This window comes from Schistocerca cancellata, chromosome 10 (assembly GCF_023864275.1).
Source record: "Schistocerca cancellata isolate TAMUIC-IGC-003103 chromosome 10, iqSchCanc2.1, whole genome shotgun sequence".
Lineage (NCBI taxonomy): Eukaryota > Metazoa > Arthropoda > Insecta > Orthoptera > Acrididae > Schistocerca > Schistocerca cancellata.
In genome coordinates, this window is record NC_064635.1 from 130,065,179 (window position 1) to 130,137,267 (window position 72,089).

At 44.9% G+C, this 72,089-nt stretch overlaps 1 protein-coding gene and 1 non-coding gene across 2 annotated transcripts; both read left to right on the plus strand.

Annotated features, from left to right (window-relative positions):
* Positions 1–4,421: 4,421 nt before the first annotated feature.
* On the plus strand, positions 4,422–40,866 carry LOC126106188 (DNA-dependent metalloprotease SPRTN-like; the record flags this gene model as incomplete). The annotated part of the gene is made up of 4 exons (XM_049912424.1): positions 4,422–4,496; positions 27,987–28,198; positions 33,822–33,924; positions 40,618–40,866. Coding segments are annotated over exons 2-4 (555 nt in total), but the record flags the coding sequence as incomplete, so codon positions are not given.
* A 21,005-nt stretch (positions 40,867–61,871) lies between these two features.
* Positions 61,872–61,946, plus strand: Trnat-ugu (transfer RNA threonine (anticodon UGU)). The gene has a single exon. It is a non-coding gene; the product is annotated as a tRNA-Thr (tRNA).
* The last annotated feature ends 10,143 nt before the right edge of the window (positions 61,947–72,089 follow it).

Consider the following 72,089-nt stretch of genomic DNA (forward strand, 5'->3'; position numbering starts at 1 on the left):
TTCCTCACACACAAAGAAAGAAAATATGTTATGTGGACATGTGTCCGGAAACGCTTACTTTCCATTTTAGAGCTCATTTTTTTACTTCTCTTCAAATCACATTAATCATGGAATGGAAACATACAGCAACAGAACGTACCAGCGTGACTTCAAACACTTTGTTATAGGAAATGTTCAAAATGTCCTCCGTTATCGAGGATACATGCATCCACCCTCCGTCGCATGGAATCCCTGATGCGCTGATGCAACCCTGGACAATGGCGTATTGTATCACAGCCGCCCACAATACGAGCACGAAGAGTCTCTACATTTGGTACCGGGGTTGCGTAGACAAGAGCTTTCAAATGCCCCCATAAATGAAAGTCAAGAGGTTTGAGGCCAGGAGAGCGTGGAGGCCACGGAATTGGTCCGCCTCTACCAATCCATCGGTCACCGAATCTGTTCTTGAGAAGCGTACGAACACTTCGACTGAAAAGTGCAGGAGCTCCATCGTGCATGAACCACATGTTGTGTCGTACTTGTAAAGGCACATGTTCTAGCAGCACAGGTAGAGTATCACGTATGAAATCATGATAACGTGCTCCATTGAGCGTAGGTGGAAGAAAATACTGACGAAACTAAAATGAGCTCTAACATGGAAATTAAGCGTTTCCGGACACATGTCCACATAACATCTTTATTTGTGTGTGAGGATTGTTTCCTGAGAGTTTGGCCGTACCTTTTTGTAACACCCTGTATAAAATAAGTGAAAAAACAGTCCATATCGCGATGGTTATATTATTTAAAATGGCTGGTTTCTGCGTAGTCTCGGGTCATCTACAGAAGAGCACCCTCAGCTGAAGTTGACGATACCCAGAATAGACAGTACATCTCAGTCCCTGAAACTGGTTTTTTTTTTGGTCATGCTTAGCGTGTGTAGCGTTTTTGGCGCTTAGAAATGTATCTCTGTACCTGCATAAATAGTTCTATCATGAGCGTAATAATTTCACGAAACATATTTTAATAAATTACAAATTGAGGTACACAACATATCTGCGAAAAGTGACAATTTACGTAGAGTAACGAAAAGTTTGAGACACTCGTAATGGCCGGCCGGAATGGCAGTGCAGTTCTAGGCGCTACACTCTAGAACCGGGCCACCGCTACGGTCGCAGGTTCGAATCCTGCCTCGGGCATGAATGTGTGTGATGTCCTTAGGTTAGTTAGGTTTAATTAGTTCTAAGTACTAGGTGACTGATGACCTCAGAAGTTACGTCGCATAGTGCTCAGAGCCATTTTGATACTCGTAATGTATACTTTCAAAATAATTCATTTAATTTCTCGAGCACGATTAATCACTGGAATTTATTGGTTGTTGATTCAATTAAATATTTAGCGATTACAGTTATCAAGAACGTAAGTTGGAACCATGATGAGAGAGAGGAGGAGGTGTAGGGTTTAATATCCCTTCGATATCCACGTCGTTAGAGACTAAAACTGGAACGACCACTCAAAAAATATTGTGTGGAAGGCGATCCAAAGACTGTGGTTTATTGGCAGAGCGTTAGAAGATACAAAAATTCGTTAGAGAGACTTCCTACATACGTTTGGCGGTCATCTGCTACAGTACTGCTGTGCGATGTTGGATCTTTACCAGATAAGATTGACGAAGAACATTGAAAAAGTTCAAAGAAGGGCAGCTTGTTGTGCTTTATCGTGGAAAGAGGGAAAAAAGGATATCACGCCAGTTGGGGCGGCAACCATTGAAACAAAGTCGTTTTTCGTTGCGACGAGATCTTTTCACGATGTTCCGATGACCAACACTATCCGCTGAATACGAAAATATTTTGTTCGCTACCACCAACGTTGAAATAAATGAGTATCGCAATAAAGTAAGAGTCAGAGCTCGCTGAATATGAAAATATTTTGTTCGCTTCCACCAACGTTGAAATAAATGAGTATCGCAATAAAGTAAGAGTCAGAGCTCCCATGGATAGACGTAGATTTTCGTTTTTTCCACGTGATATTCAAGAGCTAATAGAGACTATCATGACTGATACAGGGATTAATGAACACAAGGTCATTGTAGCTAGGCTCAATTACGTTTCTTCCAAATCAACCAGAAACAAACGCAAAATAATTTTATTTAAAAAAGCGGATAAAGTGTCAGTAGAAGCCCTCTTATGAGACAATCTCCATTCCTTCCAAACTGACTATGCAAATGTAGACGAGATGTGGCTCAAATTTAATGATATAGTAGCAACAGAAATCGAGAGATTCATACCTCATAAATTGGTAAGAGATGGAACTGATCCCCCATGGTACACAAAACAGGTCCGAACGCTGTTGCAGAGGCAACGGAAAAAGCATGCGAAGTTCAGAAGAACGTGGAATCCCGAAGATTGGCTAAAATTTACAGACGCGCGAAATTTGGCGCTGACTTCAATGCGAGATGCCTCTAATAGGTTCCACAACGAAACATTGTCTCGAAATTTGGTAGAAAATCCGCAGAAATTCTGGTCGTATGTAAAGTACACAAGCGGCAAGACGCAGTCAATACCTTCGCTGCGCAGTGCCGATGGCACTGTTACAGACGACTGTGCCGCTAAAGCGGAGTTATTGAACGCAGTTTTCCGAAATTCCTTCACCAGGGAAAACGAATGGAATATTCCAGAATTTGAAACACGAACAGCTGCTAGCATGAGTTTCTTAGAAGTAGATACCTTAGGGGTTGCGAAGCAACTCAAATCGCTTGATACGGGCAAGTCTTCAGGTCCAGATTGTATACCGATTAGGTTCCTTTCAGATTACGCTGATACAATAGCTCGCTACTTAGCAATCATATACAACCGCTCGCTCACCGATAGATCTGTACCTACAGATTGGAAAATTGCGCACGTCGCACCAGTGTTTAAGAAAGGTAGTTGGAGTAATCCATCGAACTACAGACCTATATCATTGATGTCGGTTTTCAGTAGGGTTTTGGAGCATATACTGTATTCAAACATTATGAATCACCTCGAAGGGAACGATCTATTGATACGTAATCAGCATGGTTTCAGAAAACATCGTTCTTGTGCAGCGCAGCTAGCTCTTTATTCACACGAAGTAATGGCCACTGTCGACAGTGGATCTCAAGTTGATTCCGTATTTCTAGATATCCGGAAAGCTTTTGACACCGTTCCTCACAAGCGACTTCTAATCAAGCTGCGGGCCTATGGGGTGTCGTCTCAGTTGTGCGACTGGATTCGTGATTTCCTGTCAGCAAATCATCGAGTAAAACTGAAGTGATATCAAGTGTTCCCCAGAGAAGCGTCCTGGGAACTCTGCTGTTCCTGATCTATATAAATGACCTGGGTGACAATCTGAGCAGTTCTCTTGGGTTGTTCGCAGATGATGCTGTAATTTACCGTCTAGTAACGTCATCCGAAGACCAGTATCAGTTGCAAAGCGATTTACAAAAGATTGCTGTATGGTGTGGCAGGTGGCAGTTGACGCTAAATAACGAAAAGTGTGAGGTGATCCACATGAGTTCCAAAGGAAATCCGTTGGAATTCGATTACTCGATAAATAGTACAATTCTCAAGGCTGTCAATTCAACTAAGTACGTGGGTGTAAAAGTTACGAACAACTTTAGTCGGAAAGACCACATAGATAATATTGTGGGGAAGGCGAGCCAAAGGTTGCGTTTCATTGGCAGGACACTTAGAAGATGCAATAAGTCCACTAAAGGGACAGCTTACACTACACTCGTTCGTCCTCTGTTAGAACACTGCTACGCGGTGTGGGATCCGTACCAGGTGGGATTGACCGAGGACATCGAAAGGGCGCAAAAAAGGGCAGCTCGTTTTGTATTATCGCGTAATAGGGGAGAGAGTGTGGCAGATATGATACGCGAGTTGGGATGGAAGTCATAAAAGCAAAGACGTTTTTCGTCGCGGCGAGATCTATTTACGAAATTTCAGTCACCAACTTTCTCTTCCGAATGCGAAAATATTTTGTTGAGCCCAACCTACATAAGTAGGAATGATCATCAAAATAAAATAAGAGAAATCAGAGCTCGAACAGAAAGGTTTAGGTGTTCGTTTTTCCCGCGCTCTGTTCGGGAGTGGAATGGTAGAGAGATAGTATGATTGTGGTTCGATGAACCCTCTGCCAAACACTTAAATGTGAATTGCAGAGTAATCATGTAGATGTAGTGGAACGGTAGGGGTTTAGTCAGAAGGTGGCATTCTGCCAAGCACTGAACTGAAGGGCAATCAAATACGAAGCAGATGTATTAAGTACAAACGTCATCCGTGTAAGTCATTACAACAATACTACCAAAAGTAAAATTTTTAATTTAACTAAGTCGGCCGTAGAAACATGTGTTATGTTGGTAACACGCATTGAAGCTGTTGCGGCACCGCTGACAGTGTTTGCGTGTTTGTCCAGAGGGCAGTTTTCGTGTTGTCTGCTCGACTGATAACAGTAATACACTTTCCTCCCAGCACGTCAGCGTATCTCAGTTTTCAGAGGTATGGAAAATGTATTGCGTAAATTTCAGAGTAGAGTTTTGAAAATATTGATTTCGTGTTGTTCCAAACACATTTAATTGCAATAGTTCATTTTTTAGTCTAGAAAATGCTAATATTTCAAGTTTGTTCACTTTTCAATGATAGCAGTAGCTATCTGTGTGAGCTTACGTGTTAGTACTGCGATTATAAAGGCCTCATACAGTTAAATGGCTATTTTCAGTAGCATTAAGTTTGCCATATAGTTGCTCAAGGTGTGTGTGGTTGTGTGTGTGTGTGTGGTTGTGTGTGTGTGTGGTTGTGTGTGTGTGTGGTTGTGTGTGTGTGTGGTTGTGTGTGTGTGTGTGGTTGTGGTTGTGGTTGTGGTTGTGGTTGTGTGTGTGTGTGGTTGTGGGTGTGTGTGTGTGTGTGTGGTTGTGGGTGTGTGTGTGTGTGTGGTTGTGGTTTTGTGTGTGTGTGGTTGTGGTTTTGTGTGTGTGTGTGTGTGTGTGTGTGGTTGTGGTTTTGTGTGTGTGTGTGTGTGTGTGGTTGTGGTTTTGTGTGTGTGTGTGTGTGTGTGTGTGTGTGTGGTTGTGGTTTTGTGTGTGTGTGTGTGTGTGTGTGTGTGGTTGTGGTTTTGTGTGTGTGTGTGTGTGTGTGTGTGTGTGTGTGTGTGTGTGGTTGTGGTTTTGTGTGTGTGTGTTTGTGTGTGTGTGTGTGTGTGTGTCGTTGTGGTTTTGTGTGTGTGTGTGTGTGTGTGTGTGTGTGTGTGTGTGTTTTTGTGTGTGTGTGTGTGTGTGTGTGTGTGGTTTTGTGTGTGTGGTTGTGATTGTTCCGTTCACTAGTGACATTATCGGTATTTAAGTAATGGTCTTGCTGCCGTTGTGATCTGCAGCATAACCCAAGGCCTACGTCTTACGTTGTGTTGGGGTGTGCGCGCACAGAGTGGACCAAAATTCCATCGGAAAACTTTCAGAGTTTGTTTCAAGACAAATTTTGAGTATTTTCGTATAAAGGTCCCATAGTCTGCATCGCATCGTTAGTTCGTGTATTTTGTTTAGTTTCTTGCCCCAGTTAGCTTCGTATCTTTGTCTTTTTTGTCTTCAGTCTTCTGACTGGTTTGATGTGGCGCGCCACGAATTTCTCTCCTGCGCCAATCTATTCATTTCAAAGTAGCACTTGCAACCTACATCCTCAATTATTTGCTGGATGAACTGTCCCTCCTTTTCTTCAATTTTTTCCACATATTCACTTTCGCGCCTATTCTGCGGAGAACCTTACCTTATCAATCTACCTAATTTTCAGGATTCTTCTGTAGCACAACGTCTCAAATGCCCTAAGCATCTTCTGTTTGGTTTTGCCACTGTCCGTGTTTTGCTACCATAAAACTCTGTGCTCCAAACGTAAATTCTCAGGAATTTGTTCCTAAAATTGATACTAATGTTTGATACTAATAGACTTCTCTTAGACAGGAATTTCCTTTTTTCTAGTGCTGGTCTGCTTTTTGTGTCCTTGCCCCGTCCGTCAAAGTATTTGCTGTCTAGGTAGCAGAAGTCCTTAACTTCATCTACCTGGTTGTCAAATTGGTTCAAATGGCTCTGAGCACTACGGGACTCAACATCTGAGGTCATCAGTCGCCTAGAACTTAGAACTACTTAAACCTAACTAACCTAAGGACATCATACACATCCATGACTGAGGCAGGATTCGAACCTGCGACCATAGCGGTCGTGCGGTTCCGGACTGAAGCGCCTAGAACCGCTCGGCCGCAACGGCCGGCTCCTGGTTATCACCAGTCCTGATATGTTTCTCACTGTTTTCATTTCTGCTAATTTTTATTACTTCCAACTTTCTTCAATTTACTGTCAATCCGTATTCTGCACTCATTAGACTGTGCATTCCATTCAGTAGCTCAAGAAATTCTTCTTAACTTTCACTCTGGATGACAATGCCATCAGCGAATCGTATCATTGATACCTGTCACCTTGAATTTTAATTCCAATCTTGAACCATTCTTTTATTTTCGTAATTGCTTCTACGATGTGTAGATTGAACAGTAGGAGCGAAAAACCACAGCCCAGTCTAACACGCTTTTTAATCCGAGCACTTCGTTCTTGGTTTTCCACTGTTAATTTCCCTCTTGGATCCTGTACATAGTGCATATTACCTGTTTCTCCCTATAGATTACTCCTATTTTTCTCAAAATTTCGAACCTCTTGCACTATTTCTATTATCAACCGCAACGTCGGACCTGCTCCTCTTGTATCTTTACCTTTCCTAAAGCCAAACTGATCAGCTAACACATCGTCAACGTTTTTCCATTCGCCTGTATATTCTTGTCAGCAACTTGGATGCATGGGTTGTTAAGCTCATAGTGCCATAATTCTCGCACTTGCCTGTTTGTGCAACTTAATAGTCGTTTTGTTGCCACTTCCCCTAATGATTTTAAATATTCTGATGGAATGTTGTCTATCCCTGCTGTCTTATTTGTTCTTAAGCCTTCCAAAGGTGACTCCCTTCTTCTATCACGTCACCAGACGACTTCTCCCCCTCATAAACACCTTCAACGTGCTCTTTCCACCTATCCGCTCTCTCTCCTTTGCATTCAACAGTGGAATTCCCACTGCGCTCTTGATGTTGCCACGTCGATTTTAATCTCACCGATGGCTGTTTTGAATTTTCTATATACTGAGTCATTCCTTCAGATGTTCATTTTTTTAATTTCTTCATATTTCCCATGCAGCCATTTTGCCTCAGCTTCCCTGTACGTTGTGGCCGAGCGGTTCTAGGCGCTTCAGTCCGAAACCATGCTGCTGCTCCGGTCGCAGGTTCGAATCCTGCCTCGGACATGGATGTGAGTGATGTCCTTAGGTTAGTTAGGTTTAAGTAGTTCAAAGTCTAGGGGACTGATGACCTCAGATGTTATTCCCCATAGTGCTTAGAGCCATTCCCTGAACGTCCTATTTATTTCATTCCTAAGTGACTTGTATTTCCGTATTCCTGAGTTTCCTGGAACATTTTTGAATTCTCTCTTTCACTGATAATCTGAAGTACTTTTGTTGTTATTCATTCTTGCACCTGTCTTTATCGTTACAGCTTCTGTGAGTGCCCATTTTAGAGATGGTCATTCCTCTTCAGCTGAACTGCCTACTGAGCTATTCATTATCACAGTATCTATAGCCTTTGAGAAATTCAAACGTCTCTCTTCCCTGTCTGTTCATTCCTTAGTATTTCTCTACCCCACTTCTTTGTGCATTGATTCTTCCTGACTAGTCTTTTAAACTTCAGCCTACTCTTCATCACTACTACATTGTGATCTGAGCCTATGTCTGCTCCTGGGTACACCTTACAAACCAGTATATCATTTTGGAATCTGCCTGATCATGATGTAATCTAACTGAAATCTTCCCGTACCTCCCGGCCTTTCCGAAGTATATCTCCTCCTGCTGTTATTCTTGAACAAAGTATTTGGTATTCCTAGCTGAAAATTATTATAGAACTCGATTAGTCTTTCTCCTCTCCCAATCTTAGTGCCATACACATACTGTCCCGTAAACTTTTCTGCTACTTATTCCCCTATAACCACATTAGAGTCCCCCCATGACTATTAGATTTTCATCTCCGTTTACGTACTTATTTACCCTTTCAACATCCTCATATACCTCCCCTGGCTCTTCATCTTCTGCGTGTGACGTCGGCATGTATGCCTGAACTATCGTTGTCGGTGTTAGTTTTCTGACGATTCTGATGAGAGTAATCCTATCACTGAACTGAACTGTTGACAGTAATTCGTTCTGAGCCCTACATCCCTTTTCTTAACAACTCCTACCCCCGTTATACCATTTACTGCTGCTGTTATTACCCTATACTCATATGAGCAGAAACCTTGTCTACTCTCCATTTCACTTTACTGACCCCTACTATATCTAGATTGACTCTTTGCATTTTTCATGTTTTCTAATTTCAAGGTTCTGACATTCCACACCCCGACTCGTAGAACATAATCTTTCCTTTATTCTTTTTATTCAGTCTATTTCTCATTGTCACCAACTTACCAACCCCTCAGCTCCCTGGAGATCTTAAATGGAATTATTCCGGAATCATTTGCCAGTGGAAAGATCGACATTTTTTCGATTACAGGCCACATGTCCCGCGGATACGCGTTATGTGCCTCTGATGCAGTGGTGCCCTGAACCTTCTTAGACAAGGCCGTCGGCTAAATGATGGTGACTTCTTATGTCGGAAGTCTTCGGCCGCCTATTCTGACTATTAATCAAAATTAAGCATTGGCGGGTTTCGAACCTTGACCGAGGAAGTTCTGGTTACTAATCAAAGACGCTGCCTCTAGAGGATTGTTACGTTATCATAAAGATAAACAAATTCCAAATCCCTGACCAAACTGATTAGTAGCTTGAATGTCTCGCTAAATGCACTATTACAGTACCGCTTGAGGTCTTCTGAATGAGTATACAAAAATATTTCTCCATAAATGAAAAATTGCCGAGACACAGCATCGCCTAAACATCTTTTACTTCACCAGAAGATAAAACTTGACTCTCTCTCTCTCTCTCTCTCTCTCTCTCTGTGTGTGTGTGTGTGTGTGTGTGTGTGTGTGTGTGTGTGTGTGTGTGTGTGTGTGTGTCTGTCTGTCTTTCTGTCCGTCTTTCTGTCCCCTAGAACTACTTAAACTTAACTAGCCTAAGGACATCACACACATCCATGTGCGAGGCAGGATTCGAACCTGCGACCGTAGCAGTAGAGCGGTTCCAGACTGAAGCACCTAGAACCGCTCGGCACACCGGCCGCCATTCAGTAAGTGATGCAACATATTTTTTCTTGGTCAGTTTAAATTTTTAAAAAAAAGAGGAAATTGTTGTGGGTCATCATGGAATACTCCCGCTTCAGCTTCTATACTTGACTGACGTTCCGATAAGTGGCGGCACTATATATAGCGTTCAAAATGGCGTCTATAATGGAGGTAGGTTGCAACCAGAGCACTGTCGTTGGGTTTATTTCGTCGGAAAACCAGAGCATTGTAGATATTCATGGGAGCTGCCAGAACGTTTATGGGGACCTGGCCATGAACAAAAGGACGGTGAGTCGTTGGAGGCCGTTGTCTGTCATCATCGCAACTAGGTCGCGCAAGACTGTCCTATCTCCGGCGGATCTCATACAGCTGTGACTCTTGCGATGTTGAGACGTGTGGACACTCTCATAGAGATGATCGGCGGGTCACACACACACACACACACACACACACACACACACACACACACACAAAAACAAAAAAAAAAACTCGTTGCTCAATTGGACATGTTAATTCTGGTACCGCGCACAGCGGAATTCGAATCCGCACCAGACGTCATGGACGTCCAAGACCCATAGAGGTCGCTGCACCGTAAGCTGTGGCGTCGCGGGCCTCCTAGCCCGCATTTAGTGTGGGAGCGCCACAATGGAACACGTGGTCCCAGCGGCCAATAGCGGCGCCCCCGAGAGCCTACTTAAGCGCCGGCCGCTCGCTCAGCCAGGCCCCGCCCCCTGCCCCGTCTTCACTGTTGTCCCCCCCCCCTACCCTCCATCTCTACACCCTTATCTCCTTTCCCAAGGAGGCTTCCATCAACTGCCCCTCCTGGATGATGCCCTCTCCCCCTCCATTTATCCCTCTTATCAACTCTGATCCTCACCCCCCCCTCCTTCCCTCAGTCCATTTTCCTGGGCTCCCTCTCACCCCCTTCCATCCTCTTTTTTCCCCACCTACCCTCTCTCTGCCCCCCTTCTCTCCGCCAAGTCCTTTTGCATTTCCCTCCTCTGCCTTTTCCCATTCCATCTCGCGTCTGCAGTGCCCTCCCCGCCCTTATGAGTCTTTTCCCTCCTTTGGTTCCCCCCCTTTCGTTTTTCCTCTCCCTTCGTTTTCCCCCTCATCTGTCCAGGTCCACCCCCACCCCCCATTTGCCCTTGGCTATGGTGTGTCCTCTTTGTGCCGACATTTTAGAGCAGTGTTTACAGTGAGTGTTCATTGTTGTGTGTCTTTTCCAAAGTGTTGCGAACGTACATCACGCTGTCGCTGGGTGTGATTTTTTTTTTATATCTCTTGCGAACAGAAACCAGACTGTCGCCATGTTTTTAATTGTCTGTCTACTATGTTACCTGTCTGCTTCCTGTGTATTTTATTAGCTTTGCCAAACCTTTGCTTTATGTTTTAACATTCCACAATTTTCCGCCGTTTTACAATTTACGTCACCGTTTTATCGCCTGCTTTTATTGTTTCTTATCCTCTTCTTACGTTTTAAAAAGTCTGCAGGCTGCAGAGCAGCGTAATCCCCCCTGCAGGTCCGGGGATTAGAATAGGCCCGAGGTATTCCTGCCTGTCGTAAGAGGCGACTAAAAGAAGTCCATCCCCCTCAAGGGGGTAGTTTGCGCCTGCGTCCGGAGACGGACGGTTCCACGACCTATAATCGTGGTCTTTTTGGTTTTTCACTTCTCGTTTCTTCCTTCCTTTTGTTGGTTCCTTTCTTTGCTCTTCTCCACCTCACTGTCTTCCTTACTCTTTCCCTTGACTTCTCCTTGCCTTCTCATTGCCTTTTTCTCCTTGCCTTCTTATTGCCTTTTTCTCATTGCCTTCTTCTCCTTGCCTTCTCATTGCCTTCTTCTCCTTGCCTTCTCTGGTCTCCGCCTTGGCGTTTGAGACAGTCTGTCCTCTTTCTCCCTCTCTTCTTTTTCCTCTTCTTCCTTCCTCCCTGTGCGTGCCTGAAGGCCGACCCACGCGTAGCCGGTGACGGGGTAACGCGTAAGTCCCCGCCCTGGGTAGACATGTAAGGCACGCGCGTACCCCCTGGTAAAGGCCAGGCCCGGGGAGGGGCGATTGCCTGAGCTGATACCTTCTGACCATGCCGATTGGTCCCTCCGTCTGTTTCTCGGGAGGTGTGACCTGAGGTGTAAACATTCACCTAAGGCGGGAGTGCCCTCTGAGAGGGTCCCCACAAGGAAGGAGCGCGCCATCGGAGACGCTGGCAATCATAGGGATTCCTCCGCAATGGATTCTACTCCATCTCTCTCGACTTCGACCCAAAAACGGAAACGTGACCAGCCAACAGTGACAAAAGTACTACCGCCTGCCCCACAGTTCCTCGTAGTTTCTCGATCTGAGGACGGAAAGGATTTTTCCTCTGTCAACCCTTTCGTTATTCAGAAGGGCGTAGATGCCATAGCCGGATCTGTCAAATCTTGTACCAGGTTGCGTAACGGCACCTTATTACTAGAAACTGAGAGTGCCTTTCAGGCACAAAAACTGCTTTGGGCCACCCTCCTGTACACGTTCCCTGTCCGGGTGGAGCCCCACCGAACTTTGAATTCGTCTCATGGTGTAGTCTATACTAGCTCCCTCGACGGATTGACTGACGAGGAGCTTCAATCTTTCCTCGCTGAGCAGGGCGTGACGGCTGTCCATCGGGTCATGAAAAAGGTCAACAATGACCTTGTACCGACCCGGACACTTTTCTTGACCTTCGATAGTGTTAAGCTGCCATCGCGCATCAAGGCGGGCTACGAGGTTATTTCTGTTCGCCCCTATGTCCCGACACCTACGCGCTGCTACCAGTGTCAGCGTTTCAATCACACTCGACAGTCTTGTTCCAATGCGGCTAAATGTGTCACTTGTGGCAGGGATGCCCATGAGGGTGACTGTCCACCTCCGTCTCCTCGTTGTGTGAACTGTCAGGGTGACCATGCCGCATCCTCCCGCGACTGTCCTGTCTATAAGGAAGAACGCTGTATCCAAGAAATTCGGGTCAAAGAGAAAGTGTCCACCTCGGCTGCTCGCAAGCTATTGGCTAGTAGGAAGCCCACGCTGCTCCCAGCGGGGAAATACAGTACTGTCCTCGCCTCTCCTCGGACTACCCGGGAGGTAGCAACCCAGACATGCGATCTGACCTTCAGCACCACGGTCGTCCGTTCGGCCAGTGCTAAGATCGCGCGGTCGACGTCTCCTCTTCCTCCCATCACCCCACAGACACCAGCCCCTTCCTCAGCTTCTGCTAAGTCGAAGACCCCGAAGTCAGATGCACGGGCCTTCAAGAAGGAACCATCCCGTGCAGACTTCCTCTGTCCCTCGACCTCCCAGCCTTCGACCGGTACTTCCACCAAACGTCCTTACAAAAAGGCGCATAGGAAGCACAGTTCTCCTTCTCCGCCACGGCGCATTTCTTCTCCTGCGCCACCCAGCGGTTGCCGCCCCAGGCCGTCATCCGTTTCGCCTGGCCGCACCGCTGGTAGCCGTACATCTGGCCGTTCACCGGCGGAGGAAGCTCCCCCTCCCGGCCATCCTCCCGAGATGGCCGATGACCCTCTAGACCCCATGGACGATGACTATCCGCCTACCGATAGCGGCGGCAGTGCTCGCTCGAAGCCAGGCCCTAAGCGGCCTTCGAGGTGACCCCTTCTCTCATCTTCCTTTTCTTCCGATGGCACTTATTCACTGGAATATTCGCAGCATTCGCTCCAACCGAGAGGACTTGAAGTTGCTGCTCCGCTTGCATCGTCCGCTCGTCGTAGCCCTCCAGGAAACGAAGCTACGCCCATGCGATCAAATTGCCTTGGCACACTACACCTCTGTGCGTTTTGACCTACCCCCTGTGGTAGGTATCCCAGCTCATGGAGGGGTTATGTTGCTGGTCCGGGATGATATTTACTACGATCCCATCACGTTGCACACCGGCCTGCAGGCAGTTGCCATCCGCATTACTCTCCCCACTTTTACGTTTTCCTTTTGTACCGTTTACACTCCATCGTCATCTGCCGTTACCAGGGCAGACATGATGCAACTTATTGCTCAGCTACCTGCACCATTTTTGTTAACTGGAGACTTCAATGCCCACCATCCCCTTTGGGGCTCTCCAGCATCCTGCCCGAGGGGCTCCTTGTTAGCAGACCTTTTCAACCAGCTCAATCTTGTCTGCCTCAACACTGGCGCCCCTACTTTTCTTTCGGACACATCTCACACGTATTCCCATTTAGACCTCTCTATATGTACTCCCCAACTTGCACGCCGGTTTGAGTGGTATGCACTTGCTGATACATATTCGAGCGACCACTTCCCGTGTGTTATCCATCTCCTGCAGCATACTCCCTCTCCGTGCTCCTCTAGTTAGACCATCTCCAAGGCAGACTGGGAGCTCTTCTCTTCCAGGGCGACCTTTCAGGATCAAACCTTCACAAGCTGCGATCGTCAGGTCGCACACCTCACGGAAGTCATTCTCGCTGCTGCTGAATATTCCATCCCTCACCCTCCTTCTTCTCCACGTCGCGTACCGGTCCCCTGGTGGACCGCAGCATGTAGAGATACTTTACGTGCTCGTCGACGTGCTTTACGCATCTTTAAACGCCACCCTACAGTGGCGAATTGTAGTAATTATAAACGATTACGTGCTCAGTGTCGTCGTATTATTAACGAAAGCAAGAAAGCCAGCTGGGCTGCTTTCACAAGCACCTTCAACAGTTGTACTCCTTCTTCTGTTGTCTGGAGTAGCCTGCGCCGGCTATCTGGCACTAAGGTCCACTCCCCAGTTTCTGGCTTGAAGGTCGCGAATGAAGTCCTTGTGGCCCCTGAGGCTGTCTCCAATGCCTTCGGCCGCTTTTTTGCAGAGGTTTCGAGCTCCGCTCATTACCACCCTGCCTTCCTCCCCCGCAAACAGGCAGAGGAGGCTAGGCCACCTGACTTCCGCTCCTCGAATTCTGAAAGTTATAATGCCCCATTCACCATGCGGGAACTCGAAAACGCACTTGGCCGATCACGGTCCTCCGCTCCAGGGCCTGATTCTATTCATATTCAGATGCTGAAGAACCTTTCTCCTGCGGGTAAAGGTTTTCTTCTACGTACATACAATCGCATCTGGATTGAGGGACATGTTCCCGCATGCTGGCGCGAGTCTATTGTTGTCCCGATTCCTAATCCGGGGAAGGACAAGCACTTGCCTTCCAGTTATCGACCTATCTCGCTTACCAGCTGTGTTTGTAAAGTGATGGAGCGAATGGTTAACTCTCGATTGGTTTGGCTGCTCGAGTCTCGACGCCTACTTACCAATGTACAATGTGGATTTCGTAGGCGCCGCTCTGCTGTTGACCATCTGGTTACCTTGTCGACCTTCATTATGAATAACTTCTTGCGGAAGCGCCCGACCGCGGCTGTGTTCTTTGATTTGGGGAAGGCTTACGACACCTGTTGGAGGGCGGGCATTCTCCGCACCATGCATACATGGGGCCTTCGCGGTCGCCTCCCTCTTTTTATTCGTTCCTTTTTAATGGATCGACAGTTCAGGGTACGTGTGGGTTCTGTCCTGTCAGACACCTTTCGCCAGGAGAATGGGGTGCCACAGGGCTCAGTTTTGAGCGTCGCTCTCTTCGCCATCGCGATCAATCCAATAATGGATTGCCTCCCAGCTGATGTATCAGGCTCCCTTTTTGTGGACGATTTTACCATCTATTGCAGCGCGCAGTGTACGCGTGTCCTGGAGCGCTGTCTTCAGCGTTCTCTTGACCGTCTTTACTCCTGGAGTGTCGCCAATGGCTTCCGTTTTTCTGCCGAGAAGACGGTCTGTATTAACTTCTGGCGCTACAAAGAGTTTCTCCCACCGTCCTTACGACTCGGTCCCGTTGCTCTCCCAATCGTGGAGACAACCAAATTTTTAGGCCTTACCTTTGACAGGAAACTTAGCTGGTCTCCACATGTCATATTTGGCCGCCCGTTGTACCCGTTCTTTAAATGTCCTCCGTGTTCTCAGTGGTATGTCGTGGGGAGCGGATCGAACCGTCCTACTTCGTCTATATCGGTCGATCGTCCGCTCCAAGCTGGATTATGGGAGCTTCGTATACTCCTCTGCACGGCCATCCATCTTACGCCGCCTCAACTCCATACAACATCGGGGTTTACGACTTGCGATCGGAGCATTTTATACCAGTCCCGTAGAGAGTCTTCATGCTGACGCTGGCGAATTTCCACTCACCTACCGGCGCGATATACTGCTTTGTCGGTATGCCTGTCGGCTACTGTCAATGCCCGACCATCCGTCTTATCGTTCCTTTTTTGACGACTCTCTTGACCGTCAATACGGGTTGTATGTCTCTGCCCTGCTACCCCCTGGAGTTCGCTTTCGTCGCCTTCTTCAACACCTTAATTTTTCACTCCCTGCAACCTTTCGAGTGGGCGAGAGCCGCACGCCACCTTGGCTCCAGGCTCAGGTCCGCGTTCACCTTGACCTCAGCTCGCTCCCAAAAGAGGTCACCCCCGGTTCGGTCTACCACTCCCGTTTTTTGGAACTTCGTTCGAAGTTCAACAACATGACTTTCATTTATACAGATGGCTCTAAGACCAATGACGGGGTCGGGTGTTCCTTTATTGTCGGGGCACAAAGTTTCAAATACCGGATCCATGGCCATTGTTCGGTCTCCACAGCTGAGCTCTTTGCCCTCTACCAGGCTGTTCTTTACATCTGCCGCCACCAACATTCTGCTTATGGCATCTGCTCAGATTCCCTGAGCGCCATCCAGAGCCTCAGTGATCCGTACCCGGTTCACCCTTTCGTACACCTGATCCAACGCTCTCTTCAGCAGCTGGTGGACGTCGGTTCTCCGGTTAGCTTTATGTGGGTTCCTGGCCATGTCGGTATCCCTGGGAACGAAGCTGCAGATGCCGCGGCCAAGGCTGCGGTCCTCCAGCCTCGGACAGCTTCTTGTTGTGTCCCTTCGTCCGATTTTAGCAGGGTCATTTGTCGGCGCATTGTGTCGCTGTGGCATGCCGATTGGGCTGCACTTACCGACAACAAGCTTCGGGCCTTAAAACCTCTCCCCGTGGCTTGGACGTCCTCCTCACGCCCTTCTCGGCGGGAGGAGGTCGTTTTAGCCCGGTTAAGAATTGGACACTGCCGGTTCAGCCATCGCCATCTGCTGACGGCTGCGCCGGCGCCGTTCTGCCCGTGTGGGCACTTGCTGACGGTTAGACACATTTTAATGTCCTGTCTAGATCTTAACACACTGTGCCTCGATCTTAAACTGCCTAATACTTTCGATGCAATTTTAGCTGATGACCCACGAGCAGCTGCTCGTGCTCTTTGTTTTATCAATTTGACAAACCTCGCTAAGGACATTTGATTATGTTGTTTTTTAATCCTATGCCTGTCAGTCTGTCTTTTATCGTGTTTTCCCTTTTAGTTGTTGTTGTCAACTTGTGCCTCGCGGTGCATTCTTAGAGTAGTCAGGGCGCTAATGACCATTGAAGTTGTGCGCCCTAAAACCACAAAAAAAAAGAGCAGCGTAATAGTCTGCTGCCAGCCCGCCCCCTTCGGGGGGAATCGAAATACAATAAAAAAAGCTCATCCAGTCAGTCTGATCTCGCTTCCGTCGGTTTACACCTCGCTTGCGCTAGACCGCTTTGTTCCTGGTTCGTGTACGACTTTGTTTCCTTCTGACTGTGTTGTTCGGTCTTGTCGTATTCGTTCCGTCCTACGTTGGTCGTGTCCGTCCTCTTCCATTGTGTTGTCGTTCGCGGGCCTCTCCGCGGGTCCCGCCGCGCCTTCTGTCAGTGCTACCCCGCGACCGTCCTGGTCGCAGTTACAACATTAATATTCACAACCTGGTCCACCAGTTAGGGTATTCAGTGGTGTGTGGCGGCTGGATTCCTCGCCGCCCAACATAAGAGCATAAAGAGCAACAAAGGACAATCTGAGTATGCGTTATGAGGCTGATGTCGAACATCGTCATAGGCCATGAAATATGGACACATCACTAAGCACCTCTCCTCCGAAGAAAATGTTCAAAGCCGCACCTTCAGCCAGTAAAGACACTGGAACTTTGGAGGGCTTATTTTGTTTGTCCTCACCCTTGGTGCAGCGATCTACTCCGAAATATATTGTACTCCCCTCAGGAATCCTGCTTCGTTTATATCGGTCCATAGTCCCTATGGGAGCCTCGCCTACTCGCCTATCCCTCTTATGCCGTCTGAACTCCATCCATCATTGGGGGTTACGTCTTGCGACCGGAGCATTCTATACTAGTCCCGTCGAGAGTCTTTATGCTGAAGCTGCCGAATTACCATTGACCTACCGGCGCGATGTACTGCTTTGTTGGTATGCCTGCCGGCTTTTGTCAATGCCCGACCACTCCTCTTATCAGTCCTCCTTCGACGATTCTCTCGACCGTCAGTATGGGTTGTATGTGTCTGCCCTGCTGCCCCCTGCAGTCCGCTTTCGTCGCCTGCTTCGACAATTGGATTTTGCCCCCCCCCCCCCTACCACTTTCAGAGAGGGTGAGAGCCTGACACCACCTTGGCTCCAGGCTCGGGTTCACATTCATCGTGGCCTCAGCTCGAAGGAGGGTACTCCGGATGCAGTGTATTGCTCGCAGTTTGTCGAATTTCGAGTGCAACTCGCCAGTAACACTTTATTTACACTGATGGCTCCAAAACTGACGATGGTGTCGGCTGTGCCTTTGTCGTTGGGGACGTCACCTTTAAATACCGGCTCCTCGACCAGTGTTCAAGCTTTACGTCCGAGCTTTGTGCTCTCTCTCTCTCTCTCTCTCTCTCTCTCTCTCTCTCTCTCTCTGGCCGTTCAGTATGTCCGCCGCCACCGCCATTCTCTGTATGTACTCTGCTCTGATTCACTCAGTGCTCTTCAGAGCCTTGGAGCTCCATATCCGGTCCATCCCTTGGTGCAACGGATCCAGTAATCCGTCCATTCATTTGCTGAGGATGGCTTTCCTGTTAGCTTTATGTGGGTTCCAGGCCAAGTAAGAGTGCCTGGGAATGAGGCTACTGATGCTGCGGCCAAGGCTGCAGTCTTCCTGGCTCGGCCAGCCTCCCTTTGTGTCCCATCGTCTGACATTAGTGGGGTTGTTTGTAAGAGGTTTGTGTCATTGTGGTGGGATACTTGGTCGTCACTTCAAGAAAATAAGCTCCTGGCCATAAAACCGTTCACAACAGCTTGGACAACCTCTTCCCGACCCTCTCGGTGAGAGGTCATTTTGGCCAGGTTGGGGATTGGGTATTGCCAGTTTAGCCACCGCTACCTGCTATCCGGTGACCCCGCCCCGCAGTGCCCTTGTGGTCATGCATTGACGGTGCGCCATATTTTATTGTCGTGTCCCCGTTTTAATCAATCTCGTGTTGTCCTGTCTCTGCCATCTACCTTATAGGAAATTTTAGCTGATGACGCTCGAGCACCAGCTCGTGTTCTTCGTTTTATTACTTTGACAGACTTGTCCAAAGACATCTAACTCTTTTAATTATTTTATTTGCGTCCTTGTAAGAACTTTCTGGTGCCCCCCCTTGAGTTTTACCCGATTATATGTGCACTTACATTTGTGACTGGGCGCTAATGACCTTAGTGGTTGAGCACCCTAAAACCCCACAAAAAAAAAAAAAAAAAATCCCCTCAGGAAACTGAAGAAACGACTTCAGCATGTTAGTCGCCACAAAACTACAAATAAACTTTTTCTGTGTGACAAAGAAAAGGCTCACACAAGTCGGCGCACCCGAGGGGGGCTCACAGGACTTCATTGGACTGCTCTTCCTCATCCACCGTGCAGCCCAGATCTAGCACGTTCAGAGTTCCATCTTTTTTTGGCCCAATGAAGGATGCAGCAGTGGATGATGGGGAAGTTATTGATGCAGCAAAAGTTTTGCTCCTATGTCAAGTAGACTCGTTCCATGCAGGCATACAGGCCCACGCAGTAGGGTGGCCGTTACATTGAAAGGAGATAACGTTGGAAAATAAGGGTTTGTAGTCAAGAGCGGGGAATAATATAGTGTACTGCAGTCCTCAATAAAACCAAGCTTTAAGAATAAGTGTTGCATTACCCAGTGAACGCCCCTCTCACGTTTAAAACAGTTTAGATGACTGAGATTGGCTGAAAGGAGTGTCGTTGAGGCCCCCGTGTGTTTGCGGCCCCGAAGGGCAGGCCTAGCGTCAGTTCGATAGTGGTGGATCGGCCGTGGCTCCCATCAGTTGTTAAGAAATATGGTTAAAAACAAGATTTTAAACATGGCTGAAACAGCAACTGTTGAAATTCTTCACGATAAATGACAGCCAAAACAGTTACAGGATAAAGATTTATTAAATTTCTGGACCAAGGCATCAGTATATATAAATATACCTTCATCAGAAGTAAAATATCCGGAACAAGAAGACACTTTCATTAGCAAAATCTTAGCATCGGAAATGAGAAACAAAAAACACTATAGCTTAAGTAACCGTAAAATTACCGGAGTATTACAGACACACAACTTTTAGTCACTTACTAAAATTACATCCTGCAATGGAGATTAATAAAACAATTATGCCAAACAAAAATTTTTTAGACTGTTTCATACCCCTCCTTGCTTTAGTGTAATATAGTCTGGATGAGAAGTTAGCCTTTTTCCTGTTGAAGCCGGTGAAACGCGCTTTTCCTGTCTTGTTGGGATTTTACGAATCTTTGATGCTTGCTGTTTGTGATTTTCGATGTGTATGTGTGGTTGATTGTTATGTTTTTGTTCACAACGACAGATGGTTTCGTTTTACTTTAACATTTTGGCTGTTTTCGCTAGTATGTATTTTACCGTTTAAGTTACGCGAGTTTCTCGCGCATAACACTAGTGCCCTCTCTTCTTAGATGTGTTCCGTGGCACAAGCCTCATCTACTTAACACTAGGACACAGGTAAATTGGTTGCATATTTTCTATTTTACATATATGTTTTTAATATGATTTTGATATGTTTTATTTATTAATGACAGAAGGTTTGAATTAGCTCAACTTTTAATAATTTCGTTGCGCATGTATATGTATCCATGGATTTTAATATGCGTGAGTGTCTGGCACACTCCACAAGTGCCCTCTCTCGGCGAAACTATCTGCCCTAGGGCTTCCACACTCTCGTCAAGATAGTTCATAGGCGAAGTACTGGTGCTAAGATGTGTTCGCATCGACCCTGTGTCCACAATCATGTTGTATAAATGGAGATGATGTCTTATATACTGACGACGCCTTTGGCATAATTGTTTTATTAATCTCCATTGCTGGATGTAATTTTAGTAAGTGACTAAAAGTTTTGTGCCTGTAATACGGTTACTTAAGCTATAGTGCTTTTTCTTTCACATTTCCGAAGCTAAGTTTTTGCTAATGAAAGTGACTACTTGTTCAGGATATTTTACTTCTGATGAAGGTATATTTATATATACCGAAACCTTGGCCAAGAATTTTAATAAATCTTTATCCTGCAACTGTTTTGGCTGTCATTTATCGTGAATCGTTAAAAACGTTGTTTATGCTTACGTAGTCGCGAGCCCATCTCTCGTGCAGCAGCGTATATACGTTGGAACTAATTTGTCACCTGTACATAATGCAAATAGCATTCAAAATTATTGCCCAACAAATTAAGTGTGCAGTGAATGTGATGAGGAAAAACCACAGGTATCATTAAATACCATCCCTCTAAAAAGTAAAGTTGTTTGCTTTTTACGGCAGCTCAAGTAATTTTCTCCGCGTATTTTAACGTCACCACCCGTTAATTGGTACTAATTATTTCACTTGCAATTAATATGAAAGGCACTTTCGGATTGTGAAATATTGTCACATGAAAACGAATAGTAATGGCGGTGACGTTAAAAGAAACTGGGGTATTTTTCATTGAATGTCTGACTTAATTCAGAACTTTCACGGAAGTTAACGCAATTTCTTCTGAAAGTAGCAACGGCCCACAGTTTCGGCTTGGAGAGCATATCTTTCTGTAAAATTTGTTAGTGACCGTGAATTATTAATTCTGTGGTTTAGATGAAATGGTCTAACTAGATCTTTGTTGGACTTAATTATTTGCAACTGGAACCATTATTAGAAATCAGATTACCAAGTGCGTGCATTTGAATATCACGCGTTTCATTTAGATGATCTTTTGTTTTAAATATTAAATGATTGCAGGTTATATCGCATTTCACAAACAAGACAACGGCGTATGAAATGGCGCACGCAAACTATAATAACCAAAAGAAATGCTTCCGTATTCAAGAAAACACAGAAAACCGTGAATCTGTAAAGGAAGGACGATTTTGTAAATGAAATATGGTCAAACTTTAACAGTATATATTAAAGAAATAAATCACACCTATCCCACGCAGCCTAATATTTAAAACAAAAGATCTAAATGAAGCGTGTGATATTCAAATACACGCACTTGGTATTCTGATTTCTAATAACAGTTCCAGTTGCAAATAATTAAGTCCAACAAAGATCTCCTGTGACCACTTCATATAATCCGCAGAATTAATTGCGTAACATGAATAAAGCTAACAGAGAGAGAGACAAGGTCTATGACAAAAGAAGCAGAGCAAAAAAGGAGAGTGCTTCCCATGTTTCACGACTATTTATACTAATTACACATTATGATCTTTGTGTGCTAACCGATGTAATATCCAAAGGTGTATGCCATAGTTACATTTCTTCGGGTAAATTTCGTGTAAAAGTTGGTGGCGTTATAGACTGAAGAGGCAAAGAAACTGGAACACCTATTTAATATCGTGTAGGGCCCTCGCGAGCATGCTGAAGTGCCGTAACACGACGTGGCATGACTTAAGCTGTCTGAAGTAGTGCTGGAGGCAACTGACACCTTGAATCCTGCAGCGTTGTCCATAAATTCGTAATAGTTCGAGGGGCTGGAGATCTCTTCTGAACAGCACAGTGCAAGGCATCCCAGATATGCTCAATAATGTTAATGTCTGGGGAGTTTGGCGGCCAGCGGAAGTGTTTAAACTCAGAATAGTGTTCCTGGAGCCACTCTGTAGCAATTCTGGACGTGTGAGTTGCCGCAAGTCCGTTGGAATGCACAATGGACATCAATGGATGCAGGTGATCAGATAGGATGCTTACGTGCGTGTTACCCGTCAGTCGTATCTAGACGTATGAGGTGTCCAGTATCACTCCAACTGCACACGCGCCACACCATTACAGAGCCTCCACCAGCATGAACAGTCCACTGCTGAAATGCAGGCTCCATGGATTCATACCCGTATACGAGGTGCGGCTAGGAAAAAACCGGACTGATGCTGGAAAAAACATTTATTTACAACTATTTACAATTTCATGTTACCTCCTTCAATGTACTCTCCTCCTCGGTCTCTACACCGCTCCATACGAATTTTCCAGTGTTCATAGCAATGCTGCAGATCATTTTCGGTAAGTCCATACATTACTTCCGCCACTTTTTCTTTTACTGCTTCAACAGTCTCAAATCTAGTTCCTTTCAAAGCTGACTTGACTTTAGGGAAAAGAAAAAAGTCACAGGGGGTCAAATCAGGTGAGTATAGTGGATGATCTAAGATGGGAATGTTGTGTTTTGCCAAAAACGTCTTCACTGACAACGCACTGTGAGCTGGGGCATTGTCTTGGTGAAGGATCCATGACTTTTTTCTCCACAAATCGTTCCGTTTTCTCTGTGCTCGCTCACGTAGGGTAGCCAGGACGCTAATGTAGTAATGCTGATTCACTGTTCGTCCCTCTGGTACCCAATCAATGTGCACAATCCCTTTGATGTCAAAAAAAACAATCATCATTGCCTTGAATTTCGATTTTGACATTCGTGCTTTTTTTGTCATGGAGAACCACTCAAACACTTGTGTTCGCGATAAACAATCATCGCCGTACACTTGTTGTAACATTACATACGTTTCACTTGCAGATTTTCCTAGTTTGAAACAAAATTTGCTGTTAACACGCTGTTCTTTCTGTACACTCAACATTTTCCGACGCACAGACAAAACGTCAACTACTTAAAACAGACGCCACGGGCAGACTGAGTGCAGGAGGCAGATGAAACTCGAGCAGTTGGCGGAGCGAGAGTCACGTGACAGGCCACGCGACTTTCAGCCTTATTGCATTCGTTTTATTGTTTCACCAGTTTTTTTTCTACCCACACCTCGTACGTCCATCCGTTCGATACAATTTGAAACGAGACTCATCCGACCCGGCAATGTGTTTCCAGTCATCAACACTCCAATGTTGGTGTTCACGAGCCCACGCGAGGCGTAAAGCTTTGTGTCATGCAGTCATCAAAGGTACACGAGTGGGTCTTCGGCTCCGAAAGCCCATATCGATGATATTTCGTTGAATGGTTCGCACGCTTATTGATGGCCCAGTATTGAAATCTGCAGCAATTTGCGGAAGGGTTGCATTTGTCACATTGAACGATTCTCTTCGGTCGTCGTTGATCCCCTTCTTGCAGGATCTTTTTCCGGATGCAGCGATGTCGGAGATTCGATGTTTTAGTGGATTTCTGATATTCACGATACACTCGTAAAATGGTCCTACGGGAAAATCCCCAATTCACCGTTGTCTCGGAGATGCTGCGTCCCATCGCTCATGCGCCGACTATAACACCAGGTTCAAACTCACTTATATCTTGATAACCTCCCATTGTAGCAGCAGTAACCGATCTAACAACTGCGCCAGACACTTGTCTTACACAGGCGTTGCCGACCGCAGCGCCGTATTCTGCCTTTAAAGTTAACCCTAGTGGGGACTGTTTAAATGCTTGTCAATGTTGCCATATTTTTAGTGTTCTAACATTTTTCAAAAGAAAGACATAAATTATGCTAAACAAGTAATCGATTGGATATCGTAAGCAACTAGCAGATGGTTTTAAGAGTACAATCGGCAAGGATACTGGGCGGCAGGAGTCATGTACTCTGGCCCTAAAAGTGTGGATCACGCAATCTGAATTGATCTGACGCTGAGCAGACTTTGTCAAATCTACGGAAGTTTCTGTATGTAGGTGCAGCTGAGAGCAAGTGGCGATTGAGATCTGCACGCCCTGACAATGCCGGAGCGCCAGTATGTTACCCTGTCTGCTTAGTGCGGCAGTGTAAATTTCAGCTGGCAAGATGTGTGTCGCGGAGGTGAGACGCCGAAGCGGCACCTGCGACTCGATCACGGCCACGAAAGAAATGCAAAAATCTCACGGTCTAGCGACCAGGCAGATGGACCGCAATTTACTCTCCACCACAGCCCTGAAATCACGGTAGATTTCAGTGTGTGACACACCCTTTCGCACAAATGAAGGAAGCCACATTTATTTACACCGATGGCTCGAAAACATCGTTAGGTGTAGGGAGTGCCTATATTGTTGGCGACACCCCAAACCACTTTCGGCTTCCCGACCAGTGTTCGGTCTATACTGCGGAGCTTTACGCTGTTCTCCAGGCTGTCCACTACATCGGCCGCCATCAGCGGATACAGTACGTTATCTGCTCAGATTCTCTCAGCTCTCTCCTCAGTCTCCAAGCTCTTTACCCTGTGCACCCTCTGGTCCACCGGATTCAGGACTGTCTGCGCTTGCTCCACCTGGGGGGCGTCTCGGTGGCGTTCCTCTGGCTCCCGGGACACGTTGGTATCTGCGGAAATGAGGCGGCCGATATGGCGGCCAAGGCTGCAGTCTCTCTTCTTCGGCCAGCTATTCAATCGATTCCCTTCGCCGATCTACGGAGCGTTTTATGTCGTCGTGTTGTTCTTTTATGGCACGCACATTGGTCGACACTTCCCCATAATAAATTGCGGGACGTGAAAGCTCTTCCTTGTGCTTGGACCTCTTCCTCCCGAACGCGTCGTCGGGAGGAGGTAATTTTAACTATACTCCGGATAGGGCACTGTCTTTTTAGCCATTGACATCTTTTAAGCGGCGATCCTCCCCCACTCTGTCCGCACTGCTCTCAGCTGTGGACGGTAAGTCACCTTTTAATTGAGTGCCCCTATTTTAATCCGTTACGCTCCCGTCTACAGCTGTCGCCTGATATGTCGCCGATTTTAGCAGATGACACGCGCTCAGCCGATCGCGTTCTCGAGTTTATTAGTGCCAGTGAAATGACGTCAGTCATTTGAAGCTTTTTTTGGGGACAACCAACCCGTTTCTGTAGAGGATTTTTAAGCCTTCCTTCTGTTTTTAGTTTCTCCAATTTTATGACTTTCGCTCCCATTGCTGCTGGTTTCCATTTTCGGTTTTTACTGTTTCTTAAGTCCCGGACCGGGCGCTAATGACCATAGCATTTTTGCGCCCTAAAACCAAAACAAAACACCCGTTTTCTGGTCGTACCACGGACCAATTTGGTTCACTTATACGACAGAGCGCACAAGGATACCAAACGTCAAGACTGGTGAATTGAAAATGAATAAGTGTGCCCTCGGAAAACGAGTAGTCCAAGACGTTTGAAGCCACTGTCGGTACAGTAAGAACTTCACCACAGGCTCCCCTGTCTAAACTACTCGCCAGTGAGGACAGGTCCCAAGAGCCAACCGCACACGCCAGAGCAGCGACCAGAACACTTCTTACCAAGCCAAAATCCCGCACACGAGTGCTTCGCACCTCTACAGAAAGTAGTTCAGTTTTCGCTCAAAGTTATCGAACGACACCACCTTCACGCCATCTTGAGCCACTCCCAGGGCTCCAGAGGTGCTAAATCTCCCTTCCCACACGACAGCACAAACTCACGTCGAACCAGGGCAAGAGTTAAGAAACGTGTGTCAAAAAAAATGGTTCAAATTGCTCTGAGCACTATGGGACTTAACTGCTGAGGTCATCAGTCGCCTAGAACTTGGAACTACTTAAACCTAACATCACACTCATCCACGCCCGAGGCAGGATTTGAACCTGCAACCGTAGCGGTCGCGCGGTTCCAGACTGTAGCGCCTAGAACCGCTCGACCAATCCAGCCGGCCATACCTGTGTCTCTGCAAAAAAGAAACAGACAAATAACTGGCTTTTTTTAATTTTCAGAGGGGGAAGATGATTTTCTCTGAAGTCGTGTCACTTCCCATGGAAACAAGCAAACGAATACAGTCTTATGGGTAAATACCTAAATCGCCTGTGCCTTGAAGGTTGTTAGCCCTAGCTTTTTTTTTTCCCCCATCAGTCTACTGACTGGTTTGATGCGGCCCGCCACGAATTCCTTTCCTGTGCTAACCTCTTCATCTCAGAGTAGCACTTGCAACCTACGTCCTCAATTATTTGCTTGACGTATTCCAATCTCTGTCTTCCTCTACAGTTTTTGCCCTCTACAGCTCCCTCTAGCACCATGGAAGTCATTCCCTCATGTCTTAGCAGATGTCCTATCATCCTGTCCATTCTCCTTATCAGTGTTTTCCACATATTCCTTTCCTCTCCGATTCTGCGTAGAACCACCTCATTCCTTACCTTATCAGTCCACCTAATTTGTAACATTCGTCTATAGCACCACATCTCAAATGCTTCGATTCTCTTCTGTTCCGGTTTTTCCCCACAGTCCATGTTTCACTACCATACAATGCTGTACTCCAGACGTACATCCTCAGAAATTTCTTCCTCAAATTAAGGCCGGTATTTGATATTAGTAGACTTCTCTTGGCCAGAAATGCCTTTTTTGCCATAGCGAGTCTGCTTTTGATGTCCTCCTTGCTCCGTCCGTCATTGGTTATTTTGCTGCCTAGGTAGCAGAATTCCTTAACTTCATTGACTTCGTGACCATCAATCCTGATGTTAAGTTTCTCGCTGTTCTCGTTTCTACTACTTCTCATTACCTTCGTCTTTCTCCGATTTACTCTCAAACCTTACTGTGTGCTCATTAGACTGTTCATTCCGTTCAGCAGATCATTTAATTCTTCTTCACTTTGACTCAGGATAGCAATGTCATCAGCGAATCGTATCATTGATATCCTTTCACCTTGTATTTTAATTCCACTCCTGAACCTTTCTTTTATTTCCATCATTGCTTCCTCGATGTACAGATTGAAGAGTAGGGGCGAAAGGCTACAGCCTTGTCTTACACCCTTATTAATATGAGCACTTCGTTCGTGATCGTCCACTCTTATTATTCCCTCTTGGTTGTTGTCCTAGCTATGAGGTGTAATAAAGATTCTATCTCTAAACGTTTCTCAGACGTCGGATTTTTCTTAGACAACAGAGGCAGCTGGGGGAAATGGTTCACTGGCCTATTTGCACTTTCAGCAAATACAAAAACTTGTGAAGTTTTTTATTACACACAATGCCCAGTTTACGACTCCACTGCGTAGACACGTTCCTTGAGACAGTCGCCCCCAGCCCAGGCTTCCGCCGGCGCCAAGGTAGGTATTGTGGCATTGTTCTGCTGGAGACCTGTTTTGATGAGGGGCTGCCTTGTGCGGATGTGGGTTTAGGCAGTTGGACCTGTTCCGTCTGCACGTCCCACTACCACCTCGTTCTGAATCTTTATCTGTTGTGTAGCCACAATGCTTTATTTTAATATTTTCATTAGTATTATGAATATTTAGTTGATTGCTAACATCCACATAACTATAAGAAATGGTCTTCCTCTCCAACATGCAACTTTTCTGAGAAATCTCATTTCTGCTACACATCTCTCAGCGTCCACAACTCGCTTCCATATACTGTAGCAGTACAGGCGCAACCATGGTTTTTTAAAAGTAACTGTTACCTTAATTAAAATAGTATTACCGTTTGCATACCAATGGAGCTGTCGCTTTTTGTATTTCAGCTTGTGGTGATGAGCCTGTCCGAAGAATCGCACGAACACGAAAGCAGTAAGGACGAGTATGAACCCACGAACTCGACACCACTCGGCGAATCGCATGAAGAAGACAATGAGCGAATGCCTGACGTTAAGGCAATGTTCTCGCAATTCAACTCGCGATTTTTTGACAGTCGGCTGAATGGTGTTGAAGTAGGGTGGAGTTCGCGGCTGACTTCGTAAGTTTCCATTTCATTACCTGACTTGGTGTGCACGAAGGAGAGAAACGGATAGAACATAAGGGAATCTTACCATGTATTGTTCGCTAGATATTTTCTCGAGCGTCGAATGATGACTTCGTCAAAATATATTCTCTACACTGCCTTACACTAACGTCTTCAAAATTTCTTCAAATTAAAAATACATATGTAAGGATTCGAATAGAAAACCTTTCCTTTGGGTGTATATATTATTTACTGACGAGTCCCCACAGATCGTGGCTAGACTGTTTCACTGATACCCTCTTCCAGGAATGCTATTCCTGGAAGGTACGTAGGAGAAATTAAATCACTAAAGACCGAGAACTCTCATGGATATGACGGGGTATCTAGCAGAATACTGAAGTATTGTTCCATGTATGTTAGCCCAGTACTTAGCCATATCTGTAACTTTTCCTTTAGGAGTGGTCGGTTTCCTGACCGATTAAAGTACTCGGTAGTGAAGCCACTTTATAAAAATGGAGACATTGATAATGTTGACAATTTTAGACCCATTTCTATGCCATCGGTGTTTGCTAAAGTTATCGAGAGGGTTGTATATACAAGGTTACTGCAGCGTTTAAATTCACATAATTTGCTGTCAAATGTACAGTTTGGTTTTAGAAATGGCTTAACAACTGAAAATGCTATAGTCTCTTTTCTCTGTGAGGTTTTGGATGGATTAAATAAAAGGTTGCGAACGTTAGGTGTTTTCTTTGATTTAACGAAGGCTTTTGACTGTGTTGACCACAAAATATTACTGCAGAAGTTGGACCATTATGGAGTAAGGGGAGTAGCTTACAATTGGTTCGCCTCTTACTTTAAGAACAGAAAGCAGAAGGTAATTCTCCGCAATATTGAGAGTGGTAATGATGTTCAGTCCCAATGGGGCACTGTTAAATGGGGCGTTCCCCAAGGATCGGTGCTGGGGCCACTGCTGTTTCTTATTTATATAAACGATATGCCTTCTAGTATTACAGGTGATTCAAAAATATTTCTGTTTGCTGATGACATCAGCTTGGTAGTGAAGGATCTTGTGTGTAATATTGAAACAGTATCAAATAATGTAGTTCATGAAATAAGTTTGTGGCTTGTGGAAAATAATTTGATGCTACATCACAGTAAGACTCAGTTTTTACAGTTTCTAACTCACAATTCAACAAGAACCGATATTTTGATCAGACAGAATGAGCATATTACAAGCGAGACGGAACAGTTCAAGTTCCTAGGCGTACGGATAGATAGTAAGCTGTTGTGGAAAGCCCATGTTCAGGATCTTGTTCAGAAACTAAATGCCGCTTTATTTACCATTAGAACAGTATCTGAAAGAAGTGACATTTCAACACGAAAAGTAGTATACTTCGCATACTTTCATACGCTTATGTCATATGGTATTATTTTTTGTGGTAATTCTTCTGATTCAAAGAGGGTATTTTTGGCTCAAAAACGGGCTGTTCGAGCTATGTGTGGTGTAAGTTCGAGAACCTCTTGTCGACCCCTATTCAATAGTCTGGGAATTCTGACATTGCCCTCACAGTATATATTTTCTTTAATGTCGTTTGCTGTTAGCAATATTAGCTTATTCCGAAGAGTTAGCAGCTTTCACTCAGTTAATACTAGGCAGAAATCAAATCTACATGTGGAATGCACTTCCTCGACTCTTGTGCAGAAAGGAGTGCAGTATTCTGCTGCATCCATTTTCAATAAGCTACCACAAGAACTCAAAAATCTTAGCAGTAGCCCAAACGCTTTTAAGTCTAAACTGAAGAGTTTCCTCATGGCTCACTCCTTCTATTCTGTCGAGGAGCTCCTGGAAGAGTTAAAAAATTAAGCAAATTCCAGTGTTACCTTCTTGATTTTCTTTATTTAAACTAATGACGTGTCGCCTGAATGTTTCTTATATTTCATTTTATCTGTTTCTACAATCGTGTTATAATTTCATGTATTGACTCGTTCCATGACCATGGAGACTTCTCCTTAATGTGGTCCCACGGAACAATAAATAAATAAATAAATAAATAAAAAGAACGTCAGTGAATTCGGGAAGATACGAGAAGAGGCACTGCTCAGAGTAAAACTGTAATGGTGGGTCATGAGAAGTGCGTGGATAGCTTAGTGTATAGCGCGCTTGCTTGCTGAAGGTAAAGATAGGTAAAGATCCCAGATTGTTACCTCTGTCCAGCATGCAGTTTTAATCTCTCAGAAAATGTCAGGTCAGTACTCTGCTGCAGAGTCAAAGATCTATTCTGCATTTAATTCATTATTTTCAAATACTTTGCGCCTTTTCGAATAGAAACTGGCGACAGTGGTACTGTGTTCTGGTTTTTCCAGTTCTGAGAAAATTTCAGCCACTGTATGTGTTGCAATTCATTTAAGTTTTCTTATTCCTGACGCAAACAGCTGGTGTCGTAGTTGCCTATAGAAACATTTTATCTGGGTTCCTCCAACCCAGGGCCAAATTGCATGCGGGCCGAGCCTAGCTCTGTCTCGGCTTTGTTCGGTCCTTCTCGGAAGTACTCGGTAAAGCACGACATTTCATTTAGCAAAGCGGTGCGACGTTTTTCGGTCTTCACTGCTTTCTGCAGTTACGCGGAAAATCACGGTGTCAGGTCTGTTTACCTTTTGTTATTTGTTCATGGTATGAAGTAAGTTCACAGCTCCAGTGGCTGCTTCCGCAAACAAGTCAGCTATCGTCGCAGTTCTTTACAAATGAGTGGGACTGATACAACAGAGGGATAAGAATTCTCAATAGCGCATAAGTTACATATTGGAGTAGCACTGCAGATATGCTACGCAATGACATTACAACACATGCAATTACAAGATTTAGTTGATAATGAAACTGACAAAAATTACAAAGATCGACAGAGGTATTCATTGATCAGTCCTTAAAAAAGGTCTTTCGGCTAAATTCACAGGCACGGATCACCTGACGAAATTGGCGGTACGAATAGTAAGTTTTCTGAAGTCACATGCATCAATACATCGTCAGTTCTCGCAGTTCTCGATTGAGTTGGGACATAAGTAATTCCCACCAATGAAAAAAGTTATTTCAAAGTTTTTCATGAAATTATCTTTCCTTATCATAGTAAGTAGCGAATAAATGACGAAACTGACAAAAAATAAACAGTCAATTGTTTTAAGATGGTTATTTCACTTTGGAACCACTAGGATATAGTTTTCAATCACTAATGTAGTGTGATACATTTGTATGCAAATTCGCATTTTTCCTAGACACACCCTTACATCTTGAAACTTCCATTGACTCATAATAGTAAAACAATTTACAGTCCCAAATGAGAAACAGAAATGGGCGTAAAATTTAATAAACTTTGTATCAAAGCTGCCTCAGTGGTTTCATTTCGAACCCCCTTCATAAAAGCAGTAGCACTAACTACTTATAAAAGTTGTAATACGAACTCTAGCTTACGTTACAATAACTTCAGATATACTTACTTCAACAATGGACTGCTCAATACGGCCACTGTAAAAAGAAACAGCATCTCGCAATCTCCTACAATCACGTAGCACAATCTCCGCGCTGACTGTTATTTCGAATGCTATGTGACTGCGACAATGCACTACATTCGTAGAATTACCTCAATGTACCACTAGATGTCTCTGTCTTCCCACAGCACCGGTGGTTTTCAGCTTTACCTTGCTACTTCCCAAAAAAATATGACTCGAAACATTTGAGATGTAGTGCTACAGGCGAATGTTGAAAATTATGGGGAATCGTAAAGTAAGCAACGAAGAGGTTCTGCGCAGAATCGGAGAGGAAAGTAATATGTGGAAAACACTGACAAGAAGAAGGGACGGAATAATAGGTAATCTGTTACGGCATCAGAGGATGACTTCCGTTGCACTAGAGCGCGCTGTAGAGAAAGACAGATATGAAGAGGTTGGCACAGGAGAGGAATTTGTGCTGGGCCGCGTCAAATCAGTCAGAAGACTGGGCACGCTGAGTGTTGTCAAGGGGCGTGCCTGCAACGAGCTTTGGTTAAGGCAAATGGGGTGCAGAAACGAAAATTTGAACATTCGGAATGGATTAAGACATTGTTAGGTGAGAAACAATTTTTCTGATTTTGTGGGAATGCAAGTAAAAGAACACCGTTTTGTGGAAGGTACAAATGACGAAAAACACTGTGCATTTCCACAAGCTCATTCGCGGTAAAGGAAATGCGAGTTTTGAAGATGCATCGTGGCCTTGGTAGAATTAAAAGGATAACGTTTTGAGGACACTGCCAGTCTTACATCTGCTCTAAAAACCGTTTGTCATATCAGTTGAAAGCGCCCCTGTGTAGATGCAGTTGGAACACTGATCTATATTGTAATCTCCGTTTAAAAGACAAATTCTTTTACGTTACGCTGTCCAGGCCATGTACACTGTTTTCCTCAGGAAAAATTTCCAAATGTGCAAAATGAAGTTGCAAATGCGACAAAGTATTTATATCAACATACGTGCGTCAAGGGATCTTCTCGATTGTGGAATTAAACGTCACGATTACGTGAAAACCTTAGTGCAAAAACCTGTGAAATTGTCCGCGTCTGTCCACGTGCCGACAGTTCGCACCAGATAAAAATTGTCTTCAGCGCGCGAAAAATGACAAATGCCGAAAATTTATTTTGTGGCCATGTTATTGAGAAACAAGGAATATGAAATACTCGTATGCAGTGCCACTGCCTTTATATCTAAATGTGGCATTTTGGCAGTTTCACCCTGTTCGTCTCTCTCTACCTCAGAGTGCTGGGCTCTTAAATGTGTTTTTTACTTCACGATCTTTTATAACTCCTACCCTTTGACCAATAGGATAAAGATCCACCACTAATGTTTGACATGGTTTTTCTCAATTTGCTTCCACATTTCATAGCTCTCGTAAAGTCCACTTCAGTAATCCATAATAGGAAGCCCTTCATTTCTTAATGAAATTACTGATCCTAGACCTTTGTCGCATACAATCTGTGAGGCATTTGAAAAAATCAACGGAGACCAATAATTCATTGTTCTAAAACTCAGTTTAAGAATCCATACATCCATCCTAATTATAAAAATGGTTCTATGTTCCATGTCTCCTCCTAAAATACTGGATCTATTTCAGCCACACTTGGCACTCATGTTATTGTTTGGTTTGAAATACTGTGGAGGTAAGAACAGCAAACATCCCACTGGGGTGGGATGAAAGTGTAGCATGGGAAGGACGAGATGGACATGTGGGGGCGGGGATGGCGGCGGAATAGGAGGGTAGATAGAGAGGAGAGGGAGGTAAGATGGACATAGAGAATGGAGGAGGAGGAGGAGGAGGAGGAGGAGGAGGAGGAGGAGGAGGAGGAGGAGGAGGAGGAGGAGGAGGAGGAGGGGGGGGGAGGATATGGACAGATATACAGGGAAGAGGTGTATTAGTAGATGGTCAGAATATACATACCTGGTCAGTGCCAGGTACACAGATAGAAAAAATATGTTCTTGTCCTGGTAGATCCTAAAAGAAACTACTCATCATAAAACTTAATGTAATGAATCTTAAGTACTTAAATGAATCTTAAAGATATTGATGTTACAGTTCGTCAAAATGAGCACCTTCCATTCATTCTTAACTATCTTCTTCAGGAGTGGTGGTACTTGCACTTTTGAAGGAGGTTCGTGCAGCATTAGATTAAACGAACATTTGCTGGTATGGCGACCAAGGAAGGATCTTGTCGAAACATTGCTCGTAAGTACCTACTTATTGAATCATAACTATGACTGTAGTATTAATTCAGTGTCTACAGGCTGGTCCAATGATCGTGACCGGGCCAAATATCTCACAGAATAAGCGTGAAACGAAAAATCTACAAAGAACAAAACTTGTCTAGCTTTAAGGGGAAACCAGATGGCGCTATGGTTGGCCAGCTAGATGGCGCTGCCATAGGTCAAACGGATATAAACTGTATTTTTTTAAAATAGGAACCCCCATTTTTATTACATGTTCGTGTAGTTGGTAAAGAAATATGAATTTTTTAGTTGGACCACTTTTCGCTTTGTGATAGATGGCGCTGTAATAGTCACAAACATATGGCTCAGAATTTTAGACGAACAGTTGCTAACAGGTGCGTTTTTAAATTAAAATACAGAAAGTAGGTACGTTTGAACATTTTATTTCGGTTGTTCCAAAGTGATACATGTACCTCTGTGAACTTATCATTTCTGAGAACGCATGCTGTTACAGCGTGATTACCTGTTAATACCACATTAATGCAAAAAATGCTCAAAATGATGTCCGTCAACCTCAATGCATTTGGCAATACGTGTAACGACATTCCTCTCAACAGCGAGTAGTTCGCCATCCGTAATGTTCGCATATGCATTGACAATGCGCTGACGCATGTTGTCAGCCGTTGTCGGTGGATAACGATAGCAAATATCCTTCAACTTTCCCCACAGAAAGAAATCCGGGGACGTCAGATCAGGTGAACGTGCCGGCCATGGCTTGGTGCTTCGACGACCAATCCAACTGTCACGAAATTTGCTATTCAATACCGCTTTAACCCCATGCAAACTATGTGCCGGACATCCATTATGTTGGCAGTACATCGCCATTCTGTCATGCAGTGAAACATCTTGTAGTAACATCGGTAGAACTTTACTTAGGAAATCAGCATACATTGCACCATTTACATTGCCATCGATATAAATGGGGTCCAATTATCCTTCCTCCCATAACGCCGCACCATACATTAAACCGCCGATGTTGCTGATGTTCCATTTGTCGCAGCCATCGTGGATTTTCCGTTGCCCAGTAGTGCATATAATGCCGGTTTGCGTTATCGCTGTTGGTGAATGACGCTTCGTCGCTAAATAGAACGCGTGCAAAATAATCTGTCCGTAATTTCTCTTGCGCCCAGTGGCAGAATTGTACACGACGTTCAAAGTCGTCGCCATGCAATTCCTGGTGCATAGAAATAGGGTACGGGTGCAATCGTTGTTGTAGCATTCTCGACACCGACGTTTTTGAGATTCCCGATTCTCGCGCAATTTGTCTGATAGTGATGTGCGGATTAGCCGCGACAGCAGCTAAAACATCTACTTGGGCATCATCATTTGTTTCACATGTGCCTGAACACTTCCTGTTTCTTTGAATAACGTAACTATCAGGCGAACGGTCCGGACACTTGGATGACGTCGTTCAGGAGACCGAGCAGCATACATAGCATACGCCCGCTGGGCATTTGAATCACAATAGCCATACTTCAACACGATATTGACCTTTTCCGCAACTGGTAAACGGTCCATTTTAACACGGGTAATGTATCACGAAGCAAATACCGCCCGCACTGGCGGAATGTTACCTGATACCACGTACTTATACGTTTGTGACTACTACAGCACCATCTATTACAAAGCGAAAAAAGTGGTCCAACTAAAACATTCATTTCTATACGTACTACACGAATATGTAATAAAAGTGGGGGTGCCCATTTTAAAAAATGCAGTTGATATCCGTTTGACCTATGGCAGCGCTTTCTAGTGGACCAACCATAGCGCCATCTGGTTCCCCCCTTCAAGCTAGACGAGTTTCGTTCTTTGTAGTTTTTCCGTTTGATTCTTATTTCGTGAGATACTTGGCCCGGTCACGATCAATGGATCACCCTGTATACTGATATTCAGAGGTATGATGCAAAGATGTTTCGGACATGTGTACATGCACTTCTCAACAACACAGCCACTGCAATATGGTATTTATCTGCCGAAACAGGGAAAGCGACTTTAAAGTACAATATCTCCCCTGTATGGGAAGGAGTTGACGACATATGGAGATTTGGGTTTGGCTGTGAGTCGTGTTCGGATACCCTAATGGTCAGGCGACTGCTACAGATGAGCGGGAAATTCGGGTTCGAGTCCCGTCTGGCACAAATTTCCATTCCAGTATACAGCTGATAGTTGTCCATATTCGCAAATACGAATACACTTCGTGTGATTCAGTGTCATTATGAAGAAAATTCAGATATGTGACGGATATATTGGCTAGTAGCAAGTGTACACAATGAGATTTGTAGCGGAAGTAGATTAGATTAGAGATTAGTTTTTCGTTCCATTGATCCGTGCTGAGGAGATCCTCGTGGATGTGGAACATGTTAGTTTTTTTTTAAAAAAAAGAGCTGAAATAACTGTACTAATATATGAATATATACCATACATCATTTATTTCTATTAAAAAATTCGTCAATGGAGTAGGAGTTGGCCACTAGTCTTTCAGGCTTCTTTTAAACTGATCTTTACTTGTAAATAATTTTTTTTTGTTTGCTGGCAAATTATTGAAGATGAGTGTTCCTGAGTAGTGGACCCCTTTTTGAACTAAAGTGCTTTCAAGTCCTTGTGCAGATCATTTTTGTTCCTGGTATTGTGTGTATGAACTGAGCTGTTTGTTGGAAGAGATATATTATTTAGGACAAACTTCATTAAGGAGTAAATATACTGAGAGGCAGTAGTTATTATACCCAGTTCTTTGTAGAGGTTTCTACATGACGCCCGTGAATTTACTCCACAAATAATACGTATTACAAGATTTTGGACTCTGAAAACTTTTGTTTGACTTGAAGAGTTACCCCAATATTTTATACCATATGACATGAAAGTAGGCAAAGTATGCAAGCTTTTTCATTTTTATGTCGCCTATGGGGTGATACGCCAGTATGGCGATGACGAATACACGCTTCCAATGTGCATTCACCGTGATGTTGCCAAACACTGATATGAGCATCATGATGCTGTAAACAGAACCTGGATTCATCCGAAAAAACTACGTTTTGCCATTCATGCACCCAGGTTCGTCGTTGACTACACCAACGCAGGCGCTACTGTCTGTGATGCAGCGTCAAGGGTAACCGCAGCTATAGTCTCTGAGCTGATAGTCCGTACTGCTGGAAACGTCGTCGAACTGTTCGTGCAGATAGTTGTCGTCTTGCAAACGTCCCCATCTGTTGACTCAGGGATCGAGACGTGGCTGCACGATTCGTTACAGCTATGCGGATAAGATGCCTGTCATCTCGACTAATAATGATAAGAGGCCGTTGGGATCCATTACGGCGTTCCGTATTACTCTCCTGAACCCACCGATTCCATATTCTGCTAACAGTCATTGGATCTCGACCAACGCGAGCAGCAATGTCGCGATACGATAAACCGCAATCGCGATAGTCTACAATCCGACCCTTATCAAAGTCATGTCAAAAAATTGAATCCTATATTGGTGGTAAAAGAAACACAGAAGCATGGAAAACTATAAAAAATTTAAGAAGGAATTCCAAAGAAACAACACATACTAAATATATTACTCATGACTCTTGGGAAAAATATTTTAAAAGTTTATTAACAGAAAACAGGGAAGAATACTTGGGAAACTCTGAATATAATGAAATGATAGATCTACAAGCAGAGAATTACATCCGTTTGGAAATAGAGACAGTAAAAACTGCAATAAAATCTTTAAAGAATGGAAGGGCTACAGGCATTGGAGGTATTCCTGCAGAATTATTAAAATTAGGAACAAAGAAATTAATGGAATTGTTAAGAAACCTTTTCGAAAGATGTTTAAATGGGGAAGATGTCCCAAATGATTTGAAAGTAGGATATATTTCAGTGATACATAAAAAAGGAGCGAAAGATGAGTGTAAAAATTATAGGGGAATAACAGTGACTAATACCTTCAGTAGATTATATGGAAGAATTATTAAATATTTGTTAGAACAAGAATACAAAGAAAAGGAGGCTGAAGAACAAGCAGGTTTTAGAGCTGGAAGATCAACAATTGATCATATCTTTTGCCTACAACAAATTATTGGAAAAAAAATGGTTCGGGCACAACCTATACATTTAGTATTCATAGATATAGAAAAAGCCTATGATAGTGTGCCTTTATCCAGTTTATGGAAAGCTTTAATATCAATAGGAATAAATCCAAGAATAATTAAAGCAATTCAAAATTTATATAAAAATTCTATTTCAAAAATAAAAATTGGTAAATATCTATCACATGGATTACAAGTCACAAAAGGATCACGTCAAGGATGTAGTATCTCACCTACATTGTATAAAATATATACAGAAGTAACTTTACAGAATTGGAAGAAAAAATGTCACGCTATGGGAATACCAATAAATGATAGAACAATATACTCGTTACAATTTGCAGATGACCAACTGATTATAGCCCAAGACTATGAGGACATAGAGTATATGACCAGAAAATTGATCCAAGAATATAAAAAATCAGGTCTAAATGTAAACATGAATAAAACAAAGTACATGGTAATTGGTGGAGTGAATGGAGACTTAATATTAGAAGAAGGGATGGGAACAATAACAGCTACTGAGGAATATAAATATTTAGGTGTGAAAATTACAAATGATGGGAAACAGGACAAAGAAATTAGATCAAGAATAAATTCTGGAAAGATGATAATCTCTTTATTGAATGGAATTCTCTGGGACAAACACATAACAACTGATAACAAAATAAGGATTTTTAAAACAATAGTTAGGAGCATTATTACATATGGTTCAGAAGTGTGGACAACAAAATGGCAACTGAAATCAAAATTATTAGCCACAGAAATGGATTTCTGGAGACGTTCAGCAAGAATATCAAGACGAGAAAGAATAAGAAATGAAGTAATCAGAGACAAGATGAAATGTAAAAATTCAATTATTGATTTCATAGAGCACAAACAACTTAAATGGTATGGACACATCAGACGAATGGAACAGGAAAGGCTACCAAAATGCATAATCGACTGGGTACCAATTGTAAGAAGAAAAAGGGGACGACCACCTGATACATGGAAACAGGGAGTTCAGTCAGCAATGAGGAAGAACAACATTCCTGAAGATTTATGGACAAATAGAGTGGAGAACAATAATTAGTGACTTACTGTAATCTAGAATAGGTGCTGGAAAAATGTACTCACATTGTAAATCCAGAATAATAATAATAATAATAAATAACGTGATGGCACGCATTTCTCCTCCTTACACGAAGCATCACAACGTTTCACGAGGCAACTCCGGTCAACTGCTGTTTGTGTATGAAAAACCTGTTGGAAACTTCCCTCATCTCAGGACGTTGTAGGTTTCTCCACCAGCGCCAACTTTGTGTAAATGCTCAGAAAAGCTAATCATTTGCATATCACAGCATCTTCTTCCTGTTGGTTAAATTTCGCGTCTGTAGCACGTCATCTTCGTGGTGTAGCAATTTTAATGGCCAGTAGCGCACATGCACGTTTGCATGCTTGCATTCAACATCCTGGCTATTACACCGCTTGTTAATGTAGCACCACTTTACACTTGCTATAGCTTATCTCGCACTTAGGTTGGTCTGTGATCTTGAAATGTTAATCACTTCAGTCTGTTACCTAGACCAGAAATTTCATTACTCTACATCTACATACATACTCCGCAATCCACCATAAGTTGCGTGGCGGATGTTGCCTCGTACCACAACTAGCATCTTCTCTCCCTGTTCCACTCCCAAAGAGAACAAGGGAAAAATGACTGTCTATATGCCTCTGTACGAGCCCTAATCTCTCTTATCTTTGTGGTCTTTCCGCGAAATGTAAGTTGGCGGCAGTAAAATTGTACTGCAGTCAGCCTCAAATGCTGGTTCTGTAAATTTCCTCAGTAGCGATTCACGAACAGAACGCCTCCTTTCCTCTAGAGACTCCCACCTGAGTTCCTGAAGCATTTCAGTAACACTCGCGTGATGATCAAATCTAGCAGCCCGTCTCTGAATTGCGTCCTTGTTCTCCCTCAATCCGACCTGATAGGGATCCCAAACGCTCGAGCAGTACTCAAGAATAGGTCGTATTAGTGTTTTATAAGCGGTGTCCTTTACAGATGAACCACAACTTCCCAAAACTCTACCAATGAACCGAAGACGACTATCCGCCTTCCCGACAACTGCCATTACATGCTTGTCCCACTTCATATCGCTCTGCAGTGTTATGCCCAAATGTTTAATCGACGTGACTGTGTCAAGCGCTACACTACTAATGGAGTATTCAAACATTACGGGATTCTTTTTCCTATTCATATGCATTAATTTACATTTATCTATATTTAGAGTTAGCTGCCATTCTTTACACCAATCATAAATCCTGTCCAAGTCATCTTGTATCCTCCTACAGTCACTCAACGACGACACCTTCCTGTACACCACAGCATCATCAGCAAATAGCCGCACATTGCTATCCACCCTATCCACTCTACATTATGTTGCAATTTTTTCCATCAATGCACATGCTTATCTAGCCTTACATTGGCGTGTCACTACTATTGATGTCAGACTGGAGATACCAACTCCTATTTAAGATCTTCTAGACTAGAGCATGCTGAGTTTCCTTTTTCAGCCGAGGTGTCGTTTCGGTTGCAGCACGAGATGATCCACGCCTACCTCTTCGTGGTCGACAACGACCAAAACAGGCAGGAGCACACCTCCGCATTCTGCCGGCACATGGCACGCATCAACAAGGCGGCTGGGACCAACATCAGGCCGCACCACGACCTGTACGAGGGGTTGGACCCCTTCAGGAGGCGCTGGTGGCGCTGCAGTGGGCCCTGCCAGAAGTGGCCACCACGGTTTGGGATAGTGACTCGCTGCAGGGGGTGTCCCCCGGGCCCAGGGGACGCGTGGTGGGTGCGCCACCAGCTGCTCTGTGGGGGCACCTTCAGCAAGGTGCACGGTCCAGACGGGTACTCCAGAGGAACACGTAGCTGTGTCTCGTCAGATGGTGAGTGAACTGATAACTTTGATTCGTATGTGTCCGTGGTAGCAGCTGTTGAAGTAGATATAAGCTTGTGACACAAAATACACTGCTAGAAAAACGCAACATCCTCATGGATTGTGGAAATCTTCCATGCAGGCCTATCGCAGGGAATCAGTTGTCCTCTGTCGGCTCCGCAATGACCATACATGACTAATGCATGGTTACCTACTCCATTGCGAGGACCCACCTCATTGTCGTTGTGGCTCCCAAATGACAGTCGTCCACCTCTTGCTGGACTGCCCACTTTTAGCCGCTCTGTGGCAGACTTTGTGTGTGGGGGGGGGGGGGGGGGGGGCGGAAGACAAGGCACGCCTACCAGTTGCAGTGCTGGCACTACAAATTGCGCGTCATGCTTACACGAAAGCAGACGAAAGGCTTGGAAGTGAAACTCGCTTTAAAAGTTGTTCGTAAATGAAACTGAAATCGTCATGTACAATAAAATCTATATATATAAAAATGAATGAATGTATGTATGTTTGTCTACTATGCGCTCACAACCCATTCATCCGATTGCAATGAAACTTTGGTGATTTGTTCTCCGTATACCCACGAAGGTTCCTAGCCGAAAAAAAAGAAATGACACATTCTTGAGGATATACGAGGTGCATTCAAGTTCTAAGGCCTCCGATTTTTTTTTCTAATTAACTACTCACCCGAAATCGATGAAACTGGCGTTACTTCTCGACGTAATCCCCCTGCAGACGTACACATTTTTCACAACGCTGATGTCATGATTCCATGGCAGCGGCGAAGGCTTCTTTAGGAGTCTGTTTTGACCACTGGAAAATCGCTGAGGCAATAGCAGCACGGCTGGTGAATGTGCGGCCACGGAGAGTGTCTTTCATTGTTGGAAAAAGCCAAAAGTCACTAGGAGCCAGGTCAGGTGAGTAGGGAGCATGAGGAATCACTTCAAAGTTATCACGAACAAACTGTTGCGTAACGTTAGCTCGATGTGCGGGTGCGTTGTCTTGGTGAAACAGCACACGCGCAGCCCTTCCTGGACGTTTTTGTTGCAGTGCAGGAAGGAATTTGTTCTTCAAAACATTTTCGTAGGATGCACCTGTTACCGTAGTGCCCTTCGGAACGCAATGGGTAAGGATTACGCCCTCGCAGTCCCAGAACATGGACACCATCATTTTTTCAGCACTAGCGGTTTTCCAAAATTTTTTTGCTGGCGGTGAATCTGTGTGTTTCCTTTGAGCTGACTGGCGCTTTGTTTCTGGATTGAAAAATGGCATCCACGTCTCATCCATTGTCAAAACCGACGAAAAGGAAGTCCCATTCATGCTGTCGTTGCGCGTCAACATTGCTTGGCAACATGCCACACGGGCAGCCATGTGGTCGTCCGTCAGCATTCGTGGCACCCACCTGGATGACACTTTTCGCATTTTCAGGTCGCTGTGCAGGATTGTGTGCACAGAACCCACAGAAATGCCAACTCTGGAAGCGATCTGTTCAACAGTCATTCAGCAATCCCCCAAAACAGTTCTCTCCACTTTCTCGATCATGTCGTCAGACCAGCTTGTGCGAGCCCGAGGTTGTTTCGGTTTGTTGTCACAAGATGTTCTGCCTTCATTAAACTGTCGCACCCACGAACGCACTTTCGACACATCCGTAACTCCATCACCACATGTCTCCTTCAACTATCAATGAACTTCAATTGGTTTCACTCCATGTAAATTCAGAAAACGAATGCTTGCACGCTGTTCAAGTAAGGAAAACGTCGCCATTTTAAGTATTTAAAACAGTTCTCATTCTCATTGCTGGCGGTAAAATTCCATCTGCCATACGGTGCTGCCATCTCTGAGACGTATTGACAATGAACGCAGCCTCATTTTAAAACAATGCGCATGTTTCTATCTCTTTCCAGTCCAGAGAAAAAAAATCGGAGGCCTTAGAACTTGAATGCACCTCGTATGACGTCATAAACAATGAGGCCACCGCGGGAAAATACCCAGATTTATGCATCCACTATTTGAGAATAAGAGCATGTGTTTAGAAATAATACAGTACCCAGCGGTGTTTCTATACAAAGCAATGCGTTTTTTTTTTTTTTTTTTTTTTTTTTTTTTTTTTTTTTTTTTTTTTGTCATCAGTCTACTGACTAGTTTGATGTGGCCCGCCACGAATTCCTTTCCTGTGCTAACGTCTTCATCTCAGAGTACCACTTACACCCTACGTCCTCAATTATTTGCTTGACGTATTCCAATCTGTCTTCCTCTACAGTTTTTGCCCTCTACAGCTCCCTCTAGTACCATGGAAGTCATTCCCTCATGTCTTAGCAGATGTCCTATCATCCTGTTCCTTCTCCTTATCAGTGTTTTCCACATATTCCTTTCCTCTCCAATTCTGCGTAGAACCTCCTCATTCCTTACCTTATCAGTCACCCTAATTTTCAACATTCGTCTGTAGCACCACATCTCAAATGCTCCGATTCTCTTCTGTTCCGGTTTTCCCGCAGTCCATGTTTCACTACCATACAATGCTGTACTCCAGATGTACATCCTCAGAAATTTCTTCCTCAAATTAAGGCCGGTATTTGATATTAGTAGACTTCTCTTGGCCAGTAATGCCTTTTTTGCCATAGCGAGTCCACTTTTGATGTCCTCCTTGCTCCGTCCGTCATTGGTTATTTTACTGCCTAGGTAGCAGAATTCCTTAACTTCATTGACTTCGTGACCATCAATCCTGATAAGTTTCTCGCTGTCCTCATTTCTAGTACTTCTCATTACCTTCATCTTTCTCCGATTTACTCTCAAACCATACTGTGTACTCATTAGACTGTTCATTACGTTCAGCAGATCATTTAATTCTTCTTCACTTTCACTCAGGATAGCAATGTCATCAGCGAATCGTATCATTGATATCCTTTCACCATGTATTTTAATTCCACTCCTGAACCTTTCTTTTATTTCCATCATTGCTTCCTCGATGTACAGATTGAAGAGTAGGGGCGAAAGGCTACAGCCTTGTCTTACACCCTTCTTAATACGAGCACTTCGTTCTTGAGCGTCCACTCTTACTATTCCCTCTTGGTTGTTGTACATATTGTATATGACCCGTCTCTCCCTATAGCTTACCCCTACTTTTTTCAGAATCTCGAACATCTTGCACCATTTTATATTGTCGAACGCTTTTTCCAGGTCGACAATAAAGTGTCTTCATTTTTCTTTAGCCTTGCTTCCATTATTAGCCGTAACGTCAGAATTGCCTCTCTCGTCCCTTTACTTTTCCTAAAGCCAAACTGATCGTCACCTAGCGCATTCTCAATTTTCTTTTCCATTTTTGTGTATATTATTTTGGTAAGCAGCTTCGATGCATAAGCTGTTAAGCTGAGTGTGCGATAATTCTCGCACTTGTCAGCTCTTGCCGTCTTCGGAATTGTGTGGATGACGCTTTTCCGTAAGTCAGATGGTATATCGCCAGACTCATATATTCTACACACCAACGTGAATAGTCGTTTTGTTGCCACTTCCCCCAGTGATTTTAGAAATTCTGATGGAATGTTATCTATCCCTTCTGCCTTATTTGACCGTAAGTCCTCCAAAGCTCTTTTCAATTCCGATTCTAATACTGGATCCCCTATCTCTTCTAAATCGACTCCTGTTTCTTCTTCTATCACATCAGACAAATCTCCACCTATCTGCTCTCTCCTCTGCATTTAACAGTGGAATTCCCGTTGCACTCTTAATGTTACCACCGTTGCTTTTAATGTCACCAAAGGTTGTTTTGACTTTCCTGTATGCTGAGTCTGTCCATCCGACAATCATATCTTTTTCGATGTCTTCACATTTTTCCTGCAGCCATTTCGTCTTAGATTCCGTGCACTTCCTATTTATTTCATTCCTCAGTGACTTGTATTTCTGTATTCCTGATTTTCCCGGAACATGTTTGTACTTCCTCCTTTCATCAATCAACTGAAGTATTTCTTCTGTTAGCCATGGTTTCTTCGCAGCTACCTTCTTTGTACCTATACGGTAGCAAGGAAAAGTGAAATATAAGGTAATTCGGACGAAATAGGGGGCTCCTTCAATGTGATCGCGAACAAAATATCTGAAATCGAAACTCACCTTTTCTTGCCAGGCATTTGTGGTGATACGCCAGGATGATTCTTGGAAAACTGAATCTTCCAATGCTACGCATGCTTTGTCCCGTGTATGTAGCAGCTCTCACTGAAGATTTGTAAATGGGGTGAAGCAATTTTTTCTGCTCCCTTTCCCTTCTGCAGCATTCAATCACACGCAATATAATTTTGCGAGCATCGCTGCGTAATGCTGGTTTCCTTCTGACCGTAGGCCTACCGGTAGGGGTTGTTGGCGACTCCCGAGATGGGCCAGCAACTGCCTCTTCACTCATTTTGATAATGTTTAGCACAACTGCACAATAAAAACACGCAGAACAGTACCGCGCAAAACAATAACGAAGCAGACAACGGCTACCTTGTACAACAGTCAGCTACGTAATGTTGGCAGCAGTCGAAACTGCGTGCCTACCGAAGCCTCCCGACGTTTACTGACTTCTACCGATTCAGGACTAGGGAGAGGTCTGCCATCTAAAAGTTTATACACTGTACTGCGTCAAGAATCTTAAGATACGAAGGCCTCGCTGACCCACACACGGTGCATCCATAGTAAAGACGCGACCGGACGAAAGCCCTATAAAACACTCGGCTGGCCATCTACTTTAAAATCACTGCAGTCACTACCTATGTTAGTAATGTTAGTGTGCTAATTTTACATTATTCTTGTGTAACTACTTCCTAAAGAATCTAATGCGAAATGTCAAGTTCGGGAATGGTACACCTGCCCGCCTGGTCCTGCGGCGCGACGGATTGCGGTCGTGAAGTGGCCGGCCACTTCCGCGCTCGGCGTCAATTTCAGGTGTACCTGTGTCTTGATCGGTTTATCTTTGGTCTCTAACAGTGTGCGATTTGCAGGGGGGGATGGGGGATTCCCCCCCCCTCTTCTGCATCAGACCATCCCCTCCTCTGGCTTTAGTTTATGCATCGCAACCTGAGATGTTTATTTCCCACGCACTAGAGTAAAACTTTACATATAATTTAAATTTGTGGAGCCGAACACTGAAAGTTTTTAATACAGTCTTACTTTTAATACTATTATTATGTTTGCTTATTAATTTTGAAAAAGTGTTATGTAGTAGTCAAGCATTTCAAAACATTTAGAACTAGATCGTCATTCTCATGTTGTCATTGTTGCTTTCGTCAAGGTGCGTCATCCGTTTACTTGCGAGCTTGCGAGGGAAGTAGTGTAGCAGTCGTACCGCAGAGTTGGGTGAGCTGGGGACTGAAGTTCCCACCCCGGGGCCTGACACAGGGTTGTGACCGGCCCGGTACCTGCGCGAACATTTACCGTTAGGCCACCTTTTGGCAACGGTATGGCGCGGACTAACGCGCCTGAGACGAAAGCACACATTACTAAATAACGCAACATCGTCTGCTTCTAGTTGCTAGGAGACTATTTCGTGGACCTTCTTCAAATACTCTTATCTTCCACCATCGTTTTCTTTTCCTTTCGTTTTCATTTCCGTTGTTAGCTGCATGTGCAAGTATCAAGTAGGCCGCCGCTACGATACTTTATCATCCTTTATACTGCAAGCCCGACACACGTTTGGCACAAATTCTGTTGCTTTGGTATAAATTAACCTGCCGCAAGCAACGTACGCCACATTTCCGTAGCATGCCACAATGTTGCAAGACGTCGCCCCCAGCATAAATGAGGCTTTAGAGCCAGCTCTGTATTGTATGGTGGATGTGATGTGTTGCGTACGAAACTAAAACCTGCAATCAGATCCAAACGTCGTGGAAGACTGTGAAGAAGTGTCATCCTGCAGCAAGATAAGGCTCGCCCACATTCTGCCAAACGGACAGCCGACGCAATAAAGGAGTTGAGATTCGAGGTGCTGGGGCATCCACCATACAGTCCAGACCTGGCTCCAAGTGATTTTCACATGTTTAGACCCTTAACGGAAGCACTACAGGGAAGAAGATTTGAAAATGATGAAGACGTCATTGCTGCGGTGCAAAATTGATTACAGATGCAACCGAAAAACGTATTTTCTGATGAAATAAAAAAAATAAGTCGTAAAACGTTGTGAAAACTGCATTGAAGTCCAGGGAGGTTACGTAGAAAAATAACGCATGTTTCAGTTTTCTATCATCAGAATAAGTACAGCTTTTCACAAATGTGCCTATACTTTTTGAATACATGCCTGTATGTAGATGATTTTGTAAATAAGTTTTACCTATAATGTACTTTTAGAGATATAACAAGGGATGGCTTTCCTGATAGTGCATACGCGTGAATAGTGAGTTTCGGCATTAATATCTATTTATAAGTAACTGTTTAACCATGGGTAGCGCCACGGTCCAAGCTAGTAACATATGTAATTATACTAACCCCGTAAGACATCTCCCCCACTGGTAAAAGCACAAATCGCACACTGGTCTCTAACCATGTTGGTTTCTAATAAAATCCCTCGTAATCTTTTGGGATATTTCGTTTGCCAAACTGTTTAATGTTCTAAAGGTCTCGGCACGTCGTAGTAGTGCATATGTATCTCTGTTCGGTAATTGGTTCCTGAGTTCGAGCGCCACATCGTCGTATAACGTGCAGTCATAGACGACATGTTCGTGTGTTCCGTCCGGAGCACCACAGTCGCACGCTGGTGTTGCCTGTTTTCCCAATCGACGTAGATATGTTGGATATGGCCCATGTCCTGTAAGAAAGTGCAGCAGACCCCTGCTCGGCTCAAAGTAGATCATCTGAAGCCTTTCCCTGATGTTCGGCAATAGTTGGTATACCCTTCTTCCCGTTTCCTCATTTTCCCATTGCTGTTGCCATAGCTCTTCACCCCCTTCTCTTGACTGCATATTATCCCCAACTTGTACCGCCATGATTTCCCTAGTCTTGTTTATTTTCCCCTTGGAGACCCAATACCACGCTCCCTGTTCTCGAATTTTTGTGTCCAACGGACATAACCCAATTTTTATCAGTAAGCCCCCCCCCCCCCCCCCCCCGGAGTTGTTCGGTATGCCCCAACAGAACGCAACAGCATGTTGCGCTGCACTCTTCTCACAGTGATGTCGGGCACCACCCTCGTGAGCCTGCGTGCCCAGACCCCGCGTGCATATCCTACTAACAAGGGAACCTCCACCTCCCCATCGCACCCCCCCTCAGATTTAGTTATAAGTTGACACAGTGGATAGGCCTTGAAAAACTGAACACAGATCAATCGAGAAAACAGGAAGAAGTTGTGTGGAACTATGATAAAATAAGCAAAATATACAAACTGAGTAGTCCATGTGTAACATAGGTAACATCGAGGATACTGAGAGCGCAGTGATCCCGTGGTTAGAGTGAGCAGCTGCGGAACGAAAGGTCCTCGGTTCAAATCTTCCCTCGAGTGAAAAGTTTACTTTCTTCATTTTCGCAAAGTTATGATCTGTTCGTTCGTTCATTGACGTCTCTGTTCACTGTAATACGTTTAGTGTCTGTGTTTTGCGACCGCACCGCATTACCGTGCGATTAGTAGACGAAAGGACGTGCCTCTCCAATCGGAACCGAAAACATTTGATCGCAAGGTCATAGGTCAACCGACTCCTCCACAGGAAAACACGTCTGATATATTCTATACGACACTGGTGACGGCATGTGCGTCACATGACAGGAATATGTTGTCGACCCACCTAACTTGTACACTTGGCGAATGGGTAAAAAGATTCTTCTACCTTGCCCGATTTAGGTTTTCTTGTGGATATAATCACTCCCAAAAAAGTGATGAAAACGTAAGAGTTTGTCACATAAACTGCAACAAATGAATGCAACAGTTTCACAGTCGCACAGTTTTCACTGTGCTCTGTCAAAACATATGTTTTTAAGGTTTTTAAATTTTTCCGTGTGTAGACCGTCAAATCCTGCATATGTCCAAGCAAATCTGAACATGTCCTGGAATTTTGGAGAGCGAAGCTGATTATGTGTGAGTGCCTGAACTTTGATAATTGACACACGATCACGTAAAAAATACTGCTCTGTGTACCTGTGCATCTTCGCAAAATCATAGAATCTTTTCACAAAGTATTTCACTTGCCGAAAACCAAACACATCTAACTTGGAGGAATGGTAATCACGTCTACTCCCACACTAAAATAGTACGGACAGATTGGTCTGAGTCCGCAGCTCGTGGTCGTGCGGTAGCGTTCTCGCTTCCCGCGCCCGGGTTCGATTCCCGGCGGGGTCAGGGATTTTCTCTGCCTCGTGATGACTGGGTGTTGTGTAATGTCCTTAGGTTAGTTAGGTTTAAGTAGTTCTAAGTTCTATGGGACTGAAGACCATATATGTTAAGTCCCATAGTGCTCAGAGCCATCTGAACCATTTTAGATTGGTCTGAAAATAAAAAATTAAACTTTTCACTCGAGGGAAGATTTGAACCAAGGACTTCTCGTTTTGCAGCTGCTCACGCCAACCACGGGACCACGGCGCACCTTAGCTCTTCCCATCCTTCATGTTGCCTATGTTGCGCATGGACTACTCAGTTTGTATATTTTGCTTATTTGTTTCATAGCTCCACACAACTTCTTCCTCTTTTCTCGATTGATCTGTGTTCAGTTTTTCAAGGCCTATGCACTGTGCCAAGTTATAACTAAATCTGAGTGGGGTGCGATGGGGAGGTTCCCTTGTAAGGACGTCAGGATACTATTATGGTATAGTCTGATAAAGTTAGGAGGTAGGTGGAATCTTCTATGGCCTATGTTGATGAGGTCGTTCAAAACTTCTAGTGCTCGCTGCGTTATGTTGTCTATGTGTGAAATGTAGTTCCATTTCTCGTATATTGTGACTCCTTGGTATCTAGCCTCGCGACGCCGAAGAACTGGAGTTCCTTCGATTCTAACAGTAAGACATTTCCACACCTGTACTGCAGGTAAAGGACGTCTGCATAGTAAAGACACACGTAAAGATACACATATTATGCGTGCAGTGGTGTCACTCGCAACAATTGGGAACCGTCTGCTCGCAACAGGATTGAGGTCAAGTCTGTCTCTGACAGCTACTGCTGACATCGCTACACTGCCAAACATGGCTACTCTGTTGTCATATGAGTTGGAGTGTGGAATCGAGCTCTATTGTCTTAAGTGATCAGAGTAGGTTCTGTCCTTGTGTGAGTGATGGATGTACACGTGTAGGGCTTAGGTATGGTGAACAGTCTATTCCAGAGGACACTCGGCCACAACACTCAGGTGCTGTCCCCAGGCCTCATGATGTTTGAAGGGCCACCAGATATAACTAGATGTCATATTTGGTATTCCTACAGCCTAAATGTGCCCGCTACATTCTACAGGATGACATTCCTGTGCTACTACCATTTCTGCACAGGAATGTGATTTACTTCTTGAACAGGACATGCACACCCTTTGTGGGGTGGAAGTACTGCCCTGGACATGAAGATTATCACATCTTCAGCCAACTGAACACATGCAGGACATGCGGAAACATAGAATATTACAGTGTCTGTGTTACTTATGCTGGACTAGGACTTGAACCCAGATTTGCTGCTTATTGCATGCAGTAGCAGTATCATTTGGCTATCGAAGCATGATGCAATACCAGATTCAAACTCCCATATGGCATCAACTGGGTCTACAAACTCATGCATAGTACAACTCATGCATAGTACAACTCGTGCACAGTACAACTCGTGCACAGTACAACTCGTGCACAGTACAACTCGTGCACAGTACAACTCGTGCACAGTACAACTCGTGCACAGTACAACTCGTGCACAGTACAACTCGTGCACAGTACAACTCGTGCACAGTACAACTCGTGCACAGTACAACTCGTGCACAGTACAACTCGTGCACAGTACAACTCGTGCACAGTACAACTCGTGCACAGTACAACTCGTGCACAGTACAACTCGTGCACAGTACAACTCGTGCACAGTACAACTCGTGCACAGTACAACTCGTGCACAGTACAACTCGTGCACAGTACAACTCGTGCACAGTACAACTCGTGCACAGTACAACTCGTGCACAGTACAACTCGTGCACAGTACAACTCGTGCACAGTACAACTCGTGCACAGTACAACTCGTGCACAGTACAACTCGTGCACAGTACAACTCGTGCACAGTACAACTCGTGCACAGTACAACTCGTGCACAGTACAACTCGTGCACAGTACAACTCGTGCACAGTACAACTCGTGCACAGTACAACTCAAAGTATGCTCATTCATACATCCATTACGTATATTCCTATACAAAGAACACATTTACTTGAAAGTCGCTTGCCCAGTGTCGGTATCGTAATTTGGAATAACACAGGGACTGTAATACCATATTTATCCACAGAGACTGGGCAAGCGGCTTTAAAGGAAAATGTTTCCCCTGCATGAGAATAAACATAATGAAGGTACGAGTACAGGTTGTAGACACATCGTTGAAGACGTGTGGAAGCTTGGAACTGGCTGTGAGTCGTGCACAGATAGCCAAATGGTGAGGCGAGTGGTCGCGATAGTCGGGAAATCCAGGCTCGAGTGCCAGTCCGGCACAAATTCCATTGTCATTCAGTTCTACAACTGATGGTTGCCCATATTCGGAACTGAAATACCTTCAACGTATACGGGAATGTAGTCATTCTCCAGGGCCTGCTCGAACCGTTGCAAATTCCAACATACTTGGGGCAATTTATCGCCATTCGCCACCTTTATGATCGTTTCTATGCCAGAATTCATACTTGCATTATCGCCATAAGAACACTGTGTTTCTATGCGACTTTTTGGACACCCTGTGTGGCGTTTCGCGTGAATTTATCATATACTCCTACAGTGATGAACTATCTGTCACTATGCTTGGCAATGAAATGACCTTCCCCTTGAGGGTGTAGAATTTTTTTCCGAGAGTCTGTTAAGAGAGCCTATTGCTAGTTTTGGATTGCTATAGCATATGTGTTGTAGTATATCTGTTGTAGAGCGGCAATGTAACCCTCTGCAACTGACGTAGAAAATGAGTCAGGAGATGTTTGTGTCAGTCGGTTGTCTGGAACTGGCGAAGTAATATTGTCACGAGGAAGAAGGTGTAATTAGATGAATGACGAACACTAACTTAACGAAGGTTTGTTCATCACGTGCACATACAACAGCGCGGAGCGAACTGCCTTCCGCCGGAGCGCATACAGTACACAGGGTGGTCCATTGATAGTGACCAGACCAAATATCTCAAGAAATAAGAATCAAACGGAAAAACTACAAAGAACGAAACTCGTCTAGCTTGAAGGGGGAAACCAGATGGCGCTGTGGTTGGCCGGCTAGATGGCGCTGCCATAGGTCAAACGGATATCAACTGCGTTTTTTTAAAATAGGAACCCCCATTTCTTGTTGCATATTCGTGTAGTACGTAAAGAAATATGGATGTTTCAGTTGGAACACTTTTTTCGCTTTGTGATAGATGGCACTGTAATAGTTACAAACGTAGTATCACGCAACATTCCGCCAGTGGGGACTGTATTTTCTTCGTGATACATTACCCGTGTTAAAATGGACCGTTTATCTGTTCACGTGTGCCGTCGCAGTCGTCGGTGTTATGTGCGCCGTGTCAACAAGTGTTAATGTTTTCTCGTCCAGCGTGAACGGCTTCATGTTTATTGTTTTTGTATCTACATTTTTTGCCCGCCGTTTTTATTGTATTGTTTGTGTCACCTATATGTCATATTAATGTACCACTTAAGGCTGAAGAGCGGCGTAATATGCTGCTGACAGACCGCCTTGTATGAGGTGCTTAAAATTACAATAAGGAGAAAAAAAAGGACCATTTACCAATTCCGGAAAAGGTCGATATCGTGTTGACGTATGGCTATTGTGATCAAAATGCCCAACGGGCGTGTGCTATGTATGCTGCTCGGTATCCTGGACGACAACATCCAAGTGTCTGGACAGTTCACCGGATAATTACGTTATTTAAGGAAACAGGAAGTGTTCAGCTACATGGGAAAAGTAAACAACGACCTGCAACAAATGATGATGTCCAAGTAGGTGTTTCAGCTGCTGTCGCGGCTAATCCGCACATCAGTAGCAGACAAACTGCGCGAGAAACGGGAATCTCAAAAACGTCGGTGTTGAGAATGCTACAACAACGATTGCATCCGTACCATATTTCTATGCACCAGGAATTGCATGACGACGGCTTTGAACGTCGTGTACAGTTCTGCCACTGGGCACAAGAGAAATTACGGAACGATGACAGATTATTTTGCACGCGTTCTATTTAGTGACGAAGCGTCATTCACAAACAGCGGTAACGTTAGCCGGCATAATATGCACCATTGGGCAACGAAAAATCCACGATTGCTGCGACAAGTGGAACATCAGCGACCTTGGTGCGGCATTATGGGAGGAAGGATAATTGGCCCCCATTTTATCGATGGCAATCTAAATAATGCAGTGTATGCTGATATCCTACGTAATGTTCTACCGATGTTACTAAAAGACATTTCACTGCCTGACAGAATGGCGATATACTGTCAACATGATGGATGTCTGGCACATAGCTCGCGTGCGGTTAAAGCTGTATTGAATAGCATATTTCATGGACAGGTGGATTGGTCGTCTAAGCACCATACCATGGCCGGCACGTTAACCGGGTCTGACGTCCCCGGATTACTTTCTGTGGGGAAAGTTGAAGGATATTTGCTATCGTGATCCACCGACAACGCCTGACAACATGCGTTAGCGCATTGTCAATGCATCGGCGAACATTACGGAAGGCGAACTACTCGCTGTTGAGAGGAATGTCGTTACACGTATTGCCAAATGCATTGAGGTTGACGGACATCATTTTGAGCATTTATTGCATTAATGTGGTATTAACAGGTAATCACGCTGTAACAGCATGCGTTGTCAGAAATGATAAGTTCACAAAGGTACATGTATCACTTTGGAACAACCGAAATAAAATGTTCAAACGTACTTACGTTCTGTATTTTAATTTAAAAAAAGTACCTGTTACCAACTGTTCGTCTAAAAATGAGAGCCATATGTTTGTGACTATTACAGCGCCATCTATCGCAAAGCGAAAAAAGTGGTCCAACTAAAACATTCATATTTCTTTACGTACTACACGAATATGTAATAAAAACTGGGGGGTTCCTATTTAAAAAAGACGCAGTTGATATCAGTTTGACCTATGACAGCGCCATCTAACGGGCCAACCATAGCGCCAACTGGTTTCCCTCTTCAAGCTGGACGAGTTTCGTTCTATGTAGTTTTTTCGTCGCTTATTTTGTGAGGTATTTGGTCCTGTTACGATCAATGGACCACCCTGTATGTACAGCTACAGAACATTCCAGTACAATGATTCTTGACATTTATGGATACCTTTAGAATGCACTCGAACCGATTACAGAAATTAATATGGTACAGTCCTGGTGAATTTTGACCTCACGACCCTCCATTCAACAGCTTAGTATCATAACCACTACACCACGGTACTGCCGGCCGGTGTGACCGTGCGGTTAAAGGCGCTTCAGTCTGGAACCGCGTGACCGCTACGGTCGCAGGTTCGAATCCTGCCTCGGGCATGGATGTGTGTGATGTCCTTAGGTTAGTTAGGTTTAAGTAGTTCTAAGTTCTAGGGGACTGATTACCTAAGATGTTAAGTCCCATAGTGCCCAGAGCCATTTTGAACACCACGGTACTACTCAGCTTGTTCTGCGACAATGCGATGAATTGTTACAGGGGCAACTGGTAGATAATAACGGTCAAATGTTTGATGATAAGTGAAAACCAACAAACACGTTTTATGATGGAAGTGTGTGTTTTGCTCAATGACTGGTTGCGATTGGCGTAGTGATCAATATCACTTTGATATGTCGCCTTGATGTCAAAAAGGCGCAAGTAAAACACACACCTGAGAAGTAAGATGGATCTACGTCCAGCCCCAGCTTACAGCCCAAGTGACACACTCGCGTTCTTGGGGCAGGAAGCTGAAGTGAGCCACAGATATGCCCTACAGCAAAATTCGTATTCGGAGTGTATCATTAGTAGCAAAATGTGGCGTGGGTGAGAGCTACCCTCTTTGAGGTGCCAATGACTACACAGGAAGTGAAGCTGCTCGAATTTTGGGCTGCCTAACGTGTCTGCGGGGAATGCGCTACGTGTCTGCGGGGAATGCGCTACGTGTCTGCGGGGAATGCGCTACGTGTCTGCGGGGAATGCGCTACGTGTCTGCAGGGAATGCGCTACGTGTCTGCAGGGAATGCGCTACGTGTCTGCAGGGAATGCGCTACGTGTCTGCAGGGAATGCGCTACGTGTCTGCAGGGAATGCGCTACGTGTCTGCAGGGAATGCGCTACGTGTCTGCAGGGAATGCGCGACGTGTCTGCAGGGAATGCGCTACGTGTCTGCAGGGAATGCGCTACGTGTCTGCAGGGAATGCGCTACGTGTCTGCAGGGAATGCGCTACGTGTCTGCAGGGAATGCGCTACGTGTCTGCAGGGAATGCGCTACGTGTCTGCAGGGAATGCGCTACGTGTCTGCAGGGAATGCGCTACGTGTCTGCAGGGAATGCGCTACGTGTCTGCAGGGAATGCGCTACGTGTCTGCAGGGAATGCGCTACGTGTCTGCAGGGAATGCGCTACGTGTCTGCAGGGAATGCGCTACGTGTCTGCAGGGAATGCGCTACGTGTCTGCAGGGAATGCGCTACGTGTCTGCAGGGAATGCGCTACGTGTCTGCAGGGAATGCGCTACGTGTCTGCAGGGAATGCGCTACGTGTCTGCAGGGAATGCGCTACGTGTCTGCAGGGAATGCGCTACGTGTCTGCAGGGAATGCGCTACGTGTCTGCAGGGAATGCGCTACGTGTCTGCAGGGAATGCGCTACGTGTCTGCAGGGAATGCGCTACGTGTCTGCAGGGAATGCGCTACGTGTCTGCAGGGAATGCGCTACGTGTCTGCAGGGAATGCGCTACGTGTCTGCAGGGAATGCGCTACGTGTCTGCAGGGAATGCGCTACGTGTCTGCAGGGAATGCGCTACGTGTCTGCAGGGAATGCGCTACGTGTCTGCAGGGAATGCGCGACGTGTCTGCAGGGAATGCGCGACGTGTCTGCAGGGAATGCGCGACGTGTCTGCAGGGAATGCGCGACGTGTCTGCAGGGAATGCGCGACGTGTCTGCAGGGAATGCGCGACGTGTCTGCAGGGAATGCGCGACGTGTCTGCAGGGAATGCGCTACGTGTCTGCAGGGAATGCGCTACGTGTCTGCAGGGAATGCGCTACGTGTCTGCAGGGAATGCGCTACGTGTCTGCAGGGAATGCGCTACGTGTCTGCAGGGAATGCGCTACGTGTCTGCAGGGAATGCGCTACGTGTCTGCAGGGAATGCGCTACGTGTCTGCAGGGAATGCGCTACGTGTCTGCAGGGAATGCGCGACGTGTCTGCAGGGAATGCGCGACGTGTCTGCAGGGAATGCGCTACGTGTCTGCAGGGAATGCGCTACGTGTCTGCAGGGAATGCGCTACGTGTCTGCAGGGAATGCGCTACGTGTCTGCAGGGAATGCGCTACGTGTCTGCAGGGAATGCGCTACGTGTCTGCAGGGAATGCGCTAAAACCTCCAGCCACGACACATGGCTCGTAAAAACCTCTTAATTGAAATGAACCGGAGAAATCACGTCTCGTCAGTGACAATTGGTTACGATCCCAGCATGGATCGTTGCTATAAGTGAATGCGATTCAGTGAGTTTCTGAACAAACAGTGCAAAAGAACTGCATGCAAAGTTCATTATGAGTCGGGTACTTCGAAAAAAGCTTTGCTCACGTGAGCACGAAATCCGCGTCTTCACCGGATAAGACGGAAATAGCTAGTAATCAGTCATGATTTTTCCCCTTTTCAAATAATGCAAGATGTCGACCGATGCCTCACACGTTCAACCTTCATGGCATGATGGGTGCAGTTCAGGCCAGAAATAGATCAGTGATGTGGGTGGGTTGGATGTCTACCCTGAACATCAACTAAGATCTTAATTCCGTAATTCTCCGTGACTAGGTGTTCGCTTCCTCCATTTGCAGGAGTATGCTGTGGGCAGTCGCGTCTATTACTGCAGTAGGACGCCATCTTAAACACGTGGTGGCGTTAAAATATACAAGCACAGTGGTCACTGTCAATGTTTTTCAGATTGGATGTGCATGTACAGTGAAGTGAAAAAAGTTATCGAATATTTCCTAATATCGTGTCGAACCTACATTTTCCCGGCATAGTGCAGAGTTTCGACGTGGCATGGACTCAACAATTCGCTGAAGTCCCCTGCAGAAACACTGAGCAATGTTGCCTCTTCAGATGTCCATAATTTCGACAGCGTTGCCGGTGCAGTATTTTGCGCACGGACTGACCTTTAGATTTTGTCCCATAAATGTTTGGTGGGATTCATGTCGAGCGCACTAGTTGGCCAAATCATTCGCTCTAAATGTCTTCAATGTTCTTCAACAAATCGCGAACCACTGTGGCCCAGTGACATGGTGCACTGCCAATCATAAAAATTCCATCTTTGTTTGGGAACATGAAATCCATGAATGTTTGCAAATTAAGTTTCTGAATAGAACCATTTCCAGTCAAAGATTGAGTCACTTGGAGTAGAATACCCAGTCCATTATGGAGCCACAGTGCATTGTTGACAAACTGTGCCCATGGCTTCGTGAGGTCTGCGCCACACGCGAAGACTATCGTCGGATGTTATCAGCGGAAATCGGGACTCATCTGAGCATTCCACATTTTTTTCAGCCTATACAGGGTGTTACAAAAAGGTATGGCCAAACTTTCAGGAAACATTCCTCACACACAAATAAAGAAAAGATATGTGGACATGTGTCCGGAAACGCTTAATTTCCATGTTAGAGCTCATTTTAGTTTCGTCAGTATGTACTGTACTTCGATTCACCGCCAGTTGGCCCAATTGAAGGAAGGTAATGTTGACTTCGCTGCTTGTGTTGACGTGCGACTCATTGCTCTACAGTACTAGCATCAAGCACATCAATACGTAGCATCAACAGGTTAGTGTTCATCACGAACGTGGTTTTGCAGTCAGTGCAATGTTTACAAATGCGGAGTTGGCAGATGCCCATTTGATGTATGGATTAGCACGGGGCAATAGCCGTGGCGCGGTACGTTTGTATCGAGACAGATTTCCAAAACGAAGGTGTCCCGACAGGAAGATGTTCGAAACAATTGATCGGCGTCTTAGAGAGCACGGAACATTCCAAGCCAATGACTCGCGACTGGGGAAGACCTAGAACGACGAGGACACCTGCAATGGACGAGACATTTCTTCGTGCAGTTGACTATAACCCTAAAGTCAGCGCCAGAGAAGTTGCTGCTATAGAAGATAACGTTGACCACGTCACTATATAGAGGGTGCTACGGGAGAACCAGTTGTTTCCGTACCATGTACAGCATGTGCAGGCACTATCAGCAGCTGATTGGCCTCCACGGGTACACTTCTGCGAATGGTTCATCCAACAATTTGTCAATCCTCATTTCAGTGCGAACGTTCTCTTTAGGGATGAGGCTTCATTCCGACGTGATGAAATTGTAAATTTTCACAATCAACATGTGTGGGCTGACGAGAATCCGCACGCAATTGTGCAATCACGTCATCAACACAGATTTTCTGTGAACGTTTGGGTAGGCATTGTTGGTGATGTCTCGATTGGGCCCCATGGTCTTCCACCTACGCTTGATGGAGCACGTTATCATTATTTCATACGGGCTACTCTACCTGTGCTGCTAGAGCATGTGCCTTTACAAGTACGACACAACATGTGGTTCGTGCACGATGGAGCTCCTGCACATTTCAATCGAAGTGTTCGTACGCTTCTCAACAACAGATTCAGTGACCGATGGATTGGTAGAGGCGGACCAATTCCATGGCCTCCACGCTCTCCTGACCTCAACCCTCTTTACTTTTATTTATGGGGGCATTTGAAGGCTCTTGTCTACGCAAGCCCGGTAGCAAATGTAGAGACTCTTCGTGCTCGTATTGTGGACGGCTGTGATACAAAACGCCATTCTCCAGGGCTGCATCAGCGCATCAGGGATTCCATGTGACGGAGGGTGGATGCATGTATCCTCGCTAACGGAGGACATTTTGAACATTTCCTGTAACAGTGTTCGAAGTCACGCTGGTACGTTCTGTTGCTGTGTGTTTCCATTCCATGATTAATTTGATTTGAAGAGAAGTAATAAAATGAGCTCTAACATGGAAAGTAAGCGTTTCCGGACACATGTCCACATAACTTATTTTCTTTCTTTGTGTGGTTTGCTGAAAGTTTGGCCGTACCTTTTTGTAACACCCTGTATAGTCACCAGCCCAGGAGAGGCACTGCAGGCAACGTCGTGCTGTTAGAAATGGCACTCGCGTCAGTCGTCTGCTGGTACAGCCCGTTAACGCCATATTTCTCCACACCGCTCCCACATTGATTTTTGCAGTGTTGGTTGTCTGTTAGCACACAGCAAGCGCTGCTGATGTCGGGCGTGAAATGAAGGCCGTCGGTCACTGCGTTGTCCGTGGTCAGAGGTGTTGCCAGAAATTTGGTATTCTCGGCACAGTCTTGACACTCTAGATCTCGGAATATTCAATTCCTCAACAAAATGGAATGTCCCCTGTGTCTAGTTCAGACTACCGTTTCGCATTCAACGTGTGGTGTCACCGCCAGACACCACACTTGCTAGGTGGTAGCTTTTAAATCGGCCGCGGTCCGCTGGTATACGACGGACCCGCGTGTCGCCACTGTCAGTGATGGCAGACCGAGCGCCGCCACACGGCAGGTCTAGAGAGACGTACTAGCACTCGCCCCAGTTGTACAGCCGACTTAGCCAGAGATGGATCACTGACAACTATGCTCTCATTTGCCGAGACGATAGTTACCATAGCCTTCAGCTATGTCACTTGCTACGACCTAGCAAGGCGCCATTTATCCTTTGCTATGTATCTAATGAAGCATTAACCATCAGACCGATGTACTCCAATTGTGGATTAAAGTTAAGTATTATATCAACTACGTACTCGATTTGCTACTATTAATTCCCTTAACTGTTCCAGACCTCACACCAGTCAGCGTGTAATTAAACGCGTGCATTTCGGCTTCCTCCAAACTCCGTGAATTGGCTCCTGCCAATTCACAACACACAGCCTGTTATTTTCCGTAGTGGGGCCAGAACCACATCGGAAATCTTTCCACATAAAGCACCTGAGCACAACTGACAGCTCCTCCAATGCACTAACCCTTTACACTTTGTGTATATGATACTACTGCCATCTGTCCGCCTCCGTAGCGCAGCGGTAGCGTTACTGCCTACCACGCATGGGGGGCGGGTTCGATTCCCGGCAGGGGACTGGGTGTTGTGTGTCCATCATCAATTTCATCATCTTTGACGCGCAAGTCGCCGAAGTGGCGTCAAATAAAAAGACTTACAACACGGCGGCCGTACCCCGAAGGGGATATTCCGGCCAATAAATGCCACACGATCATTTCATTTCATACTGCCATCTGTATATGTACGTATCGCTACACCATGACGTTTGTGACTTCAGTGTACAAGCACGATGGTGACTGAGGAAAACGCCTCATATTGTCAATGCTTTCATATCAGCTGTGCATTTACTATTTGCTCAGATTGCGTACAGACTCACAATAAGCCGACCGAAGCTGCCTCATTCGCAGGTGCAGTAACATTGTGGTAAACCGTGACAACAGCAGCCATATTAATAGTGCTGCTAGCCGGCCGAAGTGGCCGTGCGGTTCTAGGCGCTACAGTCTGGAACCGAGAGACCGCTACGGTCGCAGGTTCGAATCCTGCCTCGGCTATGGATGTGTGTGATGTCCTTAGGTTAGTTAGGTTTAATTAGTTCTAAGTTCTAGGCGACTGACGACCTCGGAAGTTAAGTCGCATAGTGCTCAGAGCCATTTTGAATAGTGCTGCTACAGATACTTTCCTGGTTTGATGAACACTGAGGCTCCCAGTTCCATTTAGACTGACCTACTGAATCACCGGTATTGAATCATGTACAGAATTTCGGAGAAGTTGAAGTAGCAAGTGAGACGTAGCAATTAATATTTCGATATTTTGGTAGCTCTTTTGAGTCATCAGTCTCCTGACTGATTTGATGTAGCCCTTCTCCTGTGGCAACTTCATCTCAGAGTAGCACTTGCACCTCAATTATCTTTTGGATGTATTCCAGTCTCTGTCTTCCTCTACGGTTTTTACCCCCCCCCCCCCCCCCCCCCGCACAGCCATACCATCGTGTCCCTTCATGTCAGTGTTATCTTTATGTTCCTCTTGCGGGCTTTCAAATTATAATAAATGAAATGATGTGGCCCTCAGCTACGTACCCTAAGACTCAGTTGAAATACTAAAAGTTTTGGCTGGTTTCGTTGTCTAGGGGCTGCGATAGGTAGCTGCCGCATTAAAAGTCAAAAACTGCTGAGTCTACAGTATACAATATGAATACACACATGAGTCGAATGGTCGATGGTTCTTATCACACGGAAAATTGAGAACCAATATAGAAATTTATAAATGGTCATTGACATTAACTGTTCTTTCGGGAACAGATACTACCGTCATATATAGTTAAAAATATGGGTTCCCGGCCTTTGACATTCTTGTGCGAACGCACACGCTATGCCCGAACTCGTACGGGACTTGGTAGATTAATCTGCCACGAGTAATGAGTATGATGGGCAAACATCTATTAGGCGCACTACGAATGTAGTGTTGTGGACATGTTGGGAATGTGGATCTCACGGGGAGCGTGCAAGGGATAAGTCCCTGCAGACGCACTATCCTCTGTGCCCGCGGTGGCTCAGATGGATAGAGCGTCTGCCATGTAAGCAGGAGATCCCGGGTTAGAGTCCCGGTCGGGGCACACATTTTCAACATGTCCCCAATGAAGTATATCAACGCCTGCTTGCAGCTAAGGTGTCCATTTAATTATCATTTCATTTATAAATGAAATATTGCAGTTACATAAAATCTGCAGATACTATTTTAACGACTTTAAATGATGAGTACGATAGTTGAAGTACTTTTGAGAATGCGGTATATTTTTGCAAAACACTTATTGGTGTCGATGGTCCAGCAATTAAATAAAAATAAAGTTGAATAACAGGGAAACAATAGATTCCTACTTCACGTAATTAGTTATGAATAACAACATTGCTCGCAATATATTCACTTCTAAGTGCGTACTACGTCTTCACTGCAGAACCCATGGAAATCACACAAGAGCACAAGTAGGCACTCGAAAATATTTCGATCTCTCGCGACCACGTGCGAACTGCTCCACTGTCCAAGTCTTTCCCGCGACTCTCCCGACCGCGCGCGGTCACGTCCAGCATTCTCCGTCTCCTGTGCCGTCCTGCTCAAAACTCTTCTCCCGCATCCATCCAATCTCCGCACTCACGAGCTCCCCATCCACGAACGCTGTGACTGGCTAGAGCACTCGCGCCATGTCTTCAGGCCAACGCACCCACACAAACATGACACACATTCGAAACACTGGATTTACATTCAAATAACTTGAAATTAAATAAATATTCCTATGGCTGAGCCATGAACACGCTCTAACACGCATCATTAGATACATAAACAAATTAAATAAACATATATCAAAGGAATAGAACAAAAGGTAGGCCAGTAGTCTAATGTCTGTGTTTTCTAAAACACAGTAAATATTCCTTGTGTACTTAGTTCCGTGTAGTCAGCGCGTACGCAACTTTCCCACTAGAGCGCCCCGCTAAGCACAACAGTGCAGGCGCAGCGCTCGTCCGTCTCCGCTCTACGAGATGGCGCTGCCATAAAGGCCGACCAAATTCTGCTTCCGCCGATCCGCGTATTAATATGTAACGCAGCCAATGATATTCCTGCTAACGTAGGACCTTTTCTCCTCGCGGATCACACTCGCGCAGTGATACCTGAACGCGCGAGGTATTATAACGTGTGTACAGACCTCCGATTAGTTAGTCTGCATTAGTCTATAGTCAAGTTTGTCTGCGCCTAATAAGATTATCATATTCCTGTACATAGCCATGAAGAGAAATATATAGACATTTTCTCAAATTTCAGAGATTTGTGAGAATAAGATTAACGTACCAAGACCAAAGGAACTACAGATTGTCAATTGTAAATAGCATCCAGAATCAAGTTAAGTGATGTCTACACTTGTTATTATTTTAATAAATGTGTGTGAAAATTAATCAAGTTCTGTTTAAAGTTGGTCACCGTCAATCTGCTACTCTAAGCGTGCAAGTGGCATTTCTATCGTCTGACCTAACGGCAGAAGATAAACACGCCACGATAAGAAAAAAATGGTTCAAATGGCTCTGAGCACTATGGGACTTAGCATCTGAGGTCATCAGTCCCCTAGAACGTAGAACTACTTAAACCTAACTAACCTAAGGACATCACACACATCCATGCCAGAGGCAGGATTCGAACCTGCGACCGTAGCGGTCGCGCGGTTCCAGACTGAAGCGCCTAGAACCGCTCGGCCACCACATCCGGCTCCACGATAAGACCACGAGACATATTGCTGACACTCGCCTACTTCGTTAGAGCGACAAGTCAACTAATCTGATGGTGTGCGTACCGAAGGTCTTACAGTACGCACACCACAATATTTAACAAAGTTCTTCATGAATAATATGTTTGGGATATAAACAAAGACATAGATGAATAAATATATTTATAAGCATGCTGCTACCGTTTTCTCGTGTCACTGTGGAGTACTTGTGGCCTGATGTGATTAGCAGTAATCGGCCACTTTGACCTCCAATAACTCATGTGCTATTAAAGTTACATGCCTGCAAGTCATGCCAATTTAGGTTTACACTAATGTCTTTCTAAAGACACGTCAATCGACAAAATCGGATGATCCGTTTAGATGTTGGAAATTCGTTGCTGGGTGTTACTTGTATAACTTACAGTCAGATGCTAAATTATAGACCGCGCGAGGTGGCGCACTGGTTAGCTCACTGGACACGCATTCGGGAGAACGACGGTTCGATCCCGCGTCCAGCCATCCTGATTTAGGTTTCCCGTGATTTCCCTAAATCTCTTCAGGCAAATGCCAGGATGGTTCCTTTGAAAAGGGCACGGTTGACTTCCTTCCCTAATCTGATGAGACCGATGACCTCGCTGTTTGGCCTCCTCCCCTAAAACAACGCATCCAAATCAAACTATAAACTAACAAAGATATTGAAAATCTGATTACACCATCAGAATCGTCGTGCAAATAGTGGTAATGTACATGTTTCTTTTTGAGGTATCATGATTTCTCTGGCTACTATTAATTTCTATATGCACTGTGAAATGTCTGCCATTATGGTCTCACATCGACACAGCGTCACCAAGGAATTCGCAACCACGTGCTTGATGGACCATGTGGTCCGGCCGTTGTGCGGCATCACGCGCTTGCTAACAAGCCGCACCTTGCGGAGCGTAGGCCGCCAACTCTGAACTTACAAGGGAACCTCCCCATCGCACCCCCCTCAGATTTAGTTATAAGTTGAAAAACTTAACACCGATCAATCGAGAAAACAAGAAGTTGTGTGGAACTATGAAAAAAATAAGCAAAATATACAAACTGAGTAGCCCATGCAGAAGATAGGCAACATAAAGGATTGTATGAGCTTAGGAGCGTCGTGGTCCAGTGGTTAGCGTGAGCACCTGCGGAATGAGAGGTCCTTGGTTCAAGTCTTACCTCGAGTCAAAAGCTTTTTTTATTTTCAGACAATTATTATCTGTCCGTCCGATGCGAGGTAACTGCGCCGTAGTATGGGGACGCTACACCTAAACAAACATCGAAATACACGTCGTCAGTCGACTACAGCGCACGGAAGAGAGAATATTCCTGCTAACGAGGCTCCCTGGCTGGCAGTTGACTGTTCGCTGCTTTGGACGAGAGTGCATTAAATACGTGAGATGTATTCCGACTGTGAAACTGTTGCATTCATTTGTTGCAGTTTACGTGACAATCTCTTATGCCTTCATCACTTCTTTGCGAGTGATTATCACATCCACAAGAAAACCTAAATCGGGCAAGGTGGAAGAATCTTTTTACCCATTCGCCAAGTGTACAAGTTAGGTGGATCGACAACATATTCCTGTCATGTGACGCACATGCCGCCACCAGTGTCGTACAGAATATATCAGACGTGTTTTCCTGTGGAGGAATCGGTTGACCTTATGACCTTGCGATCAAATGTTTTCGGCTCCCATTGGAGAGGCACGTCCTTTCGTCTACTAATCGCATGGTTTTGCGGTGCGGTCGCAAAACACAGACATTAAACTTATTACAGTGAACACAGACGTCAATGAACGAACGGACAGATCATAACTTTGCGAAAATAAAGACTGTAAACTTTTCACTCGAGGGAAGACTTTAACCAAGGACCTCTAGCTCCACAGCTGCTCGCGCTAACCACGGGAGCACAGCGTTCCTCAGCTCACACTACCCTTTATGTTGCCTATCTTCTGCATGGACTACTCAGTTTGTATATTTTGCTTATTTTTTTCATGGTTCCACACAACTTCTTCCTGTTTTCTCGATTGATCTGTTTTCAGTTTTTCAAGGCCTATCCACTGTGCCACCTTATAACCAAATCTGAGGGGGGTGCGATGGGGAGGTTCCCTTGTTAGAATATTTCCAGGGCGCCACAACTCGCCCGTTACCTCACACTCTGAGTACCACATATCAAATGTTTAAATTTTATTTTGTTCCGGTTTTCCCAGTGTTCATTTTTCACCACCAAAAAATGCTGCGCTCAAAAAGTACATTCTCAAAAATGTATTCCTCAAATTAAGGCGTATTTTTGATACTAGTAGATTTAGCCAGGAATGCCCTCTTTGTCTATGGTAGCCTGCTTTTTGTCGTCGTCCTCGCTTCGTTCATCACGGGGTACCTCGCTGACTAGGTAGCAGAACTCCCAAACTTCATCTGCATCGTGATCATCAATTTTGAAAAGTTTCTCGCTCTTCTCATTACCTTTGTCTTTTTCGAATTTACTCTCAATCCATAGTCTGTAATCGCTAGACTGCCCACCCAACCCAACAAATCTTGCAATTCTTCGCATTCATTGGGGACAGCAGAAACATCAGCGAGTCTCATCATTGATGCCCTTCTACCCTGAATGTTAACCCCACTACTTTTGTTTCTGCCATTGCTTCTCCGAATTATAGCTTTAACAATACGGACGAAAGACTGCATCCGTGACTTATACCCTTTTTAATCCGAGCATTGCCGGCCGTGGTGGCCGTGCGGTTCTAGGCGCTGCAGTCCGGAACCGCGTGACCGCTACGGTCGCAGGTTTGAATCCTGCTTCGGGCATGGATGTGCGTGATGTTCTTAGGTTAGTTAGGTTTACGTAGTTCTAAGTTCTAGGGGACTGATGACCTAAGATGTTAAGTCCCATAGTGCTCAGAGCCATTTGAATCCGAGCACTTCGTTATTGGTCTTAGTCTTATGCTCCTGTATAGCCCCTGTAAATATTGTATATTACCAGTCTTTCACTATAGTTCACTCCCATTCTTCTTAGAATGTGCAACATCTTGCCCCATTTTACATTGATGAATGCTTTTTCTAGGTCGACAAATAAGCATGTCTTGATTTTTCTTCGACCTTGATTCCATTACCAATCGCAGCGTGAGTACTACCTCTCTGGTGCTTTTGACATTCCTCTCTGTTACAATTCTTCTCTATATTGTCAGCGGTTTGGACGCATGAGCTGTTGAACTGAGCGTGCGATAGTTTTCGCACTTAGCTGACGTTGCTACCTTTCAAATTGCGTGGGTGATATTTTTCCGACAATCTCATAGATTCTACATGCTATCCTGAGTAATCGTTCAGCTGCCCCAACGATTTTAGAAATTCCGATGGAGCGTTATTTATGCCATCTGCCTTTCTTGATCACAAGTCTGCTCTGACTCGAATACACCATCTCATATGTCATCCACATCGACTCCATTTTTTTCTTTTCTCATGTCATGTGACAAGCCATCCCGCTCCTAGACGCCTTCAATGTTCTCTTTCCGCCTATCTGCCCTGCCTTCTGCGTTTAATAATGGAATTCCCATTGCACTCTTAATGTTACCACTCTTAATGTTACCACTCTTTTTAATTTCACCGAAATGTCCGTCATTTCTTTCTCGATTTCTTAACATATTTCCTGGAGCAGTCTCATCTACACTGCGCTTCCTACTTTTTCATTCCTAAGGGCTGATTCTTTCTTTCCCTGAGCATTTATGTACTTCCTTTTTTTCTTCGATGAGTTAAAGTAGTTCATCTCCTACCTATGGTATCTTCGCATTTAGCTTCCTTTCATCAATGTTTCCTTTTGTAGAGATGTCCACTCCTCTTCAACTGAACTGCCTACTGTCCTATTCCTTATCACAGTCCCCACGTTCGTTAGCGAACTTCAAACGCTTCCCGTCATTCCACACTATTTCAGTACCCCATTTCCTTCCAGATCGATTTTTTTTCGGAAGTTTCTCTTAAGCTCAAGTCTGCTCTTCATCATAACTGCAGTAAAATGTGATTGGATACTGTATCTGCATATGGGTACGCCATAGACTCCTGTATCTCATTTCGGAATCTGTCTTACCATGAAGCAATCCAGCTGCAACTTTGCTGTGTCTCCGGCTCTTTCCCAAATTTTCCTCCTCCTCCTTCTTCTTCTTCTTCTTCTTCTTCTTCTTCTTGAACAGACCATTTGCTCCTACCGTCTGAAATTTATTGCAGAACGCAATTTCTCTCTCTCTCTCTCTCTCTCTCTCTCTCTCTCTCTCTCTCTCTCTCTATCTATTCGTACTGCCAACCCCAGGTTCTTCCTGTTGTCGTTGGCAGGAGAGCCAACACCGTGTTACTAGAGGAAGCCGAAAGGCACGCGTTTTAGCTCATGCAGGCTGGCGTGAGGTCTGGAGCAGGACAGGTAACTGGTAATGGCGCCTTGCTAGGTCGTAGCAAATGACGTAACTGAAGGCTATGCTAACTATCGTCTCGGCAAATGAGAGCGTATTTTGTCAGTGAACCATCGCTAGCAAAGTCGGTTGTACAACTGGGGCGAGTGCTAGGAAGTCTCTCTAGACCTGCCGTGTGGCGGCGCTCGGTCTGCAATCACTGATAGTGGCGACACGCGGGTCCGACGTATACTAACGGACCGCGGCTGATTTAAAGGCTACCACCTAGCAAGTGTGGTGTCTGGCGGTGATACCACACTTCCGTAATCCTTTCTTCTATTTCTTGCCCTAAAACCGGATTCCAAATCGCCTTCATTATTAGATTTTTCATCTCCCTATACGTACTGAATTACCCATTCAGTATCCTCATACTCTCCCTTTATGCTCATCTGCCGCTTGCAACGTTGGCATATAAGCCTGAACTACCATTGTCTCCATTGTTTGCTGTCGAGTCTGATGAAACAACCATATCACTGAACTGTTCACAGTGGCTCATCCTGCGCCGTGTTTTCCTATTCAAAACTAATCCTACTCCCGTTATAACATTTTCTCTTGCTGTTCATATTATCCTACACTCGTCTGACCAGAAAATACTTGTCTTCTTTCTATTTAATTTCACCGACCCCCCCCCCCCCCACACGTAGGTTAAACCCTTCCATTTCTCTCTCCGTATTTTTCAAACTTTGTAAGTGCGTTAAAATTCCCGACGTTCCGTGTTCAGACTCGTAGAATAATATCCCGTCGTTGGTTATTCCATACTTTTCTCACGATCGCCGCTCCCTTGGCAGTTCCCTCCCAGAGATCTGAATGGGGGACTAGTCCAGCATCTTTTGCCAATAGATACCATCATGACGCTTTTTCAGTTTACAGGCAGCATGTCCTGTGATACGCCTTGTGTGTCTATAATGCAGGTGTTTTCATTGACTTCTGCATCCTGATGTCATTGGGCATTGGTGATTGTAACGCCTTTGAGGGCAGTTTCACACGCAAAGAGCAACAGCACCCTCAACCTTTGTCCGCTCCTCCGCCCTCTTTAAGGCCACTGAGAGAGCGAGGATGACTTCTTATGCCGAAAGTCTTTGGCTGCCATTGTTGCTGACTTTTAATCTGAATTTAAGTGGTAGCTTGGTTCGAACGCGGGACGTTTCGATCAGTACCATTGAAAGCCCTTATTACCATCTAGGTGTGTCACACATGAGAAATCTTGTGCATTCTCTTCTTTTCTGACTGGAGGCAGTTACTGAAGACAGTCATACAATGGTAGTTTCTCTCTTTCTGTGTGTGTGTGTGGGGGGGGGGGGGGGGAGTAATGTTTTGTCAAGTGCTTGCTTTACTATGCAATGACAACATTTTTTTATCCATCTATATGGTAGTGAACAGGAAATAAAACATACTTTACAATTTGATTGTGCTGGAGCGTCAAATCTTTAGTAGGATGGATCTCCCAGTAGTATAACAGAAGATATTTTCTCGTGTGTTGAAACGCTTCACAGCATGCCGAATCTTCCAGAAATTATCTGTATATTCCTTCACTTGTGGATTCTACCGAAAACCTACCTCTCTCTCTCTCTCTCTCTCTCTCTCTCTCTCTCTCTCTCTCTCTCTCTCTCGGACGTGTGAGTTATCTTGCTGATTGCATTATACTTCGCGCACTTACCTGTCCTAGCTGCCTTCGTGAAAGTTAAACTTTATTCCAAAGGTTCAGTACTATACCTCTAATCTCAAAGATTCTGCACTCTAACCTGGATAGTAGTTTGGCTGCCACCTCTTGCAAATGATTTTTTTTTAAATTCCGCAGGGACGTTATCTGTATCTTCTGTCTTGTTTGAGTGCAAATCTTTTTAATCTGTGCTAAACTCTGACTAATGTTGATTGCCCTGCGGCTTCCAAATAGACACCGTTTTCTTATTCCATCATAGCATACATACCCTCCTTCAAGTAGACGACCTCAATCTACTGTTTTACCCTCTCCGCTCCCTCTGCATTTAAGTAGAATTCCTATTACACTCTCAATGTTACCTTGAACTTAACCGATACTTACTTTGACTTCTGTCAGTGGAACTACTACCGATGATGAGTTTTTTTAGATTAGTTTATAATTTTCGTGCAATCATACCTTTTCGGTTTCCTTGCATTTGCTATTGACTTAATTTATAAGCACCTTCTGTTTTTGTCTTTATTTTTTCAGAACCGAGCGACGTGGCAAAGGCAGTGGTAAGACTGGACAAGTATTCTGGGGATGTCGGTTCAAATCCAGTTTGGCCACCCAGTCGTAGGTTAATCGAGATTTCCCTAAATTGCTTACAGCAACATGATGATGGGATTGCTCTGTTGAGGGGGCGAGACAGATTTCCTTCCCACGTTCGAGTCTGTGCTCCGTTTGTAATGATATCATCTTTAAATCACATTCCAATCTCACTTTCTTTCCTCCTTTCCCAGAGCATATAACGACTTTTTGCATAACGTCGAAGAAAGTGGTAAAAATTTAAATTCTGTGTACCATCTAGTGTCCTTCCTGAATTGACGAGGCGATTTTAATATGTGATATGTTCCGTCCAGTTATTCACTGTCTGTTTTGTGTTTAATACGTATTTGTCTGTTTCTTCTGTGGAAATATTTGAAGAGCCAAAGAAACTGGTACACCTGCCTAATACCGTTCAGGTGCTCCTCGAGCACACACAAGTGCCGCAACATGACGTGGCAGGGACTCGACTAATACCCAAAGTAGTGCTGGAGAGAATTGACACCATGAACCTGCAGGGCTGTCCATAAATTCGTAAGAGTATGAGGGGGTGGAGATCTCTTCTGAACAGCACGTTGCAAGGCATCCCCAGATATGCTCAATAATGTTCGTGTCTGGGGAGTTTGGTGGCCAGCGGAAGTGTTCAAACTCGGAAGGGTGTGCCTGGAACCACACTGTAGCAATTCAAGACTTTGTGCATTCTGACGGACTTGTGGGATGGCGCATTGTCCTTCTGGAATTGCCCATGGATATTAATCGATGCAGGTGATGACAGGATGCTTACATAGGTGTCACCTGTCAGAGTGGTATCTGGACACATCATGGGTCCCACATCACTCCAACTGCACACGTCCCACACCATTACGCGCCTCCACCAGCTTGAACAGTCCCCTGCTGACATGCAGGATGCATGGATTCGTGAGATTGTCTCTATACCCGTACACGTCCATCCGCTAGATACAATTTAAAACGAGACTCGCCCGACCAGGCAACGGTACAATATCTGTGTTGACGGGTCCACGAGAGGCGTAAAGCTTTGTGTCGTGCAATCATCAAGGGCACACAAGTGGGCCTTCGGCTCCGAAAGTCCATATCAATTATGTTTAGTTGAATAGTTCGCACCCTGACACTTGTCGATGGCCCAGGATTGAAATCGGAAGCAGTTGCCGGAATGGTTGTACTTGTCACGTTGAGAGATTCTCTTCAGTCGTCGTGGGTTCATTTCCTGCAGGATCTTTTTCCGGCCGCATGGATATCGGAGATTCCTGATATTCACGGCACACTCGTGAAATGGTCGTATGGGGAGATCACCCTTTCATCGCTACCTCGGAGATGCTGTGTCCCATCGCTCGTGCGCAGACTATAACACCACGTTTAGAATCACTTAAATCTTGATAACCTGCCGTTGTAGCAGCAGTAAGGCATCTAACAAACGCGCCAGACAATTGTCTTGTATAGGCGTTGCCGACCGCAGCGCCATATTCTGTCTGTTTTCATTTCTCTGTATTTGAATACACGTGCCTTTACCAGTTTCTTTGGCGCTTAAGTGTAAAATTATCTGAAGAACTTGATTAACCTGAACTGCTATATTATACAGGGTCATTACAAATGATTGAAGCGATTTCACAGCTCTATAACAACTTTATTATTTGAGATATTTTCACAATGCTTTGCACACACATACAAAAACTCAGTTTTTTTTAGGCATTCACAAATGTTCGATATGTGCCCCTTTAGTGATTCGGCAGACATAAAGCCGATAATCAAGTTTCTCCCCCACTCGGCGCAGCATGTCCCCACCAATGAGTTCGA